We start from the raw sequence: 71,962 nt of genomic DNA on the forward strand, positions 1-71,962 counted from the left end.
GATAATTCTGTATAGAATTTTGAGAATCCTGGAGCCAAAACCGTAAACCGTAATTATGTGTGGTGCATACCTTCATGTATTCCCTCACATTGTGATTTTTTTCCAGGTATCGCGGTACTTTATTCAGAACTGGAAAACCTGAAACTAACCATCAGCAATGCAATCAGCACTAAGTTTTGAAGGTACCTTTTGGAAGTAGAACACATATTGATGGGGAGAAAAATAACTGTTCTGTTATTTGCTTTTCTTTAAAAAGCTAAACAGAACCTGGAGCCCCCAGCATCCAGGGGTATGGTCACAGACTAAGCTAGAAATGTGCTGCTAAGTAGAAAAAGTTGAGAGAGTTGTAGTTCGTGTGAGAGACAGATCTGGAGAAGTCTGTAGTCAGTATTAGCTGGCTTTTCCTTGCATGAATTCCATATTACAGGGAGCACCTGTATTAGGTCCCTCAAGAGTTTTTGGATTTCCAACATTGAATTCCTCCTCTGGTGCACTAGGGCACATGACTAAAAAAGATGTAAACTGTAGCATCCCTCACCTTACATAAAGGTCATCTTCTCCTCCTTTCCATTTATTCTATGCAGATGGGCTTCTGTTTTATTATCAGTGAACTAGAGCTCACAGGAGAGTAGTGCTTGCAGAAATCACACAGACAGAAAGGATAAAATATAGGTAGGATATGTCTTGAGCAGTTCCCCCTCCCCACCTCCTCCTTTCTGGTGTAGCTACCTGTGTTGTGTGCCTTTTACTCTACACTTTATTTATTTATTTATTTTTATCTGTATACTTATTACCTACCCATCACAGAAGTCCCTGGGCAAGGTTCCTGGGGCCTCTATTTCTCAGCATCATGATTTAGAATTAGCTACTGGGAGGGGGGAGGGGAAGGGAAGCACTCAAGTTCTCCCTCTGCTAGCGCTCCTTAACAGATTAGAATCCAACCCATTGCCTTTGCAAAAAAAATTCCACACATACATACCCACACATGCACAGTTTACTCCTGCTTTACAGCTGCTGAATTGAGATTAACAGATGACTTCCAGCTGCCATATAATATGACACAGATAGCAGGTGTTGAGGCAGGTATTAATCTACACAAATTCTAACGTTGTGTCTGCTGAACTGCACTGGTATCGTGGCTACAGTCTTAACTGCTACCATGTGTACACTGAATACATTCTGCTGAGCAGGGAGATAATCGTTTATGCTTAAATGGAATCCAGTAGGTATTATCTTCTCCACAATCTTTTTGAGAAATTCAAGATAGACATATAAAGATAAACTCTCAACCACTTGCTGCGATAAATGAGGGTGAGGGGGATGAGATGCTGTGACAGTTATGTTGATCGACCCTGGAGTCTCTGTGGCTGGAAAGAGGGGAGGAAGGTGCTCTTTCCTGGATAGAGATCATCCTTGCCCAACTGTGATGGAAACACTCTAGCCCTTTGATGTTAACACCTTTTGATTGGAAGGTCCAGGTCTGGTGGACTTGGCTGAAGGCCCCGGAGCAAATGTGGAGTGGGGTCTGAAAAGGGGAGATGTTCCTTTGTCTGAGAGTTGATTGGAGTTGGGTTTTGGTGTTTATCAGGGGAATTGCCTCCCCTGTGTATTTTGCCATGAAGAAAGACAGGGGGGAATGATGCTAAAGGGGGTTGCAGATACACAAGGAATTGGGACATCTGGCAACAGTGAAACGATATACCATGGATTGTGAGTACCTAGTGAGTAACTTTTCATTTTATTTTACTTACTGCACCTAGATTTATTTGTGCCTTGTAGAAATAACGTTGTTTAAATACAGAGATTCTGCATAAGTCCTCACCCATCTGCTCTGGCTTTTTGGAATGCTACAGTGCTACACCCCCTGTGGAGTTGGCCTGAGACCATGAGACAGAGGCCCCTTCCGCACACGCAAAATAATGCATTTTCAAACCACTTTCACAACTGTTTGCAAGTGGATTTTGCCATTCCGCACAGCTTCAAAGAGCACTGAAAGCAGTTTCAAAGTGCATTATTCTGCATGTGCGGAATGAGCCAGAGAGAGAAAAGCATTGGATTTTACCCAAGGTGGTGGTGGCTAGTCTTGCCCCACAACAACCTGGCAGGGATCATGAGACTTTTCTGTCATTGTATAATTCTATAGAGACACAACTACATTCTCTATAGAGTTCTATATTCTCTATAGCAGTGGTTCTCAACCTGGGGGTCGGGACCCCTTTGGGGGTTGAACGACCCTTTCACAGGGGTCGCCTAAGAGCATCAGAAAACGGTCTTTTTATATTTTATATATACCAATGTTATGGTTGGGGGTCACCACAACATGAGGAACTGTATTAAAGGGTTGTGGCATTAGGAAGGTTGAGAACCACTGCTCTATAGAGTTCTATAGAGACACGACTACATTCCTCCACAGTGATTTGGAGATGAAAGTACAAAACTAGCAAAAAGAATGTGTGCAAGTTATAAATATCATAATAAATATCATAATAAATATAATAAATATCATAATAAACATAATAAATATCTTGCTAAAATTATTAGCATTGTTGGACAAACTTTCATAATTTATGCTCATGAAATACCCAATCTGAAAGACCTTTTTTGAGTTAACCCGTCTTCCCACTTCTTCCCACATATGGTTACTATGCTGCTTGCTCATATCAACTTCCTTACCTGTTGTCCAGTTTGACCAAACTTGTCTTAAGCAAGTACAAAACTAAGAAGATTTTCCCCAAACAATATTTTTCCCTTTGCTGATACCTATAATTTACAGAACCAGGCTGAAACAAGTGAGGGTGCTGCCCATCAAACTTGCCCAAAATCAATCAGTGAGCTTCATGGCTCAGCACAGATTTGAACTCTGAGATTCCAGGCTCAACAACCATTTTCTGCTGGCTACGTCACACTGATGAAGTATGGTTTCTGCAAGAAGCCTGATGATTGGAGTAGACTGCTCACATGGTATTCAGTATCAACACAAATTGGTCTGAAATGTAACATTTACAAAGCACTTGTCTAGCTCAAGCATCAGGAAAGGTATTGCATGGAGTTTTCGTGAAGAAGAGAAAGCTACTTTTGGCAATGGCAGCATGGTGTAGTGTTTAAGAGCAGGTGGATTCTAATCTGGAGATCTGGGTTTGATCCCCCACTCCTCCACCTGAGTGGCAGAGGCTTATCGAGTGAACCAGATGTGTTTCCGCACTCCTACATTCCTGCTGGATGACCTTGGGCTAGTCCCAGTTCTTTGGAACTCTCTCAGCCCCACCTACCTCACAAGGTGTCTGTTGTGAGGCGAGGAAGGGAAAGGAGTTTGTAAGCCACCTTGAGTCTCCTTACAGAAGAGAAACATGGGGTATAAATCCAAACTCCCCCTCCTCCTCCTCCTCCTCCTCCTCTTCTTGCTCACAATGTTTGCCATCTGTAGACTAGGAAATACATCAGTAATTATTATTTTATCTTTGTTTATTATTCTTGGCACTGTGTGTTTTGTCTTGAGCCTCAGATGGCATCTTTATACATTTGTTTTAAATAAAAAAGCAGAAATTTTTAAAATTACACAGGTTTCCCACAATCTGTTTTGTGCAGCTAATCCACAAAGCAAAGATGTGAGTGATAGAGTGAGGTACGTTTCCACACCTCCTCCTCAGTTCTAGGAAATGATCTACATGTCTTCATGCCTAGATCTTTTCAACACTCATGCCTCTGGTTAGTGGGCAAGTTTGTGTGGTAAGGATTCAGGAAAGATACACAGTGGCCTCCATAGCATGATGATTGGATGTAAAAATGTGCTGTGTTGAGCCGAGACATGTTAACTGGTTTTTCAGATACCATCAACTATATTTAAACAAGCCTGATGCCTGAGTGCTCTTTGCTGCTGGTATGTTATACATAAAATATGTTGAGTCAGTGATAGCATTCTTATCTAAAGACAGAAGCCAGCAAAATTTCATCTAGCGCACTCCGTCAGATTGTTCGCTGACACAAGACAGCGGGCAACTCGCTGTGACAAATGGGTGATTGCATCTGACTCTCAGGAGAGGGGCTGTTTTCATTCTCCCTCACCCGCTGTCTCTGTTCCTGCTTCCCTAGATATTTGCTGCTTAGAGGAGAAAGCAGAACAAATAGTTGGTGCAGCAAAGATGTTATTAGCCATGCCATCAAAAAGAGCCTGGGTGAAAATTAGCATTGCAGCCCTTCCATCTTGCTGGTTTGAAGGAGGAATAAAGTGACTCTGTGTTGCTAGAAAAGCAGACCCAAGGAAAATAACGGATCCATTTCTATCCTGAATTGGTTCCTCTAGGATGGGAAAATACACAGATGGCTATGAGGTGATGGTACAGCCTATGGAAATCTGATACAGGGCAAGTATGTGCTGTAGATACCTCAGATCAACTTTGGCCTGTAGTCAACAGCCAATGGAGACGGGTTCCCAAATGAGGTCAGTGCAATCACCATAATGTAATGGAAAATAGTCTTGCTTTTCAAAATATGGGTCTTGTATTTCACTAGGCAGGAGTACAATTGAGATGGCTGCTGTTAACCCTTTAAGAGCAGGTTATGGCTAAGGCATGAGCTACGATCTGGAAAGTCTCTTGTTTAAATCAGCAACAAATTCAGCAACAGAGGGCCTTAGGCAAACCTCTGTCTTTCAGCTCAGTGTATAATATAGAGATCATTGTAACGTTTGTATTGATATTAGGCAGGAGTACAATTGAGATGGCTGCTGTTAACCCTTTAAGAACAGGTTATGGCTAAGGCATGAGCTACGATCTGGAAAGTCTCTTGTTTAAATCAGCAACAAATTCAGCAACAGAGGGCCTTAGGCAAACCTCTGTCTTTCAGCTCAGTGTATAATATAGAGATCATTGTAACGTTTGTTACTGAGATAATTTTAGGATTAATGTAAAGTTAGTTACAAGATAACAAGCTGAGACCCAGCAAGGAATCTAGGGGTGAGGGAAGGAGTTTCAAAGTCCCACTGCTAATTTCCTATCTCACATTTTCCCCTTGACTTTTCACTATTTTCATAATTTTGTCTGTCTTGGAACTTAGTTCTCATCAGTATAATTATTTGGGGGGTTCTTTTTAATAAATTGTGTCTTAGTATGTACATATCTGGGCGGTCCCCCAAGTGTACAGAGACCTCTACCATGTCTGTGTATGGCCTCTCTTGTGGCTTGCACAATTTCACTGGTGGCCAACCGACCACTTGGATGTACGTAAAGAATTCAGAACATTAAGCAAGCACCACACTAATCAGTTCAAGGATACGCAGTAACTTTTGAAACAATTGGGAAAACATGTTTGAACAGTTCTAAAGGCACTAAACAGTTTTTATAAGTGCTATCGGCTTATTCAATATTGCTAATTTCAATTATACATGCATTTTAAAATTAAATCAGATTATAGGTTAAATAATTTGTGTATTGATATTAGCATTTGAGTTACTCAGGATTTCATGATTTATAACTTGCATTGCTTATATATTTCATTGTGTGGCACTGGAGCTCTTAAGATGATCCAAAATGCCTTTTCTGAAATGGTTTAATGGACCAGTTCCCAATACCCTTTTTGGTACAAGATTATATTGTTTACAAGTTACAGTGAATGCAAGAGCCCTGTACACAAGCTACCACAGAGACATCAGTGTTCAGTGTACGCTTGGTTTTCCTTTATAAGTACATGGAATAATTCTCATGTTATATTCAATATGTGATTGCAACCACACATTTATCCAGGTACTGGTCCCTGGTTTGATTTGGTAAAGGAAGTGCATGTTGATTCTTTCTTACAAGAAGGATGTACGGGTTCTTACTATAACATGTGAACAGGGCTACTGAAACCATCTATCTATTATCCTGGTAGTTATTGAACTGAATTTTATTATGTGACTGCCGAGGGCCTTTTGTACCCAGTATTGAAAAACGTTAGCTCAGTTGCAGTATAACACAGATTGAACTACTTTATGACAAAGCCTTATTGGAAATGAGTCTATTCGATAGGAACTATTCATGTACTGATGCTTCTGTTGCTTGATAGTTTTTTTAGGGGGAGGGTTTGGCAGATTCCAGTGCAATTCAATAGGCTATCTTTTGGTTCCTGAGATAAATGTTTTTGCATCCACTTTATTCTATGTCCATTTCCATTATGTTCTTGATATGTTTTTGGACTTATTGTTATGAACACTGATTCATTGTTGGTACCTGTTGCTTTAAATGCACAAGGGGGAAAAGTGTGCCTGGGGTGAGGGAAAGTTCTATAAATTCTGGTTTTGTCTGCTTGAGGAACCTGGGAAAGGAAAAAACAAACTCGCATGTCCAAATTGTCACATCTTGCCCCCAGATCCCACTCTGCAAGGCAGAATTTTAATTGCTGATCAAACAGTGATCTTTTCTCCTGTCTGTTTGAAATTTGACAAAGAGGACCCTAGATGAAGAGGTACAACCCCTGAGAAAACTTGCAATCAGAAATGTTATAAATTAAAATGATATAAACCTAAAGCAAATCTACAATTAAACAAATACCCTTTGTTCCAACCATAACGAATGTGAATGAAATTTGTTTAAAATGAACATGAAAATGAACAATAATCTATAAACATCCACACTGCTCCCTTTAGTGGCCCAAGAGCTATCCATCATCTAAGACTGTGCTCAGGTTGTGAGATTCCATGTTTGAGTCCCCAATACATATTCACCCAAATTTTTGGTATCTAAATTAACTTATATGAAGAAAAAAAAACTTCCCCCCCCTCAGATATGCTGATTGTCTAATGTTAAGTCTTGGAATCAGGAAAGGAAGAACGCATTGGGTTAGAACTAGTAATTAGGTAGTTGTGGTACTGCTGAAAACTGCTTGGATCATCCGCTTCCTCTGAAGTAATCCTAAAAGAACAGTCCTCTCAGCTCACTTTCCCTAGTACATGTAAAAGGGGGATGGAAGAATAACCAAACTTTCTCACTGTTTTCTTTCGGATGCTGGGAGAGTCAGCCTAGGAATCCTTGCCTAGGAAACTCCATAAAGGACAGAGGACCTTTCTCTTCTCTCCCTCACTCTCTTACTCTCCTTCTTCCACCTCAGAAAGTAATCTCATCCTTTCGTCACATATTATTGAAATCCCAGCTCTTTTAAAAAACTCTCATTTTTGCCCAGACTGAGAGCATGTCATTTGGAAGTGATGTGCAAGGCAGGAGATAACCAGGTAGAACTCAGCGATTCGCCACAGAAAATGGCTCCATGTATGGCTGTAATGCTATCAGAGTCTGTCCCTCAATAGCTCTTTACTTCTCCTGAGCTCACAATCTGCTGATTCAAGAACTTTGTCTAGAGGAGGAGGAGAGGAACTGGGGGTTGTGGAGAGAGTTGTGGAGATAGATATAAATTTAGTGTGTTTGTGGTCCTAACGGAGTGCATATGAATGCAGAAGCTTTTGAGAAGTGGGGAGGAGGGCTGTCATTTTCCCTCTCTCATTCTGTGTCCTCATTTCATGCTTTAGTTGTGCTGATTGGGCGGGCTGAATCCCCTCAGCTAACTGCTTAGTACAAAACAGTTGCACTTCAGTTTACAGTGGATAAAAGCTAGAGGCAAACCAAACACAAGCAGCGGATTTAACAAAGGCAAATGTGGCTCTCTAGATGGCCCAGAAACAGGAATCACTGAAATGGATGATTTCTAGTCACAAAGGAGGAGGGTAAAGAAGTGCGTACATCCCAGGCATTTCTTATTTCACTAATTACATATGAGTTATATTTACATGTAAAACAGGGAAGAGGCATTTTCTGTTCAGCTTGGTTTGAACACTGTGCCTTTTTCCAAGCAGCAGCAAGTATACCAAATTCAGAATAGTTCCCTTGGTAGCTTGTTAATTACACATTACCATATATCATGTAACTATAAAGCCCTAGCAGGAGCATTTAAATATTTTTTTTAATTTAAAGTTCCTTTAACATCAGCACAGAAATAAGTTTTGTACACGAGGAACACTTTTCTGTTCCCAATGGAAATGGTCCAGACTGCTCATACTACAAGAATTTGAGTGTCCATTATTTCTAATGGTTTGCATGATTAGCTCCTGTTACAAATGACATAGGGACATTTTTGTGGACAAGCTACACAAATATGTACCTATTTTCACCTATGATATACTGGAGTGTATGAAAGAAACCCCATAGTGCTGGCAGCGCCTGATGCCGGTGTTTTGGATTTAGAACAGTGATGCTACCAACATTCTGGCCAGCATAACTGCCATACAAACAGGGGGCAAAACTGGGTAGAGTTGGGGACATCATAAAGGAAGATGAGAATTTTAAATCAGAATTATAGTTATATTTAGAGGTCAGTCTCTGTCCCAATGGTGGCACAAAATTATGCCAATAAAAGAGGAGGCTGGAGTAAAGGCACTCCCATTAGGCTCAGCGGCAGCCTGCAGCAACTGTCTCTTTGCATTGCCCCTTCAACCACATCAAAGGAAACAATTCCAACTAATGCAGGAACTGATCACAGCACCCCGACAGCAGTATAAAAAACCTCAGCAAGGGAACTTGGAAGTTATGTCAAGACATACAAATGGAGTTACTTCATTCTGCCCCCAAGTATGGAATACTATGGGCAAACAAATGGGAACCGAGAGGGTGGGGAATTTTGTTAAGTAGGCATGTTGCACGAATACAAACAGCTAAGACTAACAACAAAAAAGAATGGGTGTTTATTCAAAATTCCATATCACTAAAATTGCCAATAGTGTTCCAATAGTGTTCTTGATATGATGGCAAAGAATTTTCTTAGAGACTTACAGATACTTCTCTCTAATTTTTTTTTAAAAACCAGGAACTTCAACTCTGCTGCTGAAGTTGGACAACCAGGCATTCCATATAGGTTCGCAAGGAAGGGGAGGCTATCCACTGGCTTAATTTCCCTCATACTCAATGATGGATACAAAGAAAATATAAAAATCATATTGCTAAAAACACTGCAACAAACAATAAGAATTTCTTGGACAACAGAAAGAAGAATCCAGGTAGAAAGGTGCTGGGGTCCTTGGACAACAAAAGTGGTGAAAGAGTTGCTAAAGGAAGACAGATAGATTGTAGAGAAACTGAATGAATTGGGGTGCTGTGTGGTTTCCGGGCTGTATGGCCATGTTCTAGCAGCATTCTCTCCTGACGTTTCGCCTGCATCGGTGGCTGGCATCTTCAGAGGACAGATCCTCTGAAGATGCCAGCCACAGATGCAGTGGCTTAGCCAGAGAGCTACAATGTTAAGCAGAACGGCCAAACAGCCCGTGAAAGCCTTCGACAATAAACTGAATGAATTGTTTGCAACACGTTTTACAGTGAAAGTGTGGTGTGGTTACTCATGTCACAGCAGTTGTTTAGGAGACATGCTGGAAAAACAGAGTCAAACAGAGATAAGACCCTTTCTGCACGGGCCAATAAAAGTGGGGGGAAGATGGGTTACATGAACCTGCTCCTGTTCTGGCCCCTTTGCACAGCTATTAGCATGTTGTCCGGTGTAAGCTTTCAGCACTGAAGGTGCTTTTTTCTTCTTCTCTTCCTTGCCTAGCTTTTTTGTTTCCCTTGCTTGACCCCCTGGACCATGAGATGGTCTATTTCCCCCACATGGCTGCACACAGTATTCCAAATGCAGCTACACCATAGGCAGTGGTGGGATCCAACCAGTTCTCACCACTTCTCTAGAAGCGGTTACTAATTTTTTCTGAGTGCTGAGAAGGGGTTATTAAAGCAACCTTCCTGCCCAATAGGGACTGGAGTGCGTGTAAAGGCTTGGCCAGCCATTGTTTTGAACTCTACCCCAATCGGAACCTGTTATCAAAATTTTTGGATCCCACCACTGACCATAGATCTGTACAAGACAATGTGTGTAGTGGTTAGAGGATTAGACTAAGGATCTGGGAAATTCATGCCAAAAGCCTTGTGTCTTTGGCCATGCCCAGGTTTAAATACTTGCAATAAGAAGGGAAACAGAAAATCAGCACAGATCGTATTCAACTAGCAGGCAACTTCCCAAGAATCCCTTTGATACTCAGCATCCTGAATACTATCTTGTTCTCTATGATTTTGGCTATTTCACAAGTCTTTTTGAACTCCAGCTATGAAATATGTACTAGATCACCCATGACCATATGTTTGTTTCCGTTCTTTCAGAACCCATTTAAAGTTTTGTGGCACAGAAGAAGCACTTTTAAAGCCACAGGCCAGTTTGTTCCTCCATGTCCTTAATAATTTCATCTTTACCAATAATTTACACCAATATACTCAGAACACACATCAGAAGAATCAGCCTGTAATAACTTGGATCTTCTCCCCTGAGCTGGAGGACTTCTGGGTGATTCCCACAAGATGTCATCCTAGGCCTGTGGTGGCGAACCTTTGGCACTCCAGATGTTATGGACTACAATTCCCATCAGCCCCTGCCAGCACGGCCAATTGGCAATGCTGGCAGGGGCTGATGGGAATTGTAGTCCATAACATCTACCATGGCCTAGGCTCAGAGGGGAAGGCCCCTTCACGGTAAGTGTCCAATGGTCTCTCTTTGACCTCTTTTTAAAAATTGGCATTACATTTGCTACCCTCCCCCCTTTATTTTAGGAACATTTTGCATATTTTTGTTAAGTGATCAACAATTTTGCATTCCAGTTCCTTAAGAACTATTGGGTATATGTCACCCTGACCCAGTGGCTTGAAATTTGCCTTTTAACTCTAGCATTTCATCTCTTAGGCCCTTTCCGCATGGGCCAATTAAACCAGGTAAAAAAACCCGGGTTGGGGAGAACTTCACACAGGTCCCGATGCTAACACGGATCTGCTGTGTTTCCCCCAACCCTTTTTTTTACAATCGTGTTATGTGCAATTCGTTTAAACGTGGCTTGCGGCCGCAGCAGAACAAATGGCCGCATTAGCCATGCGGAACCATGCAGGAGAAATGGACCGTCTCATGGTCCGGGGGTCAAGCTGGGAAACAAAAAGGGTGGCATAATTCTATTAAGGAACAACCAAATTCTATTAAGGAACAACCAAAAGGACACAGTGAGAGTGTAGCGGAACTAGAGGCAAAAATAAATTGTTCAGAGATAAAAACACGAATATTTAGATGCCTCAGTGGTGCAACACTTTGTAGAGAAGGGCCATACAGAGAATAATATAAGATTCTTCATGTTATATACATTTAAAAACCGACCCTTTAAACAGATTGATTTAAAACAAAAACTTTTACAGACTGAGGCTAGATTTATTTTCAAGTTAAAAGCATATCATTCTTATGGTTTAAACAATGAGATCTTTATTGATTTAAGAATGCACTGGTGGTATTGTTGGCGCTTTATGGTTCCTCTGTCTTGTATATGTTCACAAGTTTTGACAGGAGCTGTAAATATAAGAACATATAACTTTAATTAACAGCTGCAAATAATTATTACTGCTTATTAGCTCTATCTTTTTATAAAATATTGAGTAGCCTTGAAATTTATTTAGCACTTTTATACAACATATTGTTGCCACCTAGCCCATTGAACATCCAGAAATGCATGAAAGTTGATTCTATTTGTAAGTATTACATATTAATAACTATTATAAACATTTATTGATTTTTTAAAAATATTAAACATATTTAAAATATTAAAGAGAATGTTTGAAGCGTTAAAATATTAATGCATTTAATATTACATTTTAAAAGCAGGTATTTATTGTTCTTCTAATAATTATTGTTACTAATATTCATTGTTCTAAGATTACCCATGAAATGTTGTAATGGTCTATTTTACTAGAAAGCTTTAAAAGGGGCTTGGACAGATTTATGGAGGAGAAGTTGATTTATGGCTACCAATCTTGATCCTCCTTGATCTGAGATTGCAAATGCCTCCACAGACTAGGTGATCAGGAGCAACAGCCGCAGAAGGCCATTGCGTTCACATCCTACATTTGAGCTCCCCAAGGCACCTGGTGGGCCACTGCGAGTAGCAGAGAGCTGGACTAGATGGACTTTGGTCTGATCCAGCTGGCTTGTTCTTATGTTCTTAAAGATATCCTGTATAGAGGCAGTCACCTCATCTCACTACAGAGTGAACAAGTTTATAGTGAAATGGACGAAAGACACCAGGACCTTGCCTTCTGATATACCCAAAGGTCTATTTTGGACTGTGATTCATAGACCTTGGCTTACACATTTGTTCCTTGACTTTGCTTCAGGAAATAGTTCCTACATTATTTCTTTATGTTTTATTTTGTGCTGTTTTGTTCATTGCCATACATTAGTTTGTTCTTATTTGTGGCTTGTTGTGCTGTATGTTTTGCACCTATTAAGGCCAATGGGGGCTTCTTGGCAGCAGGGAGGCTGTTTCGCTTGACCAGCCTCCCCACGTTGCAAGGAAGCCTCTTTGGGGATGGCAGCCCAGTGAAAGCCCCTTTGGATGGGGCTGCCCATTGGCAACATTCGGCAGAGTAGCAGCTATATCAACCGTATATCAACTGGTAAAGATTCAGCTCATGGACCCATGTGTACAGGGTCATCTCAGTACATGTCAAGAAGACAGCACATAGGCGGATTCTGCATGGGACAAAAACAGCAGTGTGAAAACGATGTGAAAACAGTGTAACAGGGTTTAAAATGTTTTCACACTGCTGTTTTTGGCCCATGCGGAATCTGCCATAGTGATTCTGTTGGTTTTTCAGAACATCTGCTTCTCCTTGAAGACCATACCATGAAGGAAACGTTTTCAGAACACATCCTTGCAAATGAAGTTAGAAAAGCATTTATTCTGTGACTACAACCCCTTCTGCACATGCAGAATAATGCACTTTCAATCCACTTTCATTTGTTTGCAAGTGGATTTTGCTATTCTGCACTGCAAAATCCAGCTGCAAAGTGGATTGAAAGTGGATTGAAAGTGCATTATTCTGCATGTGTGGAAGGGGCCTATGAGATATCAGTTAAACTGTGGGAGGGCATCCTTGTCTTCTGAACTTTACTTCTCTTCTATCTCAAACTTCTTTGTTCACATATATAATTCCTATTCATTACCAAACAAGGGAAAACAAGGTCCTGAAGTTTTTGGATAACATTCTGGTTAGCTGATTGTTTTGAGACATTTCTAATTTGTTTCCAAATGGACTTATTTATCCCAGTGAATCAGAGAGAGCAAAAGTGTCAGGGAGCATTAGAAAAACAATTGCAAAATGTTCTGGTGAAAATGCCAGAAATGAGGATTATTTGAGATGAACTTGAAAACACAGACTGATTATTTAGGGTTGATTTCTAGGCCCACGTTTACAGTAGTAAAGCATTAGTAGCTCTCTGCAAGCTGGAAAGCTCCTACTGAGAAGAGAAGCTGGTAGCCAAGGCCAACGCACACCCCAGAATCCTCCTGGCCTCCAAGATCCTCTTTTATTGTACTCAAAATGGCATTGTGATTAGATATAAACCGAAACTGTATTTCCAGCTCTTCAGTAATTACACTGGCTTATGGGAGCTTTATGCAGCATGAAACCTTATTATTCTGCAGAATGCAGTTCTGTATAATTTGCTTCTCCTTCATTGCACGAATGAAAAAAAATAGTATTTTGGTCCGATTTAGGAAGAAAGGCTCAGTTATCACTTGAGAGCGTGGTGTTATTTTCCTCTCGGAATTAAAAAATCCATCTGGGTGTATGACCCTTTTCACCCCACCGCCTTGCCATTCAGCCTTTTGTATGCAGATGAACCGTATCCATTTCCATTGGCTCAAAAAGATGCACCTAGCAGGGTGCGCTCCCCGCCCCCCTTCCCATAAGGCCAACACTCCACAGTCTAATGGAAATGCATAAGGGTACAGAAAGCTGAGCGCAAATGCTTGCCAAGAACCCTGTGCTTTCAGAGAAGACCAGAGAAGAAGGCATTATGGCTTTCATAGGAGTGTTGATGTAGAAGTCCTTCCATGTGTTACTTTGTGCATATGTTTGATGAGTGCCCCATCTCTAAAAGGGGCACTCCCCATGCCAACAGGTGCTTGTACAGACAGTCTATCATCATGCTATAACAGCAGTGGTATCTCTAAAGCCCAGAAACAGCAAGGTTCTCTTTTAATAAAATATCTCCTGTTTCACATCCTGTTTCTCTGGTAGAGCTAGAAGCAACATATGGAAACAGTCAATTTAAAGAAGGCATGTTTGATTCAAGTCACTTCAGAATTAAAGGATCACCCATTTCACAAGAATTTCAGAAAGAAGCTTATTGTTGCCATTAAAAAGGAAGGAAACTGCCCCTAGTTTTAGCATACTAAAGTCCCCTGATAGTAAACAAGGTAGGTGGCAGCTAAGGATTGAACCAATAATTAGCCATATCATGTTGAATTATTTCTGCTGAAATTGTGTTTCATGAATCTCACTGACTCCTTTACTTTTTTCATCAGGTTAGTGGGATGCAGGCTAAAGCTCTTCTACTGCAGTTGCTATTCTTTGGAACTCTCTTCCACCTGAACTCAGTCTCTGCTTTAATAGCCACAGGCCACTGAAGACCTCCCTCCATGAACTGGGTTTTGTTCTTATACCTTGTTCTTTATTTTCTATATTTGAGGTTTGTTCTATTTGTTTTCTAGGCTTTACTGTACATCACCTTGGCAGGGGTTGTTTTTAGGGGGTGGTGGGGATTCATACATTCTTGAATAAATACCTAGCTGCATAAAGAGATGGTGTTGCTAGATGGATGCATATTTATATTTTGCACTTCCCAGTATGCTGACTCCCTAAGGCTCATTCCGCACACGCAATATAATGCACTTTCAAGCTGCTTTCACAACTGTTTTTGCCATTCCGCACAGCTTCAAAGAGCCCTGAAAGCAGCTTGAAAGTGCATTATTTTGCATGTGCGGAATGAGCCTAAGTGATTTTCAATTTCAGCCGCCTAGAGCCCTTCGGGGATGAGGCGGCCTATAAAATTGAATAAATAAATAAAATAAATAAATGTCAACACCAAAACTACTAGGCAAGTGAACAGGCAATTTAAACAGCAGCCTTAAAATTAAAAGTCCAAAACAGTAAAAATAAATATAATATAGAACATTTCAAGAAGTTATAAAGTTTTTTTGAACATTCCCAGAACCCAGACCTTCAAAAGGAAGGAGAGAACTGAACCATCACAACCCAAAATCAGAGAAAAAAATTAAGATCTCTGTCACAGTTATGCTGAACTAAAAATAAATAAACGTTGTCACTTGCTACCACAACAAGGTTGGCACCAGGCAAACCAGTGTGGGCAGTAGGGTGCCAGCCCCCCAGCTGACATTTTACACCACTGTTTTGAATAACAATGTAAGAAAAATACAGTTAAAATGACCACCAAGTGATGGCCTGACGTCACTTCTGATGAAACCAAACTGCTATCACACCTCTAGGAATCACTGAATAGTATTCTATGGTTTTACATAAAGTTTCAGACAATCAATTGATGTCAATTCTGGGTTTTCCTGGAAGTGATGTTATGCCATTGGCAGATGAACATTTCAATGTCCTTGCCCATCCCAGTCTCCCACTGGCTGTTGGGCCTGGCAACCCTAGTGGGTGGGGAGTTCAAGAGTAGAGATGCCATCATAGAAAAGGCCCTGTCTTTGGGGGCCACCCCCTGCACTAGCGATAAAAGATGGTAGCACATATTGCAGCATAACAACAATGAACAGGAAGACTCAAATAAGAGCAAGTGCCTAGATCAGAAAAGGTGCACCTTTCTGTCCTCCCATGTTTCTCTTTTTTCTTGGCAGGAAATAAACATATTCTCATTATGAAAGCGGTCAGGTGCTGACAGGGGGTAGCTTTTCCAAAGCTTTTGTCCTCTGCCACAAAAAGGCAAATGGAGGGAAGGAAAGGCCAGCCTGATTAGCAGGTCAGCAGTGCCAGAGCTATCAGATGCCATGCTGAACTAATTCCTAATTGGGGCAGTGTTTGTCAACACTGAGGGAGCCCTAATGCACTCTAATCGCTGCAGCCACAAGCTGTGATAGAGATCTTAATCTCCCCTGCTGTGTCCCTTTCACATAACAGCAAGCTTTTTTCCCCTTCCCTAGGCAGCAGGCAGGCACACAGCCCTCCTTGGGGAGAGGAAAGATTTTGAAAGAGTCATTCTTTTTATTATAGTTTCCAAAGAAATGCCAAGGAGGTCAGGGAATATTCATGGAACGAAAATACTCGGACAATCTTATGCATCAACAATGTTGCAAAAATAAAATGTGCTTTGATTAGGTTTATGACTAACACTTTTGGATAAACCACTCAGAAACAATTTAAACAGGACCTAGTTTTAGGAACACAGGCAGACAGGTAGAAAGGTAACGCTCCCGATATTTTTTGTCTTCAAATGTCTGCTATATGGAGGAACGTTCTCAGTTAGTTTCCAGCATCAGAGGACAGGAGTAGGCCTGTACCATTTCCTTGATTTCAAATAATCCAGTGAATTGCATAGTTTGCAACCCAGCATAATACTGGATTGGTGCTGAAATTGTGGTCCTTTCCATACAACCAAAAATAAAACATTTTGAGGCAGGAAATAAAACGTTTCTTCTGAAGAGTTCTGCATAGTTTTTAGCTCCAACCTTTTTATTTCCTGCCTCAAAATGCTTTATTTGCACCCTGTTCCCTAGAAATTCTTTTTCTGAAAACATTTTGAAAACGTTCTCACTGGCTTTAAGATGTTTCCCACATTTTCTGAACCATGTGCCATTTTCTGAACTCATGCTGACCGTCTAACACTCTATTTTTGTCAGGTTTTTTTTAATTTGGGGGGCTGGTCGTGTCTCTGTAGCTTTGAAGACACAGCCCCTTGAGAATCACTGCATGAGACTCCGAAGCTTCGTAGCATTGGATCCATAGTTTTTTTTCTTTTAAAAAAGCCCCAAACAACCACAAAACAGCAGCCAGGAATCGTTTTAAGGGGGTGAATGCAAACAAATTGGGGGGGGGGGATTGAAAATTTTGCAAACATTTTCAAAACGTTTTTAATGATTTGTGAGGAAAGGGCTAAAATGTTATATATTATATTACAACAGGTCATAAAAGTCTCTTCGAGAGGCTGGATCTTGACCAATTTTAGCTCTTTAACTGAAATCGACATCACTTATACATTTAAACTTTATCTGGGTCATGCCTTATAAAACCTTAAGAAATAAAAGTGCGTAAAGTGATATAAATGCATACTGTTTTTTTCCTGGGAACTATGGGATACATGAATAAGATAAAAAGATGAAATTGTTGAGACTGTTATTTTCCCTAAACCTAATTAAATATGGCACATAACAATGTTACTACAACAACATACATTAAACAAACAGGGAAGGATTAGTAAATAGAAGAAACTGGGTCAAAGGAGAATGTCTTAGAATGAAGTACCAACTTTCTCCAGGTGCCTCAGTAGATTATATTCAAACATATGTTTTTGCGTATTTAAACAAATATACTAACAAATCAATTCTTACCATCAATATATTAAATCTGTTGTGTTGACATGCCTGCAGACATTCAGAGACTGGAGGCATGAACAACTGTTTCTGCAAACTTGAGAAAACTCCCAGGCCTGCAGAAAAGTCTTAAATCTAACACACGCAAAACAACATGGGATCGGTGGGTTTAAAAACCTTCAAAATAGTAGAGGCAGCACCTTGGTAGCTTTAAAAAACAAATGCTCACTGTGACCACACCAGAATTGCCAGTTAAAACTTTGGTTTCTGTCTGTAAAAAGTAGGGGAGATGGCAGGGTTTCCAGGGCTAGTTTGGCCTTGGAAGGAGGAGTAACAACAGCAACACTGAACAACTTGCTGCCCTGCAACTTGCATGACTCACTCAGGCCCCGCTGCTGGTACTGTTCAAAAGCAACTACCTCACAAAAGCAGCCATGATAGAGTGGATAGAGATTCAGACTGGGATCTAGGAGACCCAGGCTCTGCCATGAACGCTTGCTGTGTGATCTTGAGCCAGTCAGACTATCCTACCTGTTAGGGTTGTTTTGAAAATAAAATGGATAACGGATGCTGCTTTAGGTTCCCATTGTGGTGAAAAGAAGGGTATAAATGTAGAAAATAGATAACAAATGTATACCTGAGGTTGGGGAACAGATAAAAAGTTGGTTGAGTTCATGGGTGGAAAGGAATAGAATAGAATAGAATAGAATAGAATCTTTATTGGCCAAGTGTGATTGGACACACAAGGAATTTGTCTCCGGTGCATATGCTCTCAGTGTACATAAAAGAAAATACATTTGTCAAGAATCATAAGGTACAGCACTTAATGATTGTCATATAGGTCTAGTAAGCAATCAGGAAACAATAGTAATAGGAGAGACGGAATGGTGAGGAAAAGAGAAAATAGTGGGGGAGATGAAACTGAGACACACACCTCCACACACACACCTCTGGCAAATCCTTGTGATTTCCCCATTATGCAACTGGTCTGGCAACTAACAATGCATGAGTCCAATTTTTCCCACGGAGAAGCTGCTGGGGTAGGGAAGGAGGGACATTGAATACAGAGGGACAGATAAAGATAGATTGGCTGGTGGGTAGGAAGGAGAAAAAGGCAAGGACATCTTATGTGCCAGTGGTCATCTCCTCCTCAAGCAGGACACCATGCTCCCTCTTTATCCCCTATCCCATGGTGTGCTCATCCCTCAAAGGTTAACCCCACCCCTTTCTTCCTTCACTTTCAAGTTTCTTACCCCTTGTGATTGTGGCAGTGCCCATCCCTTGCATTCATGGCAGCAGTTAGGGCCTTAGAGCATTTACCTTCCCTCTCTGTCTCTAGTCCCTTCTGCTTCCCCTGTGACTTCCTTTCCCCAGTTCTCCCTGGGGTGATTGCAACTGCCCGTTCTTTCCTTGTCCTGCTCTGAGTTAGAGTATCCCTGTGCAGCCATCCTCCTGACTCCAAGGGGCCTGTGTGTCTGTTGAGGCCCTATTGAGGTGTCCTGGGGCTCAGGGCTGCAGGCATTATTATTGCTGCAATGGGGAATGAGGGGTACTGTCTTTTCCCTCCAATATGGCTCTTGAATCTCCTGGCCTTGCCACTGCCATTCCATGTGAGCCTCCAAGGCCATGTAGACTGGAGGTGAGTAGGGCTGGTATGAAGGAGGCTGGGCAACCTGGGCTCTCTGGTGTGTCCTGGACCAGTTTTAAAGGTTTGCTTCAGGGCAAAAGGGGCCACTGAACTGTTGGCACCTGAGACTAAGGCCCTGCTGAGCTTCCTGTGCTTGTGTAACCTCTAACTGTGGGTTCTGTGGGGCAGTACTTGGAATGAGTTGCAACAACAATTTTTAAACAACAATATGGTTTACTTTTCTTTACAATTAACACTTTTAAAACATCAACATTTAACGTTACAATTCAAGGTCCTGTTCAGGTTGCATTTCAAGTCCTTCTATTTACAGTCTACTGATATTGCCAAGTCCAAATTCTTCTTTGCAAGTTGGCTGGCTCCTGAAGACTCCAAGGGCTTGATGAACAGGTTGCAACATGATGAAGGTCTCCAGGAGAACTCTCACCCATTACAACCACAAAAGAAAACCCTGAAACAATAAACTCCAACATTTACAACATAGCAAAAACAACAACTACCTTCCCAGTAGTTCCCAACAATATTGCAATTACCTTAACAAGGTGTTAAGGGCTTATAGAAATCAAGGTCCGAGTCTGGTACCCTTGTCTTCTCCAAAGAGCTCTCTCCTGCAGCCTCTTGCTGCTCTGAGTCTCCACCCCTTACTGGGTCAACCCATTCTGGGCCAACCCATTCTGGGCATGGGGGTTACACTTGCAGCCTTGACAAGGAGTAGCTGATCAGCAGAGGGCCCATCTGAACTCCAAAGTCCTGGACAGGACAATTTTCATACTACAAATAGATCCAACTCTTGCATTTCTGTCTATCAGGCTGCTATTAGAGTTGCTAACTTTTACCCAATCCCAACAATTGTGCTTTGAAGAATGGCCTGACCAACAGACAGTAACAAGTGATAATGTTTAGTTCAGTGGTATGAAAAGATTTCTCCAGATGACTTGTGTGTACACATCAAGCTTCAATTAAAGGCACCACAAAGTATCTCAGGTCTTTTTCTTTGCCTGTTCACTTTCATTTCTGTTTTACTTTCTCCACATTGTTCCATGATGACACTGGCAAAGTCCTGATCCAAGCAGAGTTCAGCACAGAAATTGAGACCACTAGCCTGTTTATACCAAATAATTGTTATCATATGACAGTAGATGGTGATGATGGTATTGGAAAATCACTGGGACCCAGACAAACAGTTATGGTTCAAGAAAAGTTTACTTCAAAAGAATGCAAAAGAACCCTGCTAGATCAAGGCAAAGATCCATCTAGTCCAATATCTTGTTTCCAAAAGTGGCCAGCCAGGTTTTTTCAGGAATTCTATAAATAAGGCTCATTCCGCACATGCAGAATAATGCACTTTCAAACTGCTTTCAGTGCTCTTTGAAGCTGTGCGAAATGGCAAAATCCACTTGCAAACAGTTGTGAAAGTGGTTTGAAAACGCATTATTTTGCGTGTGCGGAAGGGGCCAAAGGTAAGAAGACAACAGTCATACCCCATTGTTTGCCTGCTAACAAACAGTGGTCTTTTCCACACAAACCTTTTAAAACGTTTTGAAGCAGGAAATACAACTCTCCCTCCATAGAATTCTGCACTATTTTTACCCCCTTTGGTTCCCAAAATATTTTATTTGCAGTTTCAAAATGTTTTAAATGATTGCCCTTTTAAAGTGATTCTTTAGTTGAAACATTTTCAAAATGTCTTCACTTGCCTGGGTGATCTCTTTAAGGTGTTTCCCATACCTCTGTGTAGTACCCAGACTTCCTCCTTAGCGCCATTTTCTCAGCTCGCTCTCCATTCCCTCTCACCTATTTTGGGGGCATTTTAGCAGAGATTCTTCAGTTTTGGTGGACTAATCTTTGAAGGTTGGAGTGTAGAAGGCGCAGATAATCGCAGCACCCCACTGTGAAGCATTGGAGCATCGATTCCACAATGAACTAAAAGAAAATCAAGGTAAAGGGGGAGGGGTTTGGGTGGAAAACATTTTAGAAATTTTGGGAGGATTTGTGTGGAAAGGATTTGTGTGTTCAGAGACACACTAGGGCAGGAATGTCCAACTCTAGCGCTTCAGATGTTCATGGACTAGAATTCCCATTAGCCCCTGCTGGCCTGGCCAGAGTTGGACACCTCTGCAGTAGGGCATGCCGGAGAGGGACCCTGAACTGTCTCCAGGCTCCCTTTAATTAGAGATGCCAGTGATGAAGAAGCTGAAATCCTCTTGATGTCAATCACACGCTCTACCACTGAGCCATGGCCGACTAAAAGAGCGCAACCTACACAACAATCATATTCTAAAAAAAGTAACTGCAGTTCTTTATTAATTTATCCAATGGCTCCTTGGATCCATGACCAGTGTTGTCAATTGTAGCACACTGTCAATGTACTTCTAAGCAGTGTTATGCCCTTCTAAGCCCACTGACTTCAATTTAGAAGAATATAACTCTGCTTAGGACTGCAGTGGGAGTATACTGGGGTGAGAGGGAAGAAGGAAAGCACCAGTGCTCCCAGCCACAGCAGGTTTCTGACATCCCAATCACATAAGAGCCTTCCCCAGCCAGTCCTTCCCATAGCATGTGGTATGATTACCTCTGATTTATTGATGATAATCATGTGGGCAGCCATTTGTAATCAAACATATAACAAAGATATTCCCACACTGAGAACGAGTGATAACGCACCATTTAGTAATTTTTGTGCAGCTGGTAATTTAGAGAATGAATGATAATAATTTCTAGCTCTCAAAATTTGCAATGACAATCCTCAGTATTATTCAATTTATGAATAAAAGACGCCTTCCTCTCCATGTCTGGTGATAAATTCCTTTTATTAGGGCCACTTACGCAAGACTTTATCTTAATAGTTTTACATATGGGGCAGTCTTTGCAATGAGGTAGGGTCATTTTTCACAACAATCTCAAACATGCAATGTAGAGTAAATAAATACTAGTCACCGATAGGAGAACAGAAGAAATGGGCTTTGAAAGGGGAGCTATGCAACTTTTTAACACAGACACACCAGTGATTGGCGATTTCTATGTAAACTCACCATAGGACTGCCGATAGCCTAGTGAAAAAGTATACTGTCCCGTTATCAATGGCTTAATGGGATGTTATTTCCTAGGTTATTTTCATGAAGTTTCATTGGCTCATTAAATCACCATTAAAGGGTGAATTGTTTTCTAGGTTATCGGCAACTCTCTGACACCACAGTCAGCCTGGCTACCTACCTTACACCACAATGTATGTGTATGTCTGTGAATGGGTGGGCACTGAGGAAAAAGAGTAAAGGCTAGTAGCATCACTCCCATGAATCAAAACTAGCAAGCAGGAAGTACAGAGAAAATTGTTGTTTTTCTCAATAGTGTCTCTCATATCAATCCTTCTGTCACATACCAATGACCATAACTTAGATCCCATCTAGACTGCCATGGGTGCAAGAGGAGGACAATTTTTTCTAACCTCCACATACAAGAGACTTTTGATTCCCGCCCCCACCGGGCAATTCTTGGGGGTCCCCCACAGATGTGTAATCAGGTGAGTAGGGCAGGGCGGGAGCCCCAGGCGCAACTTGTGTGGGTCATATGGGGGGTGCATTTGGCCACCTGCTCCTCCCCACCCCCCCCGCAAGGAGTTGGGGTAGCCACTCCCTGGTTGCGGCTCACCTCAGACCGGAGAGTGGAAATGGCAGAGCACCCCTGAATGAGTGGGGGTTGTGGGGGTACTCCTTTGCAAAGTGGCCAGTCCAAGCTTGGCACAGGCCTACCCTCTGAGATACTATGCTGCAGGGTTGACAGGAGAGCAGGCCTTTTGGCCAGGGAGTCCCAGTGCTGCCCCCTGAACTGTCTGCCCATCCCACCATGCAAGAAGGCAGGTGAACTGCGGGACGTCCTGGTGGCAGGTAGTAGCCAGCCAGCTGAGGTGAAGGCAGGAAGCAGCAGGGTAAAGCCTCACCACCAATACCAGTCTCTATGTCTCCTCTTCCTGCACGTGCTGCAGCCAGTCTTGGCTTGGGCTGCTGCAGCTTCTGCTGGCTGGCCACTTCTCCCTGAATTTGGTGCACCCCACTAGGGGCCAGGCACAGCAGTGAGCAAGGATGTCACCCAGCCTTCTGCCAATGCCTGCTGCCTTGCCTCCTCCACCAGGAATGAAAGGCAGATGCAAAAGTTATGGGAGGGAAAGGCAGATCCAGAAGTTAGAGCGTGCAATGTTATACCTTGTGGAAAAAAAAAAGACATTTCACCCTTTTCATGCCACTTTTACGCAAGTGAATTCATAAAGGAAATACTTTGCATTCTTTCTTTCTTGATATAGCTACTGTTGTTGTTGTTGAGGAGGAGGAGGAGGAAAATCGGTTGGACCAATATCTTTGTGACCCAGTTTCAAATTACCACTCTGCCGTGAAGGATTGGTGTGAGGGTAAAAATGGGACAGGGAGAATTGGGCTTTATTTTTGAGCTGATATAATGGTACAGTTATCTAAAAGATACATGTCAGATGTTTGGGGGGAGCACAATTTGAGAGCTTGTCCCAGGTGCCATTTTCTGTAGATATACCCCTGGCCACCCATTCCCCAGGAGCAGCACTTCAAGGTGTTCCTTACAAAGCACCTTTTTTTTAAAAAGCGCATTTACTTCAACATGTTACAAAGAGAATAGACATCAAATTTGTATTATATCATTTATTTATTTATTTAGGAAATTTATATGCCACCTCTCCAGAATCCTGCTTAAGGCAGCTCACAAGTAAAACCAATACCATACTACTGGAAGCATATAATAAATTATTAATATAAAAACAAACAAGCACGAAGAACATCTTATCAATGACAGGTCTTTCCCCTCCTGTTTCAGGTACCTTGTAAAGTTTGGGCATGGCCACATGGACAAGCCTTCAAACAAGCCAGTCAGTAAGTCCACCACCAACATCTTGGGGAGGCCCTATTCGCTTGTCTAATGGCTTATCTATCTGGCATTATACATTATTTGCGGTTCCTCCACGGATAAAAGTGAGTTCTAACTACCTAAATCAGTGATTCCCAAAGTGGGCGCCACCGCCCCCTGGTGGGTGCTGCAGCTCTCCAGGGGGGCGGTGATGGCCACAGGTAGAAACATTAATACATGTATCTTTCTGTTTAATTGCTATTAAAATTAAAAAAAAATAATTTCCAGGGGGCGCTAAGTAATATTTTTTCTGGAAAGGGGGCGGTAGGCCAAATAAGTTTGGGAACCACTGACCTAAATAAATATGGCCCTTCTCCCATGCATTCCTTTATTTGATAATTTCAGATCTCTCTCTGCCCATACCAAATATAATTAATGCCCCATCACATCTAACTCATGGAGATAATGTCAGGTTGCAATAGCTGGGTCGCGCTTTCTCAAGCTCTTTAGTTAAGGAGGAAGCTAGCAGCACTTACATGGAATAGATACTACTTTTAGATGCAACATTGTCTCACAGTTGCCATCACTCATGCCATAGGATTATAAAAACAAGGACAAATAGGCTTAGAGACAGCTTCTGTTCTAGAGCTGTGACTATGCTGAACTCCATGGATTCATGCTGATGTGGTTGGAGCTGTGTAGTGATGGTTGGAGGAAGGGGAATGTGAGGATGGGGTGTGAGGTCTGAAATAGTGTGCATTGGGGAATGCTTGTAATTTTCATTGTGCGTGCACAATGACAATAAATGCGTATTATTATTACAGACATATAGCCATCTAAGATAATAACTAAATGCATAAAGAGTCACCTTAACAATCAAAATTATTCATAACACTGATAAAATATTCTTCATTGTTTAATGACATTCGTTTCATTTAATAGTTTATAAGACAATGTGATTTTTAACATGGCAGAGCACCCCTGAATGTCTGGCGAAGGACAAACCTGAAATACTTTGTTAGAGGGTGTTTTTAAATGGCAGATTCAGAGTCATTTGTTAGTCTGATATCTTGAGCTGGGTACCCTGATACTGAAAGTAAAGGCAGGCGAATAAGGAGACCAATCCAAAGGTAGTTTCTGTTGGTTTCAGTGCCAAAAAAACCCTTTTCTGGATGCAGCTTGCCATACAGATCAAACTGGGATGACACTGCCAAAGAGGGATGCCTCTCCTTAAAGTTCAGGCGGATGGAAGAATGCTAATAACTGCAGAGGCTGCGTCTCAGTTCTCCACTCTGTCTTTCATTCAGACATGAGTTGCAGGCTCTATTCAATTGCCCTGTTCAGGACTGCAACATGTGGGGGATGACAGGCTTCAGCCTTCCCACCTGTTCTTCTGTACACATGGGTCTTTCCAGTGAGGAAGGCAGCAACCTCCTAAAGCTGTTTCAGGCTGGGAGAATAGTACACTGGGGAAGACAGTGCAAGCAGTGAGACCTCTCCTCCTGCCAAGGGGTGCCACAAAGGCACAGGGGGCAAACTCTGGCATCAGAACAAGACACTGCATGGTTTGGGTTCAATAGCAATGCATACATTTCTAACTACACACCCCTGAAAGTTTTGCGGAGATTCACAAAACTAAGGGGGGGAGGGGAAAGGGGGATTAATTAACATTTCCTGTGCACAATGTTCCCCTTTGCCTCTGAAATGTCTTCCATGGCTCCATATTTCATACTAAAAGTTGAATGTCCCCGTCTACTGTAAAACCTACTCCAGACAGTGTCTTTGGTATCCATTGCTCAATCAGCCATGTTTCAAGCTCACTTCTTAAGTTTTAGCAGGAAATGCCATTTTCCTCTTTATTTTTTTCTGTCCCGGTTTATAATGATTTAGTTTGCCCCCTCTCCAACTCTATTAAATGGATTAATGCCTTTTTTAACAGTTGTTAAATCATCTCTAGTAATCATTTATGGTTTTTGACCCTGTTTAGTTAAAGGACACTCCATGTAGCAGAGATGTATCGAAGGAGATGTGTCCCTCTTTCCATTGATCTACAAAGAGGGAGGTCACTGAATGAATTTGGGATTTTAATTTGAATATATAGCTTTTGAACTATGCTCATTATGGTGTTTGATGAAGGCTGATTCTCTCCTGGTCTCTGCTAATTATATATTTCTCCTAGATGGTATTTCTATTTCTGATGTGGTATTAGGGAAGATGTCTAATTGAAGTCAGTCAGATTTGTATCAAGTTAACCATGTTTAACTCTTTCTGTTCAAAAATTTTATGACATTTATTACTTGTTTAAGATATTTATTAGGCTCATTATCCAAAAGAGATGTAAAAAGCACCTGCTATACCTCACACACTTCTTGCCTTAGTTACTATTAATTTTTTTAATTCATACTGCTGAGCTGAAATGAATCATTCTCTGGTGGGAGAGTGGATGTTTTTCTGCTATGTCAAAAATATACCCATCCTCCTTTTCTGGCATATTTTCGGCACTTTTGTAAAAATGTTCACCTGTTCGTTTATAGTTTTTTTCCTGTTTTCTCTTTTCCCCTGTAAATTGAAGTAATTTTCCTGCAGTGATATCACCTTGCAGCCAAATTTAGATATATATTTGAAGTCATACCATTGCAATGTGATCTCTGATTGGCTGGGATCGTCCACATGACCAACCCAGAGAAGGGAAAGTAGTAGAATAAAAGTTGGTTTTTATATCATGCTTTTCTCAACCAGAAGGCAGATCAAAGTAGCATACAATTCCTTTCCCACCCCCAACAGTCACCTTGTGAGGTTGGTAGGGCTGATAGAATTCTGAGAGAACTGGCCCAAATTCATCCAGCAAACTTCATGTGGAGCAGTGAGGAATCAAACCTAGTTCTCCAGATTAGAGTTCAACACTCTTAACTACTACACCCTGCTGCTGGCCATCAGCAAATAGGGATAACAGCACAAAACAGTTGAAAAGAGCTGAATGTTGATACAATCAAAATATTTTGGAGAAAACAAATGTATTTATTTGTGGGGGCCCAAAGAGGCAAACATCCCTTTCCTCTCCTCCTTCACCAATTTCAGCCTCAAAAATATGAAACTGGAGAATATTCAGCATAGTCATAGCAATTAGTATAACTTGTACTTAAATTCCTCCCAATGACAGATGCTACTACAATGAAACTAACAAGAAATATCTGCTCAAAAGCCATGAATGAAAATGATAAGCAAGGCTACATCTAACATTATATTTTAAAACCACCTGAAAGCAGCATCACCAAGATGTCAGCTGAATCATATCTGTCTTTATTTACAAGAAACACAAAACAGAAATCCCACATGAGACTTCCTGTTAACAGCACAAGTCTATGTAGGTAGTTTCAGCAGCGCAGCTGTGTCAGTCTGCAGTAGCAGAACTAGTTATGAGTCTGATAGCCCTTCAGTGGGCTTAGAGTGGAGTAACTGTAGAGGATGGCACTGCAAAGTGCTAAGAAAGATACTGCGGGAGGGGTATCAAAAATACATTCAGCAATCTTACATGAACTGCAGGTCATTTTGCCATGGCTGGTACAGCTATACCTTAGGTTAATCAGAACTATATGTGGCTTTCTTTCAGCTTTTGAATTTTGGATTGTTCACAATAAACAGGGTTAAACTTCGCTGTTTTAGTAATATGCTTAGAATTGTGGTATAACAACTAGGCATTTAAAACCAATCTTTTAAAATTTATATTTGTACAACAACTGCAGTTCACAAAAGCCACATGTTGCATTGGTGGCTGTGTGATTTAGAGCACAGGGAGCTGCAGGAAGAGTAAGACCATCTGATGAAGCAATGCAAGTCCATGAAAGATGTTAGAATTAAAACACATTCGTCTCTAATGTGGCACAAGATTCCTGTTCATTATTGGTACAATGGTCTAACACGGTTACTCATAAGGAAACTGGGGGTCAGAAAGTTGCACAGAGTTTTCTGTACTGAATTTAGACAATCCTCCATTTCAAGTGTGTCACTTTTGTGGGCTCTACAAGTCCCCCATTTAACATTGACACTAGTGGGATATGCAGGTGCGGCTTATTTGTTTTATTCAAAACATTTCTGTGCTTCCTTACCAGACAAAAAGAGCCCTGTTGTTGGCATTATGGACACTGAATTGGAAAACGTGACCCTTAAAAATCTCATATGAAAATTCGATTAAAGTTATTGCTCCTCTCACCACTGACAAACTTGACAGACATTTATTGTAAATAGTGAACATAATAAACAAGAGTACTTGCTGGAACTCCAATAAGAGAACACATAAGACCTGTTCTCTACTGCCTGCACTGGTTGCCAATTGAATTCTGGATCGTTTTCAAGGTTTTGGTATCGACCTTTGAATGGTCTGGAACCGTTGTACTTGTGGGACAGCATCTTTCCATCTTGCCCGCGGAGGACCTTTCAGTCCTCCAAGAGCAATCTCTTGATGATCCCTGGCGCCAAGGACATATATCTGGCTTCCAACTGGCTCCTATTTGGTGAAATGCCCAACATTTCTGCAGAGCTTGTAGGGCCGAAATATTCCACTGAGTGTACTGCTGAAGCCAATACAGACCTGTGGAAATCTTCTGGCCCCAATGTTTACATCCCTCCCTGTTCACACACATAAGATCTATGAGATTGGGTGAAGCTGGGATCTATATGGGCAAGTGACTTGAATTTGGGATCTATATGGGCAAGTGATTTGAATTTGAACCCTGTACTAGCCAGCGTTATTTTATATATTTTTAACTGATGTTTATTTAAAAATGTCTTGTAACACATGTTTGTATGTTAGCTATCCTGAGCCCAGCTAAGGCTGAGGAGGGCAGGAAATTAAATCAAATCAAAAATAAATAAAATAGCAAATGAATGCTGCCAGCATTTTAAAGGAACTAAAAGTGCAGGACAGTAGGCTGAAGCACTCTTGTTTCTCCCCTGCTCCCCCCCCCCGCCCCCACTTCTCAAGTGCCAAAATGGCTGCTGCCCCCCACCTCAAGGCAGTTTTGGAACTTGAAAAGGCAGTAGTGGAGGGCTAATAAGAGCACCTTAGCTCACCGTGCTGTTTTTAAATCCCTTTGGAATGGCAGCAGTATCTATGGCTCATGGACAACATTGTGTCTAGTTTGGGCCTTGGTAATTTCCCTTAGGTGAGCAGTATTCTCAGGTGCTTGAGAACAGGACAGCAGACAACAGATGTTGACCTTCTTTCTGACAATGCTGCCAGTGGTACTGGCAAGTGCCATCCTCTGCCTTCCTGCCAGTACATAGTTGCAGCAGCATCCCACCAAAAACACTGCCATGTCAATGCTGTAGCAGCCAGATACCATCACAAGCAGTCCAATGTACTGTGTGCAGTGGCAGAATGCCAAGATCCTGTGCATTTATGACTGTACAGAAGCTCTCTGTGCTATGACAGATGCTCAGCAGCAGGTTAGATGAGAGGAGAGCTGAGATGAACAATAGGGAGAAGCCCTACAATAAACTGTAGGCAACTTAAATCCAATTTACACATTCAGAAAAGCCACATGATACATCCCCTCCTGGGATGATCCCACTTTAGAATGCAGGTGTTGAGGGCCATGTGTTTAAATGCTTCCCCATTTAAAAAGAAAAGGGTAAAAAATGAACATGGAAAAGGCAAGGATAAAGCTTTTTCCTCTGACATACCCAAGGCCACAGTTAAGGGATGTTTCACCTGGGAAAATATTCACTGGTGATTACCTACCTACAGTTTGAAGTGGTTTAATCCCAGATGGACTGTAGCATGCTATTTTTCTTGGCATATAGTTTGGCCCTTACTTGCCCTTGAGTCACCTCCAAACATGCCTTATGTTTGGTACTCTCCACAGAAAGGCAATAGACCCCAGCATTCTCTTAACTGGAGCTGGAATAAAACAGAAACAAATTTATAGTTTGGTATATTTTCAGAATTTAAGAAATAGACTAAGGAGATGATGACTTGGCTGCAGTAGGAAGGCATTTTTTAATTTTTTAATTGCCTCTATTATTCAACAAGAATTGACATTTTGCTTAATTTAAAAGTTAGGAACTGAACAACCTTGGTCATAGCTATGGGGAACTGCAGCTTTGCCCTCTATGCTTCTTTCAGTTCTCAATCTGTTGCCCAGTTTGCTGCTGGAGATGAAAGACCCAAATTCAGTACAATGCACTGTTTTGGAAATGCATGTTTTGGAAAGAATAGTTTGGTAAGGTAGAGGTTGTGCTGCTTATTTATGATGTGATGAAGTCAGGGGAAGTAGAAATGGAAAACAGGTTACCTTTTGTCACACTTTATCCCAAATCAAACTGCTGGAGCCTCTCTGGTCCTTTCTAAATAGCTCATTCATAATGAGTGTGACTTGTTATGAATGAACCAATTTTCCCCTTTGTACATAAGAATTTCACCCATTCAGGAAGCAGCAGCAAACCCTGCAGCTCCTTCGCAAAGGGACACCCCCCCCCCCTTCCCAGGATGCATGTTTAGCTACGGAGGCATCTAGGGGACTTCTATGCCCATGCAGTGCCCAGGCAAGAAAAGGAGGGGAAAGTATCTCCCCCTACCCCTGAACTTGAGACTTTGGAATAGTGGGTGGTCAGAGATCCCCCCCCCCCCCAGCAACTGAGAATCTCCCCCTATCTGAACATGGCAGCCAGCATTTGAGTGGATTTTCTAGAAAATTAACTCAAGTAGTAGATGGAAGTGGGGAAATTGGATGTTTCCTGCTGCCATAGTGTGCACAGGGAAGCAGGAAGCATTTGAAACCAGGCTACAGAAAAAAGATTGCTTATTTGGCGATCTTCATTTAACCCAGGTTGGGCTCTCTAAAATGGATCTGACCCATTTTGGGGGAGTGTTCTGTGTGAACCTCTGCTCCCATAATGGTTTGTTTGTTTTTGCCTCATCATCCCATTTTAGATTGGCTGCACGGAATCTCCCTCTGTAACACAGCCTTCCCAGGATTGTACTATTAAAGCACAGGTGGTAAAGATAGTATTTGAACATAGCCTGTTAAAAAAAGGAGAGTTCAACACATTTCCTTAAAGGAAAGAAGGAGGAACTTCAGCATGGGGTACATCCCTTTAAAAGAAAGAGGAGGGCAATATTTTCCCTGGGATAATGCAGGTTCAAAAGGCAAAAAGCCAATAAACTGTATTGGATCCAACTACTTCAAAATAGTCAGTTCCTGCCAAATACAGCCGTTGGTACTAGCTGCACTGAAGAAATGACAAAATTGTGAACAGCAGATGCAGTGAAAGTGAATAGCTGGAAAAGTATGTCATATAGAAGGTGTGGCAGCCAGAGATTCCACTTCATTGAACTTTCCAAAAATCCAGAAAAGTTTAGTTCATTGAGTTGGTTAGAAGTGAAACCTTATTCTGGAGGGATACAGTGGAGTGGAGTCTGGCTGTGGTGACTTGCAAGCACTTTCACCCTGAAAGAGCTGCCCGGATGTTCCTGGATTTCCACATTGCCTGCTGTCAGCAAAGTGCTGAGGCAACAAACTTAACCTCTCTGTCCACTGTACGCCTATCAGCCATGGTTATTAAATCCCACAAAAGGTAGAAGAAGGAAAGTGAATGGGGCTAAAAGAAAATGCACATTCCCCATTTGGATTACCTCCTACAGAACAGGACCTGCCAGTGAAAGGCGGAGAGTGTAATTGCTGGGTTGAAAGAGAAAGACAAACTATAAAAGGGGAGAAGAAGAAGAAGGGGAGAAAATTGATAATGAAAATTTATCCTCTGAGCTAACGGTTAATTAATTCTGAAAATATCTGTCAGGCTAATAGAAGGGGGGGGGGCGTGGAGAGAGAAGGAGAGCACAAGCCACACAACACAATTAGTAAAATAATAATAACAAAAAAAGGAAAGTGGAAAAAAGATTTTTGTAAGGTGTTGCTATCTTCTTACAGAGCAGGCCCTTGGCTTCCCAATGTCATTCTCTACACAATTTCCCCCCCTCCCTTCATCTCTTTTCAGAAATTGTTCTCATGAATGATTTATATATGTCTAGTTATCTGGAGTGATTTCTATGGACCCGGGCGCGCTGCTGCATAATTGTTAATTTTAATGCCATAATAGCTTCAGATGGAGGAAGAGATTAGGCGTTTATTGCACAATTAAATGAAACATACTTGAGAATCACAAAAGGTTCCGTAATTATTTCAGACCATTAATAAAATGGGCATTAAATTATATGGGACACAAAAGGGAAAGGAAATAGATTTTCATTACAGCAATAGAAGCCGAGAGTAGTAATAGATCCTTGTTGAATTCTCTTTCTCTCTCTCTCTCTGAAATTAATTGTTGCCCAGCTTATTTCAAAGCAAAATAAAAGAGAAATAAAGTGTGTTAAAGAAGCCCTGATGAAAGGGCTTTGTTTGATAAGGACAATAGCCACTGATAAACTCCAAATAAAAGACTGTGCTTTGATTTTGGCTTCCAGCCTTTCTGTACTGAAGGCTGGGAGGGGTTTCACAAACACAAGTTTTCTAACCGAACAATGCTAGTTTGGGCCTGAAAAAGAGGGGATGTGAGTCTCCTTTGAACCTGATATGTTCACTTTTTAACACTTGATTGGAGCAATAAATTCCTCCACCTCTCTACTTTCTGACTTCCTTCAGATCTCTTCTCAATGCATATGTCTTTAGCTATTCTGAGCCGCCATCACCTCTCCTTAACTTCACTGCCCCATTTTACCTCATTCTAACTATATAGCAGCACTTTAGGCCCAATTCATACAAACAGGTGATTAAAGTGGGGAAGGAGGGGGAATCCCTTGAAAACCCGCTGGGGTCACCATAAGTCAGCTGTGACTTAAAAGCAAAAAAAAAATTACCTTACTCGCTCATGCTAGATTATAATTTGCAAAGAATTTTTACATGGAGCAACATTCAGAAAAGACACCTACTCACAATCAAGAGGGGTGTGATCCACTTTTTCATTTCAGGGTTTTATCCCCTCTTGTATAGTGTAAATATATAGGTGTGTCCAAAAGTATAAATGTCACTGGGCTGGAAGATGCTCCTCTAATAGCCAGATGAGTTTCTGAGTCAGAGTCATATTGGCCAAATGGGCATTTGTAAAATGTATTTAAGAACAAGTCAATGTTGAATGAGTTAACCAAACAATCTGGTTAATTCATTCAACATTCTGAATTTAGAACATGATTCATTCTGTGAACACTCAGAGATCACATATTTGCATTCAGAAGATCCCATGTTCATTCCCTGCTATTTCCAGCGAAAGGATCTGAGCTACCAAGGTTTGGGTGAGGTGCTCAAGATCCCAGAGAGCCACTGCTTGTCTGAGTAGACAATACAGAAGGTCAAACCAGATGTGACAGCATCCCTGTGGCCACCAAGGGGATGCCAGCATCGTCCAGAAGTGATTTTTAAAAGCTGCTAGGGTGTGGCGGACTGAGGGCTCTCATTCCCCATTCCTCTGCCCCCGGCTTTATCAAGTGCCAAAATGGTCACAGACCCTTGTGTCTGATTTGGTATTTGTAAAGCCACATGGGGAAGGCCTGATCAGGTTCCCACCGCATTTTAAAATCTCTTTAAAATGGCATTGGAGTCCTCATAGTGGTCATGAGGATGTTATCATGTCTAGTTTGTCCTGAGTTATATGGTCTGAATCAACTTAAGGCCACCATAGTATATTAAAGTGCATATGTTCAAGACACAACTGTGCATTTCATGTTCTAATACCAGCTCCAACTCCATAGTTTTTCAGGGGAGAGACTGTAAAATATATTTAAATTCCTGAAAAATGAGATTTTTAAATGAAAGTTGGTAAGTTTCATATTCCAACTCTAATTCAAGATTTATTTTCAAGAGGCTCAAGAAAGATATAAAACACAAAACAAAGGGACAGTATACAGGGACAAAACATTCCTTTTCAAGGTGAGGATAGAATCATAGAGTTCAAAGAGCTCGTATGACACATCTTGAGAGAATTAAAAATTAATTCCAATCTAATATCACAAGAAATGTCTCTTGAACACAATGAGTGGGATCCAAAGGTGTTGTTTAGTATGTTTGGCATAATGGCATATATACACTAGTGTAGAACAACATTTCCACTGAAGAAGAGAAATTTGCCAGAAGTTTGGATTTATACCTCATCTCTCTCTCCTGTAAGGAGTCTCAAGGCAGCTTTTAAATTCCTTCCCTTCCCTTTCCTCCTCCTCCCTCCTTGTGAGATGGGGCTGGGAGAGTTCTGAGGTGAGGTGGGGCTGAGAGAGTTCTGAGAGAACTGTGACTAACCAGAGGTCATCCAGCAAGCACCATGTGTGGGGAACAAATGCAGTTCGCCAGGTAAGAGTCTCCTGCTCATGTGGAGGAATGAGGAACCAAACCTGGTTCTCCAGTTCAGAGTCCACTACTCTTAACCACTATACCACGCTGGCAGAGTAAAGGGTTTCTGCTGATCACCTTTCCACTGAAAGACCCCTCTGTTCATGAGGGCTCCCTGACCCCCAAAATCATTATTTTAAGATATTGAGTGGGAGGTAGAAAAATCTCTTCTACAAGTTTTGCTGCACTTACAGTACTTTAGACTGAACCCAATGAATCACTACAAAAAAATTATCAAAACAGGCTATGTAGACGGAGGTGCTTAACCTCCCCCTCTGCCACCTTTCTTTCTAAAGTAGAGAAGAGGCCACTGGGCTGACATTGCATGCTGCAGTGGAGTAATGTGTAGTTGGTCCTAACATGTCTAGATGACATGTGTGCATACAAGGAGACTTCAATTTGAAAGGCCCCACAAGTCCTCCAAAGCTCAATTTAGAGAGCAATTTCTTTACTGCCCTTGGAGCAGAAAAGAAGGTGAGATGCTGAATTCCCAGACCAAAGTGTGACTTCTGCAGATACCTCCAGAGTGTTTCATTGGGCACTGCTGGATCCACTTCTGAGTAAACCTGCATAGGATAGGGCTGATTTTCGCTTCCACTTCTTGGGTACATGTTCACGTTCCCTGTCAAGTGTGAAAGTCACACACATGGAGAACTTGTGTGTGTGTGTGTGTGTGTGTGGCTTTTTTCCCTACAAGATCCTGTAGTGTGGAGCAAGCTGCTGAAGCTGAGCTGATCTGGCCTAATCAGTGCCAGGATGGGAGACCACCTGCAAACTCTGTGAATACAACATTCAGTTCCATGGTGGAGAAATGCAATATTAGTTAAATAAATACCAAATCAGGAACAGTTGCCTTATTTCTCCCTTCTGACTTCCACTTCAGAGTTGTTTTAAGGGACATGTGCCTAATTGGCAGGGCATTTGTGGACTTTATACCCAGGCACGCGTATCTAAAAACTGGCTCTTAAAAGGGATACGTAAGTACACTAACGGAGCAGACTGCATGCACATCAAGTGACATGGCAGAAATTAAATAATGCATAAAGGGCATATAAGGATTCATTCTAGGGGCCAGAAAGGTAAAGATTTAGGGCACCACTAGGGGCAGAGGGGATATGAAGTCAAGGAGGAGCTTGAAAATCTCTTGCAGATTTGAAACAAAACACATTTTTACTGCCTATTCATAACAGAATAGCATAGCTCTAAGCAATTTCTATGAGATTTCAGCACATACTGTTTATAATATAGTAGGAGCACATGCAATAAACATAGTACAGAAAAATGCATAAAAACATTAATAAACAAAACCAATACATTTTGAATAAATGTCTTGTGTTTATGCCCAACCATGTAGTGCCTCATTATCAGAACTGTGGTTATAATTGTATTGGAAGACCTGGGGCTTCTAAATTTCCACAAGCACTTAAAGAGTTACCATCCCATAATACTAAGTGTGCAGCACAGGGCTCTTCAGTGAAGCTTCAGTGCATACCAAACAACCAGTAGGACATTCTTCTCAGCATTCAGAGATTAGTAGAAGTTTGAAACAAATGAGATAACAGTTTGAATTTATTTCAGCAGGGGTTGGAAGGGGCTGTGGCTCAGCGGCAAAGCATCTGCTCTTCATCTCAGCTTCAAGTCATGGCATCTCTACCTACAAGGATCAAGAAGCATGTCATGGCAGGCCTAGAGATGTAAAATTTCTGGGAATTTTGAAAACAATGGAGGAAAACAATTTTTTACTGGAAAGAATGAAAGTTTTGCAAAACACTGAAAGATATGAAACACATTCCTATCAAACCTACAGTTCTTTTACTGATTCAGCAACATAAAATGCATACTTTATAATTTAGCCCAACATAAAAAACAAATCACTGTGCAATGTATGGAAGTGAGTCCTGCATGGCAATTGTTCCCACCACGTTTCTTGTAGCGCAGTCAGTTCCCCACCCACCCTCCCTTGACCCAGGAGCAAGCAGGTCCCAGTGGGGCAGTGGCAGCAAGGCACCCTCCTGCCTGGTCCAGCAGCAATCTGGCCAGTCCCCCCCATCAGTGGCATAGAGCCCAGGGGGTCGGGTGGGGTGTGATCCAGTGGGCTTGCGCCGGTGCAGGGGAGTTATGGGGTACGGTGGGAATATGGAAGGGGTGCAGCACGAATGTGCACCCCAGGCGCAGTTCCCCCTTGCTCCGTCCTTGCTCCCCATGCACCCTGACCCAGGAGTAAGCAGGGCCCAGTGGGGCAGCACAGCAAGGCACCCTCCCACTTGACCTGGCAGCAGCTCAGCCAGTCCCCTGCCCACGCTCCCTCCAGCCCAAGAGTAAGCAGGGCCTGATGGGGCATGGTGGCCTTCCTGCCTGGGCCAGCAGCAGCCCAGCCAGTTCACTGCCTGCCCTCCCCTCCCCTCCCCTCCAGGAGCAAGCAAGGCTGCTTCTGCCACCCCTGTTGCTTCTGTTACCCACTGCTGCTTCTGCCCCCCCCATCATCACCCACTTCTGCCACTCCCCACTGCCCCCACTTCTGCTGTCAATGTGTGAGGCCAGGTCAAGGAGGGGAAGAAAGACAGGAGAGGTTACTGCCCTCAGTGGGTACCCTTAACCCACCAAGTTTTCTAGTTCAGTGGGCTTTACAGCTACTTTTCTAGAAAAACCCTGCCAACTAGATCCAAAGTGCTGCAGCCTGTGCTGCTGAAGCACATGTATCTTTATTTTTTCCCTCAGAGAGGTAGCAAAAAATAAAAATTATAGGTAGAAACAAATCCTGTAGTCAACAAAAGAAAGTTTATTATTTAGATAGAAACTCTCTCATTTAATTTCAGTAGAGAGGACTGCCAGCAGATCGGGATATTAAGCTAAATGTCGTAACATTTAACACACTGAATTCTTTAGCAATATTATTATCATTAAACATATTATAAGGTATAATTGTTGCCAGAATTATTTATAGTTAAACAATAAAAAGCCTTTAAAATAATGTATATATGTTGCCCTAAAAGCCTGGTTTGAAAATGTGGGGAAATGGTTTCTCCCTCTAAATTTTCCTCTTTTTCCCCCCAGGCCCTCACATCTCTAGTCAGGCCTCGACCTGAGATGCAGAAGAACTGTTGCAGACAATACTGACCTTGTTAAACCAGCAGTCTGAGTATATGGCAGCTTCATGTGTTTGTGTATCTCTGGATAATAACATCCATACTCTTTAATTGCCCTGAATAGTCATTTTTTGGGACTGATCCGGGATTAATATTGTAAAGAGCTAAATACATTAGAACTCATGTCTTCATCAAGCGTGGGACCACTCTGGTGGATTCCGCACTGCACACATATAATGTCTTTAGGACGTTACAAAAAGTGTTTTGGGGAAGAACTTCGCACAGCTCTCTTCCACAAAACAAGATCAGCCTGTTATATTCCTCTCAACCCACTAGCAATCCCCCACCCCACCCACAACCTGGGTTGAAGACAATTCCTGGCTGCTGAGTGCATGCCAGCAGCCAGGAAAGCTTTATGTCTCTCATCCAAACCTCTTACTTTCATTTCCACGGTTCACACCGCCATTTTGTGTGCTGCAGCAGATTGTCTGCAAAGATCCCCCATGGAGGTTTCCTCTGCTTGCAGCTCATCTGTTTGCAGATGACTAAAGTTTGTTTTGCCTAATGATCCTGTGCACATACTTTTCCTTTTTGTTTTGAGGGGGGGATGCCTGCGAAGCTATGGCAACGCACATATTGAAGCTTCTCTCATTGTGTCACTGAGAATTTGCTGCAATACATAAAATGGCGGGCGCCACCGTGAAACTGACAAGAGCTCTGTGCAGCAGGTGGGAAAAAAGATACGTTTTGACTGGCAACGCTCCCAACGCTATGGGAACACAAAATGCCAAAAGGGATCTTTTTATAATGTCCTAAAGACGTTAGATTTATGCTGTGTGCAGTCTACCACTGTTTGCTATTCACTGCCTTGCTATTCGTCATAAATACATTTAGAGGAACCAGCCTAATAGATATCCTTATGGGTCTTTGTGGAACAATACCATTTGCTGCTAGACTTTTCATCAAAGTCAGTGTCCATGTCATAAAAACACACATTTCTCTTTCCATGGCTTTAGAGCATCCTTCATGAAATTCCACAATTCACCCATGGCACAGGTTAAGTTGACAGATCAATAGCTCCCAGACAATCAATGGTGTATCTTAAGGGGGGGGGGGGGCAAGAAGGAACATTTGTCCCAGCTGCAACTTGCCTGGGTCACATGGGGGGCATATTTATAATTTCTGTAATTTGGGCTCCACCTGGAGGTTGGCAACCCTAATGTAATGTAATGTATATGTAGATTGCCCCGGGAGTGAAAGGAATCTTCCAAAACCACTGCTGCCTTCACGGATGCTTGGGGGCGGGGGCAAATCAGTTCTTGCCCTGGCTCGATTTTCTGCAGGTATGCCACTGCAGACAATCTGACCTTACACCAAAATGTGAACACCTACTTATAGCCACTTCACTGTGATTTCAATAAAATAATTTCAATCAAATCTCTGAAATCCCAAGCTTCAAAATTCTAAAATTTTGAATGCAAACTTTTTTGAACAAAATTTAATTTCTACATGGTTTGAGAAGCACTATGTATAAAGAGATGTACTCTGCATCTCAGCTTAACAAAAGACATTTTGTTGTAACTCTAATACAGAGAAAGATTTCCACTCAGCATTAAGCCCAATAGCAGGAATCACCTAGTGGATGGAAAGCAGACATCTCATCATACTGTGTGAATACCATCTTGGCAAAAACAAACATTGGTACTCTTTCCTCTTTATTCATGCAGAACTCATGCAGCTGTGATAGCCAAGACTTGGAGAGGTGCAGATGGTATTACATCTCTGGCCTCAAGAGAATTCTTTATTAAATTCTAATCCCTGTGCAAATTTACTGAAGGGCCTTAATTGGGAAACATGCATAGGTGTCACTGACAGCTTAATTTGGCCTATGGAAGCATTTCTGCTTGATGGGGATGACGGAGGTGAGGAAGAATCCAGGTTTGCTTGTCAGGCCTGACATGTTCCAGAAATAACCTTGCTGCAACAGCACCAGACTAGCATACAGCCAACATGAACAGCTTAGTCCCATGTAGACTTTGGTGTGCCTAAACCAACTGACTTATGCAGAGGACTGCAGCCTATACAATGATTTGCACTGTTTTGAGTCTGAAAAGTATATAAAACACAATAGTAAAAACTATGCGGTGTCTTATCGGCACTAGACCACATGCAGCCTGCTGCTCCAATAAGAGGTATATAAGGAATTCAGGAAGTGATACGAGAATAAAATTAGCTTAAAGGAGTGAAGGAAAATGAATGACAAGGATGGGGGAAGAGACTTTCCTATAGATACTTCAAGGAATACAGGAAAACAGTACCATCCATGATGACTGTATAGAGTTCAGTTCCTTCCCATTCAAAACACTTTGGTCAAGTATCATTTCTTCATGTTACTGCAACCTTTCTTAGAGGACTGATTGTTATTGAAAAGGCAGCAAGCAGTTATACAGTGGATGAGAGTTTGTGTGTTTCTGCATGGAACAGAGTATTTAACATATTGTTCATTCTGTACAAACTCACTTGCACGCTTGGGTCTGCTGAGAAGCATCTTTTCACTGTTCTCTTTGGTCCCTTAGATCTTCTGGGTAAGATCTAAAGCCTTTTCAGGCATGGCCCCAATGCTTTGAAACTGACTTCCTGAGCAGGTTCATAAAGTCATTTCCCAGATCTCTTTATGGAAATGCTGCAGGGGAATTCTATTTGCTGAGGGCATTTGAGTCTTGAAGACATTTTTTTTGGTCAGTGTTTTCGAATGATATTGGTCTGTCCAGTGTCTGCAATAGTTATAGTGGCTTCTTTTTAATTTATGGTATCGATACTTTTAGGACAATGATACTTAAAAGACTGGTTGTTAGCATCCACAAAAGGCAGAATATAAATCTAATAACAATAATAAAATATTTAATATTCATGAAGGATTGGAAGTTAGAAATAACTAGCAAGGGAGGCACGTTTTTAAGTGATTCCAGCTATTCAGGAGTGGTGCAATACATACCTTATGACGGACTGGGTAGGGAGAGGGGAACAGCGGCAGCTGGCATGACAACTCTCTGCGGCACAGCTACTACCAACAGGAACATGGGAGGGAGGTGCCTTCACCAGGCTACCTGCCAGCTCTGATGCTGCCATGGAGTACTGTGTGTAAGTCTACTCTCATACAACTCAGTGTGATTGCAAATGCAGCACTGCACAGTGCAACAAAATAATTTACCCATTCATTGTTTCTACATTTGCATTTGTCAATTTATTATAATGTATAAATATTTAAGTCTGGTACCAGGGTTGTCCTATGAGAAAAAAAATGCGGAGGAAAAGACTCTGGATGAACAAGTTAAAAGAAAAAGAATTTGTACGGAACATGCTGGGCATACAGAGATAATATAATAAAACAATGCTTATAATAAACTGGCCATTGTGTAGATGCAGTATTGCCCTCTGCTGGATGGAGTCAGGGCTGCTTATCTGCATATCCCTGGGCAGGAAGGAACCAGGGAGTCTCCTGTTGATCAAAGGGCTGAGCCTTGGCTTTCAGAGTGAGTCACTTCCTCTTGTCGTGGAGCCTTTGCTTTGACACAGTGATGGTATGTCTGTGGCAGTGACAACCATGAAGCCCTACACTGATCTGGTACAATACCAAAGAAGCAAAACAGCACTTAAAGGAGAAAAAAATAAGAGGCTAAAGAGTCAGAATCAGTAGAGAGGAAAAGGCCTTAGAAAGATGAAAGGAGGTTGGCAGGAGGACATAAATAAAGAGATAAAGTAAAACATGAACAATACACAGCATTAAACAGCCTCAAGGGGAAAAATGAGAAGAAAACAGGCAAAAACTGTAGGCAGAGAGAGGGAGAGATGGAAATTCAAACGGGATCGGCAGCTGGTTTCATTTATGGCTTATTTTAAATACATTATTGTTTGTGGGCAAATCTTCTCACCTGCATGTTCACAGGACTCTTTTCACAACCTTCTCATTCATTCTATGACAGTGGAAGAAAATAGGTTGATCATCTGCCCAAGGCCTGTGCAGTGTAATGATGAGACTGTGGGTACCTGGTGGGATTCAGAGTTTGATTTTAATTCTCCACCATCACAAGTCATAAGAAATATGGGTTTGTTAGGAGGGCTGTGCAAACAGCCAAATCTAGAATGAATCTTGCAAGTGTCAATGGGCAGTTGCAAGGGCTATATTGGTTCCAGCACTTAATGGATTCACAGCAGCTGAATATTTATGAACTTCCTATGTCAAAAGAAGAACTTGCTAATTTGGGGGTCCTGTGGAGTTGTAGAAGATGTTAATCGACAACTTTGCAGCATATGTCCAGGCTGGAAGGGTATGGTTATGACTGGGCTAAGTAGCCATGGAATACTGGGCAACACTGATGCAGAACTAAGCTGAAACAGGCAGTAGGCAGTTGAAAGAAGGAACAGGAGAGGAGGGGCTGTGGCTCAGTGGAAGAGTCCCTGCTTTGCTCGCAAAAGCTCTCAGTTTCACAACCTGGCATCTCCAATTGAAAGACCTCCACCAGAGAGCCTGGAGTGCTGCTACCTGTAAGAGTAGACAGTAATGACCTGGATGACCTGATTCAGTGTAAGGCAGGTTCTTAGGTCTTAAAGTATGAGAAGGATTTTCCACGCTACCCCACTCTTCTTGAAGGTACTCCAATAGGATTTCTCTTGAGAGCCAACGTGGTATAGTGGTTGGAGTATCAGACTAAGAGTTTCAGGGAAGCAGGTCTCTGCCATGAATGCTTGCTGGATGATCTTGGGCCAATCACACACTCTCAGCCTAACCAGCTTTATGGCATAATTGGGAAGATAAAATGGGTCCTTTTTAGGGAGAAAGGTGAAGTATAAATGAAGCAAATAAATAAAATGCAGAGAATCAGCCAGGAGTTAGCTACCACAGAGAGAATGCCCACAAACAATAATTGCTCTGGTATGTCCAAGCAAAGTCCTCTCTTTCAGGTAAAGTTAGAATTTTAAGAATTGTGCACAGTGGTTCCATCGAATGGCTTGAAAACATAACCAACTTTGAGTCATGGTGCGTTGGTGCTGCACTCAGTCCCAGTTTCAGAGCTTAGTCGTTCAGCCTCTTCAGAAAATACCCAGGACAGAAGATGTGAGGCTGAAGAAGTTCTTTCATATTTCAGTTTATTCCTTTTTTTATCCTGTCCAGTAAATGTTGTGTTGTGGCAAAGTGCTTGCACAGAGGCAATTTTAAGAAATTCAGGCATATCTGGATGACACATCTGTCCCTGACCTTTTCCAGCCTGGCTTCATGATTCATTTTGGGAATAAGACAACCTTGCTTACTTTGGTGGACAACCGCAATTTACATCTTGATATAAGTAATTCATATAAATTGATCCTAGAATCTGTTGACAGCCTTTGATACAATTGGTTACTCCATTATTTTACACCTTATTGAAATATGGAGCTGGTCCTCTGATGGTCTGTATCAGAGAGGGTTAGCCAGATCTCCTGTGGAGTACTGCAAAGGTAGTTTTATTACCAATGTACTTTACTACATATATCAGGTTGTTGACTCAAATAATCTGGACCTTTGGGATTGAGTATCATAAACAGAGCTGGGTTCTATCAGCATATATTTCTGTTGCTGTCAACTGCTGCCTTAACACTGTGGTCAAATGGCACAAACTGAAGCTTAATTCAAACAAGATGGACATGATGCTAGTAGGTAAAATTGTTTGGAGAGTAATGATCTGCTTATCCTAGATGGGGCTAAATTACTGTTTGCAGATCAAGAACGTGGAAGTCCTTTTAGACCCAGCCTTAGAAGCAGATTGCTAGTTGGTATTACGAGATATATATTTTTACCAATTATATCTTGTTTATCAGCTCTTTTCACTTTCTGATTCAGCTGATCTAGCCATACTGATCCATGCTGTTGTGACTGTGGTTGGACCTGGGGCTGACCTTAAAGACAACTCAGAAACTTCACTTCGTGCAAAATGTTGCAGCTCATGTATTGTCAAAGGCTGACCAGTGTGAACATATTACACTTGTGTTACAACATCTATATTGGTTGGCTTATTTTATGTATTTATTTATTTATTGAATTATATCCCACCCAATCCCTGAAGGTTATGAGCTCAGTTTCAGATACTGATGCTTACTTTAAATCCATTCACAACCTAGGACTCAGATATTTGAAGGACGCAAATATTAATACAAATCCCTGTATTAACCCAAATGCCAGAAGCATTCTCTTAGTCAGTGACTTCTCACAATTCTTCCAACCAGGGCTATTTGTTCTTCTGCCAGAGGCCTTACCTTTTCCATCACTGCATTTTTGTCAACATGACATTTTCCTTGCCTGAAGAGGTAAAGAGAACTCAATTTTTACTTTTTACAGATGCTTGGGAAAAAAGCTTTGTTTTTCAAGGGCTTTTAAATTATTTTTTAGGAACTGTATTTTCTGGTGACATATTTTATGTGCATTGTTCTGGTTTTACCGTTACTTGGCTGTACTATTGTTGGCTGGACAACAGTTGGGCTTTTAAAATTTTAATTTGTGTAGTAATGCACCGCTGACCCAGCAGCACCGTGGTCGAGCGCTGGAACACCTACGCTCCTACGGCCTTCTGGTCGCACCGCACCCCCACTCCTCATCCCCCTATGAGTCACGGGTCATGAACTGTCTGGCTCAGTCACCGGGCGCAGGGACAATGGTCTTGCCCCCAGGTGAGGATTAGGCTCAGACGCTTACGCTCCTCTCCGCACGTAGCCAGGTGAGATCATGCATCACATGATGATCTCCCGACCTCCCGCTCTCCCGGAACTCCCTCCGTTCCTCCCTTCTACACGCCCCCGAAAGAATCACAATAAAAGGTGCCAGGAACCAGCACGCGGGAGACTTCGCTAGGAACACGGACCTCCGGCCCCGCTGCTGGCGATCTCCACCAGATGTTATCTCCGCGTCTCGTCTCGTTCTTGCGCTGACAACGTGGGTCGACTTCAAGCTGGTGCCGAACCCGGGAATCCTCTACCCTCCACCCTGCTCACCGCCGCCTGCAGGAAAGGGCCGCGGTACCGAAGTCCGCTGGATCGGCGCATCCAGGGACCACCGCTGTATCGCCCGTCGGCTGGATCGGCGATCCAGGGACTCGAGTCCTAGGACACTTCGTCCGGACGGAACACCGGGTGAGTATGGGAGCTTGCAAAAGCAGGGCTTATGACAAGCACGTTAACGAACTGAAAGCGTTAGCGAAATGCGGCAGGGTCTCCGTAAAGAGAGGGGAGCTGCGCCAAATTGGTTGAGGAGATTGAAGCTCAATGTCCATGGTACCCAGAAGGGGACATTGAATCTTAAGGACTGGGAAAACATCGGGAGGCACTCTTCGCACAGAGCCTGTGGCGCCCGATGTCACTGCTACTGACGTGGAGACAATGTTATGTCGCCATCAGCCTGCAGACCTATGGCTCCCTTGCTGTAGGCAGCCCTCCTTTCGATCTTTCACCTTCAATTTCAACCCGAATTTTCTCTATCCGCTAAATTGGACGCCTGTCCTCCTTCTGCCCCTTGCTCCTCCGCCCATTTCAAATTCTCCCGCGGCTCAGCCGCCTCCCCTTGCTCGCCTTCATTTTCCGAAGTTACCGCACCTCCGTCAGCGCCACGTAATGGCGCGGGTTTCAAAACTCTCGCAGAGCGTATTAGCCACGATCTGCAAAAGAAAGAAACCCTGACGGAAGACGATGCCGATATTCTCGCATTGTGCCCCGTCCATTTCATAGATACCGAGGGGGAGGACGGCATTGTTCGGCGGGTTGTCGAGTACCGCCCCTTAAGCTATAACATCCTCACTGAGCTCCGCAGCGATACGCGGACGTAGGAATCACTAGCCCTTACGTGAGAGGCATGCTAGAGGCAATCGCGAGGAATCACTTAATGGTTCCGGACGACTGGAAGACCACCTTCCGCATGCTCCTGAGCCCTGCACAATTTGTGATCTGGGAGAGCGAGTTCCGGCAGCAATGCTTTAGCAGGGCAGCCGCCTCCGGCGGCGCCTACACCGCCGCACAGCTTTACGGCTTCGATGCCTTCAGTAACCCCAACAATCAGATTGTCCTACCTGAGGCCACCCTTACGGTCGCCTCTGAGTGCGCTTACAAGGCGTTTGTCAAGGTCCCCAATTCTGGCCAGCCCACACAGAGCTTCTCCGCCATACGGCAAAAGCCCCAAGAGCCCTATGCCGAGTTTGTGAACAGGCTCCAGGAAGCGCTCAAGAGGCAGGTAGATAGCGAAGAGGCCCAAAACGAGCTCCTCATGCGCCTCGCTAAGGAGAACACCTCCACGGAGTGCCGCAGAGCAATCACGGGCCTGGGCAAAGACCCTGAACTGGCCGACATGCTTAAGGCTTGCCAGGACATCGGATCTTCCGCCCACCAAGCTAGCCTCCTCGCCGCAGCACTCTCCACCGCCAGGGGACAGCCTCAGGATGATTGCTTTAACTGCGGCAGACCCGGACACTTCCGAAGGGAATGTAGGCAGCCCGGTGGGGGGGGCCTATAACCCCGATGGAGGAGGGTCCTCCCCCAAGAGGAGAAGGTCAGCCCAAGACCCGGTGCCCACGATGCCAGAGAGGCTTCCATTGGAGAAGCTGACTGCCCGCCGGGAAACTCAGCGCCCGGCTGCCTCTCCCCAGCCCAGGACCAAGGAGGAGAATATTAGAGCAGACCCAGACACCAAGGCCCACGCCCAAACCGCCCCCCACTCGTGGCATCTCGCTCACGGGCACCCAGCCCATCTCCTTCAAGTTCCCCCACGAGGTCCTTGTCGCCCCAACCCAGTATGGCGACCCCATCCCTACCGGGACTATTGGGCTGGTGCTGCCTAAGGCCTCGGCCGCTGAGCAGGGAGTGTTCATCATTCCCGGAGTAATCGACTCCACGCACCAGGGACCCATCCATCTCCAGATCTGGACGAACATCCCGCAGGAGTTGCCCACCGGAACCAGCTGCGCACAGCTGATCCTCCTGCCCCATGCGCTGCCCGCTGATCGACCCAATAAAGGCGACAAGCCCCGGCAGCCAACATGGCGCAGCCAGCACCACCATCAGCTGGGCGGTGGAAACACCCATCGGAAGCTCCCGCCCGTACCTGGAGCTCGCTATAGAGGGATGCATGTTTAAGGGCCTGGTAGACACCGGCGCTGATGTGACTGTCATCAGGACAGCCGAGTGGCCTGACCAGTGGCCGACCGAGGCTTGCCCGCACATCTGGGGGGTGAAAACAAACCGGCGAGACGGAGCATCCGCCCAGCTCACGGTCCACAGCCCAGGACTGGAGCGACAGCTCACGAGTGCACGCGCCCATCGTCTTTGGACATCCATGTTAATCTTCTGGGGAAGAGACCTCATGAGCCAGGTCAAGCGACCTTAGTCTGGGATGGATAAATCCATCACGCAGATCACTAGTCTTGATTATGCCTCCGGAATTGCCTTCGAACTTCCGCAAGGAAGCCGTACCCCCCTCCCGTTCCTCTCCTTTCCATTCTTCAACCAAAAGGGCAGGAGGGCCAATTGGCTGACTGGCCCTCCCTGGATTAAAATCTGGGCCCATCCTGGTACCGCAGCACTGCCAGGATAGGCTCCAGGTTAAAAGGAGGCTGCCGCACCAAATTCACTCACAAACCAGTTTGGGCGCCTCCAGTGGTCATGGTATTATAGCACCATCATCACTTAAGACGCTAATGGCCGAAACCGCCCCTTAAGGGAGTGGTTTCAGCGGGCGCATTTCCCCAAGATAATTCGATTACAAAATTTTAGCACCATCCAGCCCCTCTGCGTTGGCCACCAAGGTCACGGTAAAGTACATTTCCTTTACAAGGAAAACCCCCCCTCTGCATGTGGGAGTCCTCTGCCTTCAACCGCCTGAATGCCTTGTTCCCCTGACGCACCCATCCCCAAAAGAGCTCCAAAAGCCCCTTTCGTGCACTACTGATTAAGCATGCATACCCACAATTCCCCCAGTGTCCGCCCACCCCCTGCCCTCCCTGTCAAATAATTTTAAGAAAGAGGGATAGGCGGCCCCCAGAAGAATTGCATTAAAAGCAACCTTCAACTACACGCAGTCTGCAAAATAGCCTCACACATTAAACTCTAACTCAAATAAAACTTCGATCTTGATCTCCTCCGCCACCCGCTCTAGAACCGAGCCTGGCGGGACCGGCCCCCTCCCATAACCTGGGAAGGGGGTGTGTTTCAGTCCTTATTCCTACAGGTTCCTGTGGATTCCGACCGCCATGACGTGGCCAGGCCATGGAATGGCGCCAGGAGGACACCAACCCCATCCCAGAGATGGAACACCTCTCTCTGAAGGATCCCGCCCCGCGGCCTCAACGGGAACGCCGACGCCGACGCCCAGACGGTCCAAAGACCCGGATGACCTGGGAAACGCCAAAGCAACCGCCAGCCAAGCTCAAGAGCTGCTGCGCCAGCAAGGCCACCCCCCGAGACACCCGAGAACCTCTGTGCCGCTCTCTTTGCAATCATCACCGCCAACTCGGCGGCCACCATCCTTTGCCTGCTCTGCTGCCTCCTGCCGATGGCGATCGGCCACCCCCTGACGAGCTTTCACCAGACCAACATCTGGGAGCAGTTTGCTGTGGCTGTCATCGTCTCATCTTGCTGCCTGGGCCAGTACCTAGGAGTCGGGAGTTTGCTAAGCTCCTGCCTGCTCCCCGTTTGCAAAGCCCCTGGAGACTTCCTTACGGAGTCTGGTTTAAGTCCCTTCATGAATGCCTCATCCATCAGCTATTCCATGACCGCTGACTTGGGACCCGTCGCCCAATCCCTCCCGGCCCGCGCTCTCTCCCTTCCCACCAAGACTGTCTCTAATCACGAGTCCAACACCTGCGCCGCATCGTCGGCGTGGCCAACCAAGGAGCCGACCCAGGCCCATTCATCGGCTCGCCAACTGGAACTGTCGCACATGGGAGGACATTCCCCGCACTTGGGAACATCCTGCTCCCTAAGGGCTGGTTCTGGACCTGCGGGGAAAGAACTTTCAACTACATCCCCGCCCGGCTCTCTACCGGGACCCTCTGCTGCCTCAGCCGCCTCACCATTGTTGATTCACTACCTCAGGCTCGGCCCCAGGAGCCCGGGCACCGCCGCCGCCGCCCGCTCTGCCTTCGATCCCTCCTGCCGGAGCGACCGGTTGCCCTCTCCACAGCTGAAATCGCTTCCCTCGCGGTTTCCCTAGTGGGAGTCCCTGGACTCGCCTCTTACAATGCTAAGACTATTGGCCGGCTGGCCTGTGCCCTTCTGAGAAGTCCATCAATTCTACCTCCACCGCTTCTGGATGCCTCTAGCCTCCGAAAGCAACAGGAACAGATAAAGCGACCCCAGATAATCGTGCCGCTATTGATTACTTGTTGTTATTACATCACCAAGGTTGTGAGAATGTACATAATATGTGTTGTTTTAATCTCTGATAACTCCCAATTGATTCATATGAAAGTGCGTGAATTGCAAAGGTTGTATCCAGTCTAAAGTATGATGTATTGCCCCATTGGTGGTCAGCCCTCTGGAGCTGGCTGCCGGGAGGGGATGGTTGAGTGCTATCGCATAGCTCTGCACTGGTTTGATTGTATGCCTCATCGGCGGGTCTTGTTATGTTCAATGTGTATCTAATATTGCCTGTAACGTGTGTAAGAAGCCCCTCGACTTTCCCCTGCCCCGCAACCAAGTTCTAATGTTGCACAAGCAGCTCGGTCAACTCGACCAAACAGCGGAGGGGACAAGCGTCCCCCTAAATCGCCCCTCAGCATTTCTCGGCCTCCCTTCTAAAATGTAAAAAAGGAGGAGATGTAGTAATGCACCGCTGACCCAGCAGCACCGTGGTCGAGCGCTGGAACACCTACGCTCCTACGGCCTTCTGGTCGCACCGCACCCCCACTCCTCATCCCCCTATGAGTCATGGGTCATGAACTGTCTGGCTCAGTCACCGGGCGCAGGGACAATGGTCTTGCCCCCAGGTGAGGATTAGGCTCAGACGCTTACGCTCCTCTCCGCACGTAGCCAGGTGAGATCATGCATCACATGATGATCTCCCGACCTCCCGCTCTCCCGGAACTCCCTCCGTTCCTCCCTTCTACACGCCCCCGATAGAATCACAATAAAAGGTGCCAGGAACCAGCACGCGGGAGACTCGCTAGGAACACGGACCTCCGCGCTCCCGCTGCTGGCGATCTCCACCAGATGTTATCTCCGCGTCTCGTCTCGTTCTTGCGCTGACCACGTGGGTCGACTTCAAGCTTGCCCCAGAAGCCACATTTAGTTTATACCCCAACTAACCTGGTTAATTGTTGGACTAGTGTGCTCTTTCACACCTGCTCTCATGCCGCAGGCAGAGATTGAAAATGGAAGACCTCCACTGACTCCACTGAGTCATGGCTTCCAAATGCAGCCACCATAATAAATTGGAATTAGTTTCTGTCCCAGTAATGGGGGACTCTTAGCAAGGATTACACTGTGGTTAAGAAAGAAACTGACTTCAGGTTTATTTATTTTTTATTATTCTGACACATTATTCTGACACATTATTCTGACACATTATTTATTATTCTGACACATTATTATTATGACACACATATTCAGATGTCATGACTAACAGGCAGAAGACTTTCCTATTCTGTTCTGGAGTGCTGACAAGGGAAGGAGGGAGCAGCAGGGAGCAAGACTTTCCATAATAAATCAGGTTGGTGCTCATCACAGCAAACTTTAGTTTGTCTCTGATGTCTGACTCAGACCTCTGAATAATTTACTTTCTTCTACAGAACTGATGGCTCCTTAAATTGTGCAAGAAGCTCTCCTGCTTTACCCTACTTCTTGAAATTTCTATACAGAACCTTCTATACAGATCATGTGTTTGCCTTCTAGTTTCAAAATAAAACAGGCCAATGCAACAAGCTTTCCACATTTGGGGCTAGGAAATGGGTCTTTCTCTCCTGTCACATGTCAAGATTACACATTTAGCACCAGCCAGGAAGGCTGGAGAGGAAGTCACTGGGGTCCTGATCAGTGCAGTGGTGCTTAACTGGCTTACTCTATCTCTGTCAGGCCCAAAGGCAGCTGAGCCATAGTCACTCCAGTCCCTGATTACATCAGGGAAATCCAAGACTTGGCAGCTCATGTGGCTCTGGCAACTTTCCAGGAAATGTGGAAAACTCAGGAATTTCAGCAGTACTAGACAGGTTTCACAAGAGAAACTGCTGCCCTCTCAGCAGTGCTTGCACTGTGACCACTCATTTAAAAACACTGCAGCACTGCAGACAAATAAGTCACGGAATGAAGAAGAAGAAGAAGAAGAAGAAGAAGAAGAAGAAGAAGAAGAAGAAGAAGAAGAAGAAGAAGAAGAAGAAGAAGAAGAAGAAGAAGAAGAAGAAGAAGAAGAAGAAGAAGAAGAAGAAGAAGAAGAAGAAGAAGAAGAAGAAGAAGAAGAAGAACTGGTTTTTATATCCCACTTTTCTCTAACTTTCAGAAATTCAGAGCAGCTTACAATCGCCTTCCCTTCCCCTCTCCACAATAGGCACCTTGTGAGGCAGGTGGGACTGAGAGAGTTCAGAGAGAACTATGACCAGCTCAAGGTCACCCAGCAGGCTTCATGTGGAGGAGGGGAATCAAACCCAGTTCTCCAGATGGCTGCTGTACACCATGCTGGCTCACTAGAGCAAGACAATATCTGAGACAAGTGGCTACTAGAAGGTATATAATGCAGCAGGACAATTACAGAGGTGACACTTAGGGCTCCTCTTTGTGCAGCTTCCTCAAATAATTTGCACAGTGCAATTCCCAAACCAGAGCCAACACAGAGCTGACAGAGATTACTGTGAGCCTAGCATGCACACAGCAGCAGGCGCAGCTGACTTACCACTTTCAGCATGGGGCTATTCCAGAAAACAAAGCTATCTGGGGCAAAGCAAACTTGCATACATAGAAGAAAACAGATGCTGTCGATGAGACTATACCTGTGGTGCTTTGGAGCTAAGTGGCAGCTTTGGTTTTGTGTTGAGTGCTACTTTTGCTGAAGAGGTCTGTACAGGCACAGAACTTGTGGTGCCTCCAGCTGCAAGGCAGGATTATAGAGTCCTATGTGGGGGTCAGAGAGGGGAGAGCTGTTAGCAAGGATTTTCACTATCAGAATGAAAGCTTTAGGATTTCCCTTCACTTCAAAGAAAAGATGCCAATAGAAGCACATCCTTGCCTTGTCACATTGGTAGGCAGAGGCAGTATTAGCATCATTGACATGTAAGCAGAGGAAGCCAGGGGCTCAGCACTCTGGTTCCATGCTGTCAAAAACTCACAGGGAAATTTTCAAAGCATCACACTGAGACTTCAGCCATGTGACTTCCATTGACTTGCATATTAGTAAAACAGCTAAATCCCCATGCACTACTTTGAAAACTTCACCTTAGGAGACTGAAAGGGACAGCAAGCTTCTGTTTATTAAATTTAAAGGGAGATTTTTTAAAAAGGTATTTGCCTGCCTGGGAGTCAAGGAAACCTGCAACATACCTGTGTGCTCTTCACAATGGCCAAAGCTGGTTTCAAACAGCTCAAGGATTAACCTAAGTACATGGAAAACTTTGCACAAGTTATAGCGTATTTTCAAGATTTATGTCTCAGTGTATTCTCTGGATTTCATTCAGACAAGCTGAACTGTTATGTGGGAATTTGTCTTGTGGATCAAGCATCAGCTTCTTTGAGATGATACATTTATTCAACATAATTTCCATTCCCACTATTTGGTTGCCAGGGATGAATGGAGGGCAGCTGTAAGAAGACTGGAAACAGAAGTCCTGAGAGAAGGACAAAAGGCTTTGCTGACTGTCAAACTCCCGTTCTTGGATAAATGGTGACCCGTGGATGACTGAGTCTTTAGCAAACACTTTCTACATATTTGCAGAACAGTGTTTTATTATATTTTTGATTAAACTCATGCAAAAAAATTACATTGACGGAAGATTTACTGGTCAATTTACATTTAAAAAATAACTTTCATTATCTGCAGGTAACCCTAAAGTGACTCCGAATGTCGGAAAGAGAGAGACCCAGCAACTAACTGCCTACTCTCCAGAGAAACTGGAGATGGAATGCCTTTTTCTACATGTTACTTATTACTTACATACTTACTTATTTTTTCAGAGATACAATCCCTGACACCCACATTTCAATCATATGGATTACATTTCTGTACATGGAGCACTAAATATTAAGTGCTGGATCCAAAGGTTCCATTCTGCTAAAGTGCAGCTTTTGACCGCTGAAAACTTTTTCCATCAGTGCATGACTGTACCATTGCTGGAGTGAACCTTCGCAACCAACCCTCTCAGTTGACAAATTAAAAAGGCTTTAGAGATCCAGATTTGTGTGTGTGTGTGTGTGTGTGTGTGTGTGTGTGTGTGTGTCTTTACTGAAATAAGTACCAAAATACTATGTGTCCCACAAGCTCCTTTGATGGGATAAAAAATGTAAAAAATAAACAGTGAAAAGAAATATTCAGTGTTCGTATCTCTAATACGCAGATAAAAGTTCATCTGATCTCAATGGGACTCACTTCTAGGTAAGTGTGCAAAGGATTGCAGACATGAAGGCTGATTCTGTGCATGTTTACTCAGTGGTAAATCCCTCTGAGCTCAGATATTATGGCCCCTTCCGCACACGCAGAATAATGCACTTTCAGTTCACTTTCACAATAGTTTGCAAGTGGATTTTGCTATTCCACACAGTAAAATCCAGCTGCAAAGTGCACTGAAAGTGGATTGAAAGTGAATTATTATGCATGTGCGGAAGGGGCCTAAGACCCTATAGGACTGTAGTCTTTGTGGAACAATACCATTTGTTGCTTCCGAAAAACATGAGCCTGCTTTTTCAAGGTAGTGGCTGGAACATGCCTAGTCTGTTGAAGCACAGCTTCTCCATTACTGGAATGGAAATCTTTGGATCCAAAGCTCTGATTAGCAACTAAAGAAGATTTAAAAATCTAGACCAGTGGTTCTCAACCATGGGTTTCGGGAACCCTTTGGAGGTCAAACTATCCTTTCACAGGGGTCACCTAAGACTCTCTGCATCAGTGTTCTCCATCTGTAAAATGGATAAATGTTAGGGTTGGGGGTCACCACAACATGAGGAACTGTATTAAAGGGTCACGGCATTAGGAAGGTTGAGAACCATTGATCTAGATCTTTTAAAATACATCGAAGTAGTAGCCCCTAATCAAGTAAATAAAAGAGCAAGATCCAGTCCATGATATGCTGTATTGTTAATATGGCTTATTGCTCGGAAATCATCTCTGTATTTTGGGTGATGAGAAGGGAGAAATAGAATACGTATAAAAGAAAGAGGCTTGTCTACACTGCAAAATGAAATGACCAAACTTCTCTAAATGAGGTTATTTGGGGTCTTTTCCTGTCCATGGACCCAGAACATCTGAACAAATCTGTCATCACTGGCCTTTTGTCTAATAAACTGAGCTCCACTTCTCTACTCCATCCTGCTCTCCCCTTGATGAAATGGCAGGGAGATATTTTTGCTTGCAAATTGATATTCAAAGATAATGCACAATGTTCCAAGGCTTGGTCTTTTAATGGAGTACAGAGCGCAAATATAATTTAGTGCACATGGGGTTATTTGGAGCTTTATTCTGTAAGTTCGTAATTTGTGATTTGTAGGCCATCTTGAACCATGAGAAATGGTAAAAGGTTTAAATGAATAAATAAATTCACCTGTATAATGTATCCTTCTGAATGCATATGTTTATTGCATTCACACACTTTTATGAAAAGCACAAATGGCCCCAAGGACCAGATTATTTTTCTTTCTTGCAAAAATTCAGAATGATTTCAGAAAAATATTTTACTTAATATTCCTAAAATATTTGCTTCCTCTCCACCCACTCCATTCTCCTTCATACACTCACAAAAGTCAAGCAGTGTTCCCTTCACAAGCATATCACTAGAACTTTGAAGTACTTTCCTTCTCTTTGAAGTACTTCCCTTCCTTCTCCTGCCATCTATGTGTATTCAATCAGTTTGGCAGCCATGGTTCCTATCAACAGTTCTCCCACTGATCTGGCTAGTAGTTGCTTCCTGAATTCCCTCTCCCTTGATCCTCCAATCACTGTTAATTCAAATGCAGCAATCGTGATATACCTTACATTATGGTCACAGAAAACATCACCAGTTAGTGAGCAGGCTTCTGACTGCACAAGATCTTTTCTCAGGCTAGATCAGGGGTAGGGAACCTGCGGCTCTCCAGATGTTCAGGAACTACAATTCCCATCAGCCCCTACCAGCATGGCCAATGGCCATGCTGACAGAGGCTGATGGGAATTGTAGTTCCTGAACATCTGGAGAGCCGCAGGTTCCCTACCCCTGGGCTAGATGTTCAGTTAGCCTAAATAAGAATTCTTGTAAACTCAAAGGCTTGCTCACTGCTTGAGGATGTTTTAGCTTTTTTGGGGGGAGGGGGGGTCATCAAGTCACAGCTGACTTATGGCAAGAGACCTTCAGATGCGGTTTGCCATTGCCTGCCTCTATATCATGACCCTGGTATTCCTTGAAGGTTTCCTCTCAAAATACAATACAGAGTCAGTGTGTGGCTGACCCAAGGTCATCCAGCAACCTTCCATGGCACCAGTGAGGATCTGAATCTAGGTTTCCCAGGTCATAGTCTGATACCTTAAGAACTACACCATACTGACTCTCCTTAATACACAAATATAAATGTATATATGAGGATGTCTGCTTTGGAGTGTGCTTCTATGACTGCTTTGGAGTGTGTTTCTAATGGACCAACATGACTACCCGCAATTTTTGTAAAAGTAAAATTAAGTCCCTCAAATACTCCCTGCTTCATAAAACAATAACAACAGCTGCATTCCAAGTTGTCACCCATCAGTGCTACTGTTTGCTGCAAATGCTCATTTTTTAGGACAAAGAAATCACCTGAAATATTTTGGAAAACTGGAATGCAAAATACAGGATGGATTGCCAACTAAGATGGAAGAGTGGTCATACACACTGATAAACACCAGCAGATCACTGGAATCTTTAATTTTCATTTTATAATATCTACTGGTTGCATACATGCCTTTTCACTCTCTTATCAACTGTTCTGACAATACTTTCCATTTCTTTGAGTTAGCACTAATGAACATTTCCTAACAATGCTGTAAATTGGAATTTTAAAAGTGTTTTCCTTGCTGAGCATAAGAAATTATGAAAATGCATGTCAACAGATTCAGGACTTTAAGTTCTGAAGAGATGATTTTGGACACGAAAGGTGGGTTGCTGCTGATGGATGAGCCAACAGCTAGCAACAACAGTTTAGGAGTACTATCTTTGTTTCTTCTACCACATAGACACAAAACTTCTTTTTAGGCATGTTTTAGAAGGAACTGGATGTGGTTGTTGGAGATCCTGGAGAAATGGAATTCTCTGCCAATTTAAACTGGGATGAGAACTGAAGCCATTAAGAATAGTTTGGATAGTTCTGACGGACATTACTCAAGAAGAGATTGGATGATCATCTGCTAACAGGGCTGGAGAAAGGGGGAACTGCACCTGGGGCAAGAAAGCACCTTGCGCCTCTGCCATGCCCCCGCTCCACCCCGCTCCACCCCTGCACCAGCGCGCGTTCAGTGTGTCGCGTACCCCCCTGTTCCCTTGGTGCTATGCCACTGCCTGCTATGTCTAATGTCAATCTCCTATTCAAGAACACTTTTTCAGCCTTTTAATTGCTTCACTGCGATTAAGGTTACAGAATGCCCATATTCATACATCTACAGAAAGTAAAAGATTCTCTACTTAAGATTAAGAAATCCTAGCATTTTAAAAAAATCTGTATCCCACTTCTATACCAAATCATTCAAGGTGGCTTCTAAATAAATAAAAAACAATATTGTAAACACAGTGTTGTAAGCAAAACACAAAAGGAAAGAAAAAGTTATTGAAGCCACCATATTCAACACAAACCTACAATCTACCAAAAACTAGGATGAATATTTTTAAAGGTCTTGACTCAATGGGTCTCAAGTTTAGACCAGTGGTTCTCAACCTGTGGGTCGCGACCCCCTTGGGGGTCAAACAACCCTTTCACAGGGGTCGCCTAAGACTCTCTGCATCAGTGTTCTCCATCTGTAAAATAGATAAATGTTAGGGTTGGGGGCAGTGGTGGGATCCAAACATTTTAATAACAGGTTCCGATGGTGGTGGGATTCAAACAGTGGCGCTGCCAAACACACACACCTCAGGTCCCTATTGGGCAGTGAGGTTGCTTTAGTAACCCCTTCTCGGCACTCAGAAAAAATTAGTAACCACTTCTAGAGAAGTGGTGAGAACTGGTTGAATCCCACCTCTGGTTGGGGGTCACCACAACATGAGGAACTGTATTAAAGGGTCGTGGCATTAGGAAGGTTGAGAACCACTGGTTTAGACCTTAAGTGACCGTGAGAGTATGGCCGAATATGTTTGTTTTTTTCAGTTTGGTCATAAAGGCTAAACACACTTAAAGGTAAAGGTTGTCCTCTGTGCAAACACTGAATTGTTACTGATCCACAGGATTATGTCACATCACAATGTTTACTAGGCAGACTTTGTTTATGGGGTGGTCTGCCATTGCCTTCCCCAGCCATCTACATTTTACCCCCAGCAAGCTGGGTACTTATTTTACTGACCTCAGGAGGATGGAAGGCTGAGGCAACCTTGAGCCAGTTACCCGAAACTGATTTCTGTTGGGCTCGAACTCAGGTCATGAGCAGAGCTCTGACTGCAGTACTGCAGTTTACCACTCTGCACCTGGGAGTAAATTCCATTAAACTCCCATTATGGCACAGGACTGCACTGTATATATTCTATTCTCAGATATAAATGCCAGAGAAACAATTGGGATATTATACAACAGGTCCTCATATGAATTGCCAAACTGCATTCACATGTATGAACAAATGAATTCTTGTGTGAGCAAATAGTTATGTGTGTGTGTGTGTGTGTGTGTGTTAATGACACTGCAGTTTTTGCTTCATTGCTGGCAACATGTATACTGCATTATATTTTTTACAATTTTGAATTTCTAAGCATCAATGGAAAAACGGCATGAATGAAAAAGCAACATGTTTGGCAGTGGGCAAAGAGTTGCAAGGGAACAGATGACAACAGGAAGTTGGACAAATGATTTGACTTATCGATTTGACTTATTTTATGGTTTTATAATCAATAGCTGACATGTTGGGCCTCAAGAAGATGACATTCATTTCAGCTTGATACCAGTTGGAACAAAAATAAAAAGCAATACGTTTCACTATCAAAGCAACCACACCAGGTCAAATATTATTTCCCATTATAAAGCAAAACATGTGATAACAGGCAGATAGGATCCGTTTTTGAAAACAATAATTATTTGACTTCACACACAGTATCAAAAAGGGGCATTAGCAAAGCACCTGCACTTTTTATACACGCACATCTTACTATAAAGCATCTACAACTGCCAACATTAGGTTCACAAGCAGAAAACTATATTGTGCAGCGAGATAATTTGTAACCCCCTCGTTCAAATCCCAGGTAAGCCATGAATCAAACTGGGATGCAAGGATAAGACCAGATGATCTCCTCCTTCCCCCAAGCATGCTGTCCTAGCGGAACAGGCACAACGCGAATATGATTAAGTCAATGACTATTCTGGGGACTACTGAAAGGCTGTCGTCCTCATCCTCTCTTCGCTCTACAAAAAAGCTCCCGTCCAGAATAAACTGCAAAATAAGACCTCTCTGTTGTGCTCGGGAGGACGAGGAGCCGGTAGAAAACTGACCTTCACAGCGAGACTGCTTCAGCACAACCGTCTCCTACCGAGCCTTCCTTCACTTGACTTGAATTTTGGCGCAGGTAAAAAAAAAGACCGTCCTCTCTCAGCAAGCCCCCATCCAGGGTCTGTCCTACACATTGCCTGATCGCTAGTCCTTGAGTTCCGTTTAGCCTTCTGGATGACGTCAGGAACTAAACCCCAGCTCTCCCCTCCCACTTTTTCTGGAACATGAGAGCGTCGGGGGCCACCCGAGGCTGGGGGTTTCTAGTGATAAAACGGGGTTCACCGTTCAACAGTGCTGAGACCCCCATTCTGTCCACAGCGAGGGAGGTGGATGGCTCAAAGATTACTGGAGTGACGCTTGTGGATACCTTTGCGTTGTGATTGTAGGCTGTTTTTTTGGAAAAGCAGTTTTTCTAGTGTTGGAAGGAGGCTATCAGGAGCCCGATCTTGCGAGCCCTTGTCTGAATCACGTGCTCCGTTATTTTAAATTGTACATGAAAAAAGGATCGCTGAAGTGCTGGTGCTACCAGTATTAGTACATTTAAAGATCATTGTCTGCTCGAGGTGGTAACATATGCCATTATTCATTACTCAAAAGATTCTTTTTTTAATCTCCAGTAGAAGATTGATTTAAAACCTGATCTGTGCTGGCTTTTAAAACAGGCTGTTAATAAACTCACTGTGGAAATTTTCTATAGGAAAAAAAATTGCATATGTAATCTCATGGATCTGATTAATATGTATTAAAATGATATCAACTCGAATATGTTAGGCAGTGAAGATAGGATGGTGAGGGGATAGGAAGAGGTATACTAAAAGTTCATTTTAGGCAACCAAGGAAGACAACTTTCACATGGGGGTCAGTTTATGGGATTTAAAAGCAAAGATTCTCTATAAAAACGTAGTTGCCATGTTACAAGTACTGTAAAGGATGTGTGTTTATGGTAGGTAAGACATGTGTCTAAATGATTTTGAATGGGTTCTCCTAAGTTCATTTGATTTTTACAGTGAAAATATGAAACTGCCATCATATTCCAGTTCATACCTTTTTCCAGGGCAACACATTAAAAATGATCTTTAGTGCTTCATGGCATGAACATCTCATTAGAAATCACAAATCTTAATTTTTTTTAAAAAAAAATAGAACCCTGTCCCACATTCACTTTCAAATCACATATCACATCAGTGTTCATGGGCTTAACCACAAAAAACAACAACATGAATTTGCAGTGTCATTAGGATATAAAATGATGAATCCAAGGAGCAGATCCTCATGGATTGTCATGAGTTTTCTATGGACTCCCCCAAATCACTATCAAATAACACAATATATGCCAATTGCCCCCTTGGCATGAGGTGTGCATTCTAATATGTACATGGAATCCACTGAAATTCATTGTAACTATACATCACATCTATATCCATGACCTGCATTGCAAAAACTGAATGCATCATGGTGTCATAATAATGCTGTAACATGGATTACAAATTCAAATACTCATGGATTACAAATTCAAATACTCATGAATCCCCACAACTTTTACACAGAACCTTCCCCCCAGCCCCCACATGTTCCCAGATTACTATAAAAATTAGGTACCATCCACATTATGGCATCACCATTCTACAAAACCTTGTAGAACAAATTCATCCATATGATCTTTACACGGTGTATTCCAAAATGCAATTTAAAATCATAAATCCCATACAGGCCCCCAATTCTAGGACCTTATTCTAGGGCCACCAGGACATTCCCTCTCTTTTATAATTTGTTTCAGCTTAACATTGTTGTTATTAGGGTCTGTTAGAAAGGTAACAATATCGGTGTTGGGCAGAGATACTCACTGGCTCAGGAGCCACACTTGGCTCTTTGACATGATGGCAGTGGCTGTTCTGGGCACTGTCACCTAAGAGACACCCTCCCCGTGTTCCAGAAAAGTAAGCAAGGCCTGTATGACTTGTGGTTGGCTGATGTTTCCCACCAGAACAGCTGCCTTTGCAGGGGCTGATGGATAGGTAAACTGCAAGTCTCCGTGAACTACCAGCTTCATATCTGGAATGGAAGTGAAAGGCTTGTCCTCTACAATGTCTCACCAATCTGTGCAGTCTCTGCTCTCTCCTTCTGGCATCTAAACAGCTGCCAGGAGGACAGCAATCTGGAGAATTACCTGGAGAATTACAGCAGCCATGCAGGAAAGCTGCAAGCTGGCAACCCAAAGGTGGTGGTTGTTTTGCTCCCCCTTTCTGCATAACCAACTTGCTCCCCTCTGGGAGTCTTGGCAGCCTCCCTCTGTCACCTGAGCTGCTGCTTGTCAGGCTGAGGAGAGAGCAAGAAGGCAGCACAGAGGGAAGTCCTTCCTTGTACTGCAGATATGCAAGGGCTGGCTGTAGTGATGGGGATGGGCAATGCTATTTGCTCAAAAGTCATCTGGCAATGAATTGAAAACTGATATAGTTATATATTTAATCTTATATTATCAGATCTTATGTTATTGTGCATGTTTGTTTACACAGGACTGTGTGCTGTGTGGTTGTTTTGATTGATAGTAATTGCTAATGTGGCTCTCCGTGAACCTCAGAATGAGTTCTGCAGTTGTAGAGGTTCATTTTGTAATTTCCCTTGGACTTGTTTAGCGTGATGGATGAGTATTGCAAAAGGTAAGATGGTTGACAGAGGGCATTTCTGTCTTGCTCTGTGCTTAAACTCAGGTGATTCTGATAATATACAATCAATGGATACTTTAGCAAGAAAACTTAAAGGTGAGAAGTAAATATATAGGAGTCAAATGTGACAATGTAAGGCAACAGGTACAAAATGGTGAGATCAATTTATTGTATGTACCAACTGAAAGTAATGTTGCAGATATGCTTACAAAACCTTTAGTGAAACAAACATTTCTGAATTTACTGCAAATGCTGAATGTATGCAAAGGTGATGTAAATAACTGTAATAGATTTTGGAAGGGGTGTCAGAGCACTGTCTGATCAGCAAAATCTAAATGACAGTTGCCACATGACACAGCCTCTTTCTGGGACTAATTGGAAGAGAACTATGATTGGTTAGTGAACTGTATATAAGCCAGCACTGTGCTTTGTATTGTGAGACACTTGTCTTCGCACTGCCTGGCGAAGCACTTTGTCTGAGAGAGCAACATTTCTGTGAACTGAATAAAGTAGGACCGCTTCTGTGAAGCTGAATTGCTGTGTGCATCTCAGTTCCTGCTGTGTTCCAGTGTGTGTTGCGCAACTCTGCTATCCAGGGATTGAACCCCACTTCAGTACCACACCCCTCAACAAGGTGGGGTGCAGGGAACTTGAATAGATTAATTCTATAAACTTAAAGCAGTTACAAAAACTGAAGGCTCTTAAACACTCTGTTTGAAAACCTGCCCTCTACTCTCTCTCAAAAGAAACTGATACTGGTTTCTTAAACAGGGCCTGAAACTGCATTCTTAACTCAAAAGGCAGCTGGTGCTGAGGGAAGAACTGTTGGGAACACCAGAGTGAGTGGGTTATTCTGATATAGATCCATGCTCTGGAGGCTGATGGCAGTTCTGTGACATCTGAGCAACTTGGAGTAAGGGCCAATAAGGACAGGTTCCTGTGAAGGAATCCACGCCAAGATCCTGCAGGTAACCATTACACAAAAACCCTAATTAAACCATGTTCTTCTCTGGTAAGCACTATGTGAAACAGATGCCTCAGATCAGGGAAATAGTCTAGGAGTTAGTGGTTCAGGGCCTATGATGGTTATACTTAACTGAAGTGAAAAATTAAGCCATGTCAGCACTGAAATTAGAGATCTCCAAACAGTAAAAAAAAACACCTCCTGAGGATTAGGACAGTTTTTTTCTGTAACAAACTTGAAGGCACTGGGGTTAGTGACCAGTGCTATCCTTATAACACCAATATATAATTTTTGAAACAGCTATCTTGTAAACAGCTATTTTCTCTGAACCAACTTCTTGTATATACTTATTAATATGATTCTCATTTTAAAACCCTTCCTGATTTACTTCAATTTCCTTGTAAATAAACATCTAAATCTTTGTTTGAACATGCCTCTGGTGCCAATGTAATGTATCTCTGACTGGCAGGGATAGATTACTGAGTAACCATGCAGAAATACCCATCTTCCTGATTGTAAAGTGCCGTGTGGAGCTTGGAGTCTATGGCAGTGGTGGCGAACCTATGGCACGGGTGCCAGAGGTGGCACTCAGTCCTCTCTGTGGGCACGCGTAAACAGAGTGCCCCCCCACATCTAGGCTGGCCTGGGCCGCTGGGCTCGATTATTAGCATTAAATCTAAGACCAAGTTCTGGGGAAGCAGTGTAGGTAACCCTGTTAAGTGCTGTTAAACCCCACTGATTTTCATGCAAAGAACAAAAGCGCAATCCTTTACCTGGGAATAAGCTTGGTTGCTGGCAATGGGGCTTGCTTCTGAGTAAACCCTCCTAGGGTCGTGATTCACCCGTTGGAAAAGATGCACGGTTGCTTCAAAGCAAAGCCACTGACTACCACCAAGCTTACTCCTGAGTAACGCATGCCGGAGCCAACTGTTTTTTCTAAACTAAAACCTCAGTATTCAGGTTAAATTGCTGTGTTGGCACTTTGCGATAAATAAGTGGGTTTTGGGTGGCAGTTTGGCCACCCAGACTCAAAAAGGTTCGCCATCACTGGTCTATGGCATTAAACCCATCCTTCCCCTCCTCAGCCTCCCCATCCCAGGCTCTCCCATCCATATCTTTAGGTGTTTCTTAAGCTGGAATTGGTAACTCTATTCCCACCCAACAACTAACCTACCTACCTTTATCTGCCACTCTGTCTTAAACTATTCTCTAAGATTTTCTATGAGAAACCAAATGTGTCTATTTTTAGCAAGAGTTCTTGATGGAAATCATTTAGCACCATTACCTCTTGATCATTAACAATATTTCCCCTTTTCATATTGGCAGCAAAAGATAATGAGAGTACCTGTATCTGCTTTATTTGAGTCACAGCACAGAGCCAGGGGTCTATCTTAGAAGAACACTCCAGTATGACCCCCACCTTTTCCATGAGCACACCTAGCCTAACTGCTAAACAAAAGTATCTGGTAGCAACTAATATGTACATACTGAATACATTTTAGCTTATTACTTACAACTAGGGTTGGCAATTGCCTGAAGAACACTCCCCTCCCCCTTCCTTTAATAGAACTTTAATGGACTCTCTCAATTTATCAGATGAAGCCTTGAAAAGTTTCTGCACACCGAGACTCTATTAAAGGAACAGAACTTTTTTCTTCTTGTTGTGGTGGGTTTTCCAGGCTGTGTAGCTGTGGTCTGGAGGATCTTGCTCCTAATGTTTCACCTGTATCTGTGGCTGGCATCTTCAGAGGTGTATCACAGAGGGAAGTCTGTAACACACTGTGTCCAGTGTGCAACAGACACACTTCTTCTTTGGTAACTGTCCTTACATAACAAGCAATATAATCCAAAAAGAAAATAGAAAGACAAGAAAAATCAGACAGGAATCAGGGCATAAAATATTATTAGACAGATCAGGATGTGTCTGTTTTACCAACTGTCAATTAATTTTGTATTTCTTTGAGCTTGAAAGCCCCTTTTGAATAGTGTTTACTAGCCTAGGTTACTATCTTCAGAGTGAAGCCCAGAGGTCTTTCAGAATTACAACTGATCTCCAAACTGCAGAGATCGTTCCCCTGGACAAAGTGTCAACTTTGGCTGACAGATCCTATAGCAGCAGATCTCTACTGAACTTCATCCTCTCTGCAAATTCTGCCCTCTCCTGTCACTGCCACTGAGATTTCCAAGACAGAGGTGGCATCCGTGTGGAGAAATAGGTGAAGCTATTGATGCCCACTTGTCCTTGTGGTTAGTGTAGTATTGAAAGGCCACATTAGAAAGGCTTTATTTGCATGAGCAAGGCATCCATCTTTGGCCTGAACTACATGCTACAATTTGTATTGTATAGGGTTGGAGTTTCCCCAGGCTGTGACATAATGGGCTTCAGCTGATGAGGCTCTTGTCAGAGAAAAGAATGCCCCCGGAGCCATCTGAGGTCAGGGGAAACTTTGTGGGGGAGGCTGAAGCTCCTTCTCTCTCTTCACCGTGGTCCCAATCCAAACCAGGGTCCTGGATGCTTGCTGACATCAACATCAGATTGGGGGAACCCTGATCCTACATTATACTGTACTCAGTGTTGGCACTGAACATTGTACTCACTGAACACTGAACACTGTACTCAGGTTGGCACTGAACATTGTATGAGGCCCAGAGAAGCAATCTAATCAGCACCGCCTTGTGCAGGAGCATGCCAAACCTGACTTCTAAACAAATGTATCTACCACTTGGCCACTACCAATGGTGGGATTCAGCAGGTTCGCACCACTTTGGCAGAACCGGTTGTTAAAATGGTACTTGTAAACAACCAGCTGTTAAATTATTTCAATTCCATCACCGGAACCAGTTGTTAAATTATTTGAATTCCATCACTGCACTAGTAACATGAACTTAATCATGCATTTTTACAGGGCAGACCAGCCATGGATGTATTAGGGAAATCCTGGAGAGCTGGATGTCTGTGAAAAGCAATATAGTTGTGCCAAGCTTTATCCTATCAGCCTGGTTGAGTTTTGGGTGATGAAGGGCATGGCAGTACCTGGCTTCACCCAGTGCAGAGCTGAGTGTGGTGAAACTGGGAAGAAGCAAAGTCAACAAGCTCCTCCTTGGTGGCTGCACCATGCCTAGGTTGCCACAAGATGTACTCTGGCCACTGCTGTACTCTGCAGCACCAGGCTTAGGTTGGAAAAGAGCACAGCTGCACACTGCTGTGATCTTGGCAGCCATCTTACACTGGGCTGGTAGGATGAAGCTGGGTGCTATCATTTGTGTGCTCTTTCTCCCTGGCTGCATTGGTCCTGGGCCAGCACAGGATGAAACCCACTTGAGTTGCCTTTCTCTCCAGAGGCTGCTTGGCCAGGCCTGTTCCTATTTCCTTCCTTGCCAGTCACACTGTACTCAGGTTGGCACTGGGTGAAGCTAGCTACCATCCTGTCTGTGCTGCTCCTGACAGGTCACACTGCTTGCCAGACATGAAAGATGAATCTGACTGTACCAGGTCCATGTTCCTCCTCCTTCATGCTCCATGCCCAGATCAGCATGGGGGGAACTCATAATATGCCCACACTGGCATGACACATCTGGACACTGCCATGTATATTTTCCTCTCTCAATAGCTACACTGCAGCTAGATCAACACAGAGCAATGCCAGAACATCAGACCACACAGTACTCCTCCCCACAGAGGACAGTATACAGAGCAACCCAAGGCTTCTTGATGGAGTGTTAGGAAAAGACAAGAAATCAATATTTATGACCATCGCTTGGGGTTGGGGACATTTTCCCTTCAGGTGTTCCTGTTACTTGACTCTGTAGAGCAAATCAGTGCAGTAAAGAGGCAAATACAAAATTAATGAACGGGAAGAAATCTAAGGTTTTTAAAAAGCAGGAAGATTTCTCCCCCCGCTCCCACACCCATGCAAAGGAATGTCCCACTGAAATTATTTCTCTTTTGAAACATTTGGTCATATCTTACAGTAGGATAAAGACACAACACTGAAATGAGTGGAATCTATTAAACGTTCTCTTAAATTCCAATGTGTTCTTTTAAATTCCAATTTGCCTATCATGCTTAATCGCATCCAAATTGTCCTTTCTGTGTTTCACTACCTGAATGCACACTGTCAGGGAAATAATCTGTTGACTGGCATAACCAGACTGAGGGTGACTCTTTAGCTGATCAGGTGTGGAGGATATGTTTGAGTTTAGCAGTGGGATCAACAAATCAAGGTTGGCCCAAGGATTTTGAGCACCCCAGATGAAACAGAAAGATGGTACACACTTTTCCAGCCCCCACAGGTGGCAGTGAAAAGTGAGGCATAGTGAGTGAATCCCAACAGCAGGGCTCAATAGTGCCTGCCCAGCTTACCCCACACCAGCATACCCTGCCCATGGTCAGGTGAAGTCAGGCAATGAGGTGTGGAGAACAGGAAGAAGAAGAGGGTCAGACGACTCCCTGAGATGGACCCACCATTGCACCACCCCCTTGATGAAGGGAGGGAAAGAGGGAGCAGGCTCCTTGCTGACTGCCTACTGGGGCTAAGGATGCCTCCCAGAGCAAATGCTGGTGTTGTGGGTAAATGGGCGCAACCAGCTGGTTGGTGTCTCTTGACTTCTGGTGTTGTCGGCCATGGCTGCCTAGCAGACAGACAGGGCTGTCTTAATGCATGGGCATGCTGGGCAGTTTCCCAGGGGCCTCACAAGCATAGGGGCCCCATGCTAATCTATGTATGTTGTGAACTGTTATTTGGTAAAAGTTAATAAATATTTGATAAAAGACTTGCGGAGAAGGTAAAAGCGTGCTTCCCTAACGCCTGCCGGAACCGGAACCTCTGAACTGTTATTTGTTATTGGAAAATGCATGTTTAACATGTGGTTTATTAAAGACAATGAACAATATTAATGTTAATTTTTATAACACGTGGACATTGGCATTTGCCTCCGATTTAGTATCACAGTCACCTCTGCAGCCACGCATGCATGTATGTGTATGTATCTCACATACTACATAATACCAAAGTGAATATGTTAATGTTACTTCAACACACTTGACAGTTAACAGCAATGTTATTGGTTTAAGCACTGATTTGGTTGGAAGTACCAATATGTTTAATTTTATCACCTATTTACATTTTTATTCCTGTGAGTGGTTATGTAGGTAGAGACCCCAATGCATTGCTTTGTGGGGAGGGGGGGGGACTGTAATTCTGTTAGGATGGTCCTATAAACAGGTGGTCGCTGCAACAAATGGTTGCACTCTAATCTGGAGAACAGGGTTTGATTCCCCGCTCTGCCACGTGAGCTGTGGAGGCTTATCTGGGGAACCTGATTAGCTTGTGCACTCCAACACATGCCAGCTGGATGACCTTGGGCTAGTCACAGTGGAGCTCTCTCAGCCCCACCCACTTCACCGAGTGTTTGTTGAGGGGGGGGGGGAAGGGAAAGGAGATTGTAAACCCCTTTATTTCCTGTAAATCCAAACTCCTCCTTTTTCTCCTCCCTCCTCTTCTTCCTCCTGTCAGAAAATTAACCAGTCCACTATTGTGCATGCAGCGGTGGACTTCCTGCCTCTTCTCTGTTCTAGATTTTTTGAAAGAATGTAAGATGGTTTTTGCTTTTACATTGCATCTCAGGCTACTAGATATCTTGCCTTCCACAATAAAAGTAGTATGATTTACTTCTAAGAGCAGCTCCATGCAACTGTGTGCCCAGCAGAGATATTTTTAAACTCAGCATCACATTATTATTTGCAAAGGTTTCTTGTTAGGTTAACAGGACATTTTTCATATTCCTAAATTTTATGAAGAAAATAAAGATTCCCTTTCTATCGAACCATGAAGTGCTTTTGTTCTGTGACATGAAGAATAATCCTAAACAGGTCAGCTCAGTAGGGCTTACTCCCAAGGAAGTGCTCTTAGGATTTTACTGTTCATTTGAGGAAAAGTCACCTTTCCTTCAGCATAGACTACAAGGGAGATCTTATTGAGGTTCTGTATGTTTTGAATTAATGACTCCAAGTCCAATCTGTTCAAAGTCAAGCAAATTAATCAGCTGAAATTGACTTAATAGGTTAGCAGCCCTAGTTAAAAATAATTTCATTTTCTTTGCTCATCCCTTCACTGTTCATAAAGTGTTGTCAAGAAATTTTAGTTTTCTACATAATGCTGCTATAACCACAATTGCTGCAAGCTTTATTTAGTGTGGAATGTAGTGGTTAGAGTGTCAAACTAGGATCTGGGAGATGTAGGTTCAAATCCCAAGACACACACACACCTCTCCACCATGGAAGGGTGACCTTAGCCAGGCACAGACTCTCACATAAAGGGTGTTGTGAAAATAAAATAGAAGAGAGGAGGACCATATACATTGCTTTGGGTCCTCACTAGGGAGCAGGGTAGGGTATAAATAAAAATGTATACGTATTTTTTCCCCTCTGTAACTAATAGTGAAAGTTGTAGTGAAGATGGAAGATCAACCCAAAACTCTGGTACTGAATGACAGGAAATGTCTCTTCTATGATACAGGAGAGGCAAATTTAAGAGGACAAGCAAGTGGGTGGCCTCAGAGAGGCAGGTGTTCATTTCACCTGCAATGGTCCTTGGATGATGAAATTGAGAAGTCACCAGTTGTGTCCAAAAAGGTCCCATTGATTTCAGTTCCTGGTTAGGACTGTACTAAAATGCTGTGCTCTAAAACTATTGGAGGGCTTTTCTTTTTGTTTTGTAAAAGAAGGGAATGGACGTCTCAGTGTCTTTTAATTTTCAAAGTAGGTAAACCTACCAGTATATATGATTTAAATAGACAAAATCTATCTCGCAGTGCTGTTTGATCACCTGTTTTCTTTTTCAAAAGCCGCTTCAGCAAACCATTTCGAATACCAGTAAAGACAACAGAGGCATGATCGCAGTACTGGGGGCGGGGTGTGCCTGTTGTATTTCAGTTGCTTCGGAAGAGTTCACTTGCCCTAAAACGATGTCGCAGGGGATGTCTGTCGCCCGTTCTCCTCCTTATAAACCTGCCTCCGCTGGGAGAAATTGGGGGGGGGGGCTTTTAAACATACAAAACTGACTTTTCCCGCGTGAAACAATCGGGGATCTTGTGATCTGGCTGTCTTCCTGTACAGCTGCCAGCCGGGGTGATTTTTCTTCAACACACAAGTGTGGGAAAAAACAGCCCACTGGCTGGGCCGGGCGGCTGCGTCAAAGACCGTTTCTTCTCCCAAGCGGAGTCGATCTCACTCCTGCCAAGTCTTGCTATTCACAAGATCTCACCCAGACCCGCCCCGTTTGCTGTTTGACAATCTGGGGGGAGGCCTTCGCCCCTCTGAGCAAGGGAGGAATCCCGCCCCCCCAAGGGATTCCTCTTGGCAACAGGTGGGTATTCCTGAAGCAAGAATGGTGGGGAGGGGCGGCATCTTCCACCAGCCCCTCCAAGACTCTTCTGTGCTTCGACGGGAAGTCCTGGGCAGAACAATCCGGCGCTGTCGAGAATCCCGTGGAGGAGGGATTGAAATTCGCAGCAGTTTCAGCTGCAGACAAAATAACTTCGAAGGATTTTAAACCGAAGCGCCAAATCTAAGCAGATCCCCTCAAGAGAAAATCCCATTTTGTTCAATGGGCTTACTCCCAGAGCCAGGAAAGTGTTTTTAGGATTGCAGGCGAAATCGCCACTGTTTCCCCGATGAATATTAAAAAAGGACCAGAGTCTAGAGATCATTGGTCCGGGAAAGGAAGAGTGTTGTATACAGCCTGAACTGACTAGAGGGGGGGAAAGGATCCCCCCCCCCCATCCTCCCAAGCCAGGCGCGTGAATATTCCTTTCGTCCCTTCCGAGAGCTGAGAGCTCCTTAGCCCTCCTCGTCTCTATACACTTCAGGACTCGGGTGTCACTTTCTGGCTCCCGAGAGACAGTCGTGCGATGAAATCCTCACAGCCCCCAAATCTAGAGAGAGGGATGAGGGGGCGGGGGACGGGGTAAATCAGGGAGGAGGTCGCAGGAGGAAACTCCACTGCTCCGACCAGCAAAGACGCCCTTCTCCGATGATCGGATGGGGGGAAATCGCGTGAACGCCCTTTGTTGCCCTTCTTAGCTATCCAGTTTTACTGACTGGGAACTAAGGTAGAGAAAGTCGGGAAACAGACTTTCCTGAAGCCATTTTGGTCTCAATGCCAGGTTGGAGGCAGAATGTCCCAGGGGGTGAATGGTCCCTGTTTGGTGCCACTCTACTGGCACTTTAGACCGCCCGGCACGATTCTGGCACAGTTTGGTGCCTTGACTAGGAGGGGTCAGGGGGCAAAGGCTGGGAACACCTTGATGGTTTTATCCACCGAGGACTGAAGATGGGTGTGCGCACTGCGCAGTGGAGGGGGCTGTTCTGTTCCGCCCGGATAAACAAGCAAGCAAACCAACCAATACTCTCCTATTGCCTTGCATATGCGTTATTTTCCCCGCAAACTCCATGCGAAGAATGTCTCTCCCCCCGCTCCTTTCCCCCCCCCCCCACACCCCAAGGTGGGTGGGGAGGAGGGAATGACTGGTAGCATTTGCGCCTGCTTTGAATCCCGTTCCAATTCCCTCCAGGGAGACGCGGTGAGAAGGAAGGTGGTTCCTTTCTCAGACACGTTGACGGACCATCCTTTCCAACCGGTGGAGTTACCTTAAGTTTAGCCTCATGTGCGCATCTAACCCAGATGCTCTGCGGTGCACGCAGCATGCACACAAGTAACCTCGGAGGCGATCTTGAAGGTCCCCACTTCTTTTCCTTTAATCCTCGGAAAGTTTAGCCCGAAGGGAGCGGAGGGGAAGGGTGTTCCTGGGGTTGTCCCCTGGCGAGGGCTCCCCGTTGGGTCAAGGGCGCGCAGAATTAAGAGCCGTTTCGGGGCAGCTCCGCTGGGCTCAGCAATCTAGTGCGCCTCTAGCTGAGCCCGCGGCTTCACCCGGACCCGAGCGCTCTTCGTCGGACTATTTGCACTGAGTTGTTCAACTACTAAGTTATGTATGGGTTGAGGAAAAATCCCTTGTAAGAACCTACAGTTACCTCCTCTCTCCAATAAGAATTGCTAAAAACCAGACTGTGAAAGACATTTGTTGATGTTCTCTCCCCACCCCCCACCCCCCACCCCCATTACCAGAGGTTCCACTGGGATAAAGATGCTGAGGCCGGGATGGGGAGCGCGCGAAGGGGGGGGGGGGTGTTGCTTCCTCTTCCAGTCTACCTGCCGATGCACCACCAAGCGCCTTTCATATGCTTGAATTAGCTCCTCCTGGCAGGCGCCTAACCTCTCCGGATACCCCCGGGAACGAGTGCGGAGGGCCCCGGGCAGAGGGGAAAGGAGACGCATCTGGGCTGCGCAAAGACTGGACTGTGAGCGCAGGGCCCAGCTCAGACCCAACCGGCTGCCAAACGCGGGCCGGGCTTGAGAGCCTCTTTGGCCCGTCTAAAGACTCTCGGAGGGTGACCGCTCCGAATTGTGTGTGTGTGTGTGTGTGTTGGGTTGAGAGTCGGGACGCTCCAAGCAGCAGGTCTTGGGGAGGGGCGGGGGCAGATGGCAGTGAACAAGTTTCCAACACCCCTCGGTCGCACCAGTCCCGAAGTTCAACGAATTCAGCGCGTGGGAGAGTCCGGGGGTGGAAAAGGGGAGCCGCTGGGGGAACCCCCCCCCCAAGGAATTGATATTTTTTCTGTTAATAAAAAGGGAGGAAAGAAAATGAGCGCACCTCCCCCTTTGCACGCTGCTGCAAATCGTCAGGCTTTCTATGAGCGTGTATTGCCCCCGGGCATATGGGAGAGTGGTTGGGTTTTGTGTTTTGTTTTTTAAACCGCCTCCTGCATTTGATTGGAATAAAGCATTTGGAGCCGAGCTCCTCAATGTACACCTCTAGCCGCTTTCATCTGGGTCCAAAACTACCTGGCGCGCTGCTTTTTCGTCCTGGCGATGAAATGGACTCTTCTCCGAAGAAACACCGGAAGAGACGGACGTTTCTCGTTCCCGGGCTTTATTCTTTTGCAAGACCCCCGCCCCCCAATTCGTGATATTGGACCGAGACGGACCCAAGTGAGAGCCGGCTGCAAACGAGGGAAGGGACTGGTGTCGGACCTGCCGCCTC

The 71,962-nt window shown here is 43.8% G+C and overlaps 1 long non-coding RNA gene across 2 annotated transcripts; it reads right to left on the reverse strand.

Annotated features, from left to right (window-relative positions):
* Positions 1 to 11,240: 11,240 nt before the first annotated feature.
* Positions 11,241 to 58,389, reverse strand: LOC125437481. 2 transcript variants are annotated; one of them, XR_007245221.1, is made up of 5 exons: positions 58,237 to 58,389; positions 41,337 to 41,451; positions 29,686 to 29,844; positions 20,808 to 21,002; positions 11,241 to 11,382 (listed from the first exon to the last, which is right to left on the reverse strand). It is a non-coding gene; the product is annotated as an uncharacterized LOC125437481 (long non-coding RNA). The 2 variants fall into 2 exon arrangements; XR_007245220.1 differs by lacking the exon at positions 20,808 to 21,002.
* Positions 58,390 to 71,962: the final 13,573 nt, after the last annotated feature.

The sequence above is a fragment of the Sphaerodactylus townsendi genome, linkage group LG08, assembly GCF_021028975.2.
Source record: "Sphaerodactylus townsendi isolate TG3544 linkage group LG08, MPM_Stown_v2.3, whole genome shotgun sequence".
NCBI classification, from domain to species: Eukaryota; Metazoa; Chordata; class Lepidosauria; order Squamata; family Sphaerodactylidae; genus Sphaerodactylus; species Sphaerodactylus townsendi.